Source organism: Nuphar pumila, chromosome 10, assembly GCF_984573655.1.
Source record: "Nuphar pumila chromosome 10, dmNupPumi1.hap1.1, whole genome shotgun sequence".
Taxonomy (NCBI): Eukaryota; Viridiplantae; Streptophyta; class Magnoliopsida; order Nymphaeales; family Nymphaeaceae; genus Nuphar; species Nuphar pumila.
Window position 1 is genome coordinate 94,050,549 of NC_143258.1, and position 72,089 is coordinate 94,122,637.

A 72,089-nucleotide genomic window follows, 5' to 3' on the forward strand; every position below is an offset into this window, starting at 1 on the left:
GCGTGTCAGAGCTCTTACCAAAGTAGGACTCCGATAACCCCCTTCACTCGCCTGAAAATAAGCATATCAAGGGCCTTTATTCTTTTACTTTTTCACTAAAGTTTTAGTCTCGTACGAATGCTTCTTGATATGTGTCTTTTGTCATGCAGTTTCTAGTTCTGTGATTTTAGATGGTTCAAGCTCTATACCTTTTCTTGATGGATCTAACTTTAGTGATTGAAAAGAAACTGTTATTTTTACATTAGGATATATGGATTTAGATCTGACCCTAAGGATAGATGAACTCGCTGCCCTCATTGATCTGAGCACCGTTGATCAAAAGATTGCTTTTGAGAAGTGAGAGCGCTCGAATAGGCTTAACTTGTTACTTTTGCAATCTAAAGTAGCTAAAAATATTCGCAGTGCTATCCCACAGTGTAGAACAATGAGGGAATTTATGAATGCCATTGAGGCACAATTTATAAATTCAAACAAGGCCAGAGTCAGTACCCTGATGTCTAAGCTCATATCTATGAAATATTCTAGAGGGAGAAACATTCGCTATCACATTTTGAAGATGAGGAACATAGCGTCTCAGTTAAATGACATGAAGCTCACCATCTCTGATTTTTTTCTAGTGCATTTAGTTCTAACGTCCTTACCTTTGGAATACAGACCTTTTAAAATCTCTTACAACACACATAATGATTAATGGACGTTCAATGAACTTATGTCCAAGTGTGTTGAAGAAGAAGAGAGGTTGAAAAGAGAGAATGTGCAGAGTGCACGTATGACTTCTCATACATCCAAGGTAGGACCAAAAAAGAATGCATTTAAGAGAAATGCTAGGAAGAAACCAACTGGGGATAAGTCATCCCAAGATAAGCAATCTGACTCTACTCCCATAAGGTGTTTCTTTTGTAAGAAGAAGGGACACAGGAAGGTAGATTGCATAAAGTATAAAAAGTTGTTGGAAAAGAGAGGTAATTTATCATTTGTTTCTCATGAATGTAATTTATTACAAATTCCTGAAAATACTGGTGGATTGATTTTGGTGCTACTGTTCATATTTTCAATTGTTTACAGTTGTTCCTGAGCAGAAGGGAACCAACAATGCATGAGAAGAGCATTTATTCGTGAAACAAGATGCGTTCACATGTGAAGGGTGTTGGAACCTGCAGGATTACTCTAGATACAAACATAGTTTTAGATCTTCATGATGTCTTTTATATTCCATCATATAGTAGAAACTTAATTTCAATTTTGAAGTTGAATAAATTTGGATATTGTTTTAAGTTTGAAAATTCCAAATTGTTCATTTATAGAAATCCAATTGAAATTGGTTCTGCATCAGTTTATGATGGTTTATGTAGATTGAATGTGAAGATCCAAACTCAGGAGTCTCTGACTTCTGAATACGTATTGGTTGAAAATAAACGTAGCTTGATAAATGATAAATCTTATATGCTTTGGCATCAAAGGTTGGGTCATATCTCTGAAAAGAGAATAAAGAGACTTGTAAATGAAGGGATCTTGAAATCTCTAGATTTTACCGACAATGACCCATGTGTTGATTGCATAAAAGCTAAGCATACAAACACATATAAAGAGGGTGCCAAACACAGCAGTGAGATATTGGAGATAGTCCATACGGATGTATGTGAACCATTTTCTCCCTGTTACATAGGCGAAAAATATTTTGTCACCTTTATTGATGACTATTCTCTGTATATGTATCTTTACTTGATCTTTGAAAAATCTGATGTTTTTCAGATGTTTAAGGATTTTAAAAAAGAAGTAGAGAAACAAACCGATAAGGTTATTAAGATAGTCAGGTCTGATAGAGGTGGTGAATATTATGATAGATTTACTAAGATGGGGCAAAGGAAATAACCATTAGCGCGATTTCTCAAAGCGGAAGGCATTGTGCCTCAATATACCATGCTTGGTAGTGCCTATCAGAATGGTGTAGCTGAAAGAAGAAATCGTACGCTTAAGGAAATGGTCAGAGCTATGTTGAATTATTCAACACTTCCCATAAAGTTGTGGGATGAAGCCTTAAGGATTGTTGTGCATATTTTGAATAAGGTTCCTACGAAATATGTGCCTAAAACTCCTTATGAGTTATGGACAGGTAGGAAACCATCATTGTCCTATGTGCACATATGGGGATGTCCTATAGAGGCTAAGTTGTATAACCCTCACATTAAAGCCTTTGATTCAAGAACAACCAGTGGATATTTCATTGGTTATCCAGAAAGATCAAAAGGGTACAAGTTTTATTGCCCATCTCACTCACCACAGATTGTTAAAACAGATAAGGCAAAATTCTTAGAAGATGGTTTAGTAGGATTGAGTGCACTTCAAAGCCTTTCTTTTGAGGAAGTACAAGATCCAGTTTCATCACATGTTAAGAAAAACATCCAAAGATATCACATTATTATTCTTAATGATGACGTGGTTGATCATTTGGTTGTTAATGCACAAATCCAAAGTAAAGCTATTGTGGACAATGCAGAAGAGCACAAACAAGATGATTAGGTTCAATCTGAGCTTGAAGAACGACCTGTTTAAAGATCCATAAGGATTAGGAGATCTGCTATACATCATAATTATGTGGTGTACCTTCAGAAGCCTGGTGATTTCATAGATGTGGATGATGACCCGTTGACTTTTATGAAAGCTATTGAAAACAAACAATCTTCGCACTGAATAGAAGTCATGAAAGAAGAGTTAGACTCTATGGCTAGAAATCAAGTGTGGAATCTTGTCGCGTTACCTAAAGGAGTAAAACCCGTAGGGTGTAGATAGGTCTTTAAGACCAAGAAGGACTCCAAAGGTAACATAAAGAGACATAAAACAAGATTGGTTGCTAAAGGATTCACCCAGATGGAGGGCATTGACTATAATGAGACATTTTCTCCTGTCTCAACTAAGGAGTCAATGAGGATCATTTTAGCCCTCATAGTTCATTATGACTTAAATCTATATAAGATGAATGTGAAAACAGTGTTCCTCAACAGGGATATGAATGAAAAGGTATACATGGAACAACCTCTTGGTTTCTCTGAAGGTGATTGTTTGGTTTGCAAGCTTAACAAATCAATATATGGACTTAAACAAGCCTCCCAACAGTGGTATATTAAATTTTTCCAAGTCATTATGACTTTCGGGTTTACAGAAAACATTATTGATCAATGTATATACCTTAAGAAAAGTGGGAGTAAGTTCATTATATTGATGTTGTATGTGGATGACATTTTTCTTGCAACCAACGATATAAAGTTGCTTTTAGAGACAAAACAGTCTCTTGCATCATATTTTGATATGAAAGATATGGGTGAGGCTGCTTATGTTTTTGGCATTGAGATCTGTTGAGACAAAGCAAAAGGTTTTCTAGGCCTCTCCTAGAGATCCTATATAGAAAAGGTGTTGAAGCGATATGGGATGGAGAATTGTTCTCCTAGTTATACACCCATATCAAAAGGTGATAAGTTGAGCCTAAAGGATTGTCCACAGAATGATATTGACAAAGCACAGATGAGTGCTTATCCATATGCATCAGTTGGTGGCAGCTTGCAGTACGCACAAACATGTTCTCGACCAGATATTTTTTTTGCAGTAGGGGTACTTGGCAGATTTTAGTCTAACCCAGGTTTACCCTATTGGAAGGCTGCCAAGAAAGTCTTGCGGTACTTGCAAGGGACAAAAGACTATATGTTGACGTATCATAAAGTTGATCACCTCGAGGTAATTGGCTACTCAGATGCAGACTTAGGAGGATGCCTCGATAGTAGAAAGTCTACTACTGGGTATATCTTCTTACTTGCTGGGGGCGCTATCTCTTGGAGGAGTGGGAAGCAGACGACCACTGCTGCTCACACCATGGAAGCATAATTCATAGCATTGTACGAGACTACTTTGCAAGTTATATGGTTAAAGAACTTTATATCACAGTTAAAGGTGGTTGATTCCATTGTGAAGCCACTAAAGATCTACTGTGATAATGAAGCTGCAATATTCTTTTCGAACAACAACAAAAGTACTACGTCGTGCAAGCATATGAAATTGAAGTATTTTGTTGTTAAAGAAAGGACGGAGAATCATTTAGTGCATATTGTTAATATTGGTATCAAAGAGATGATCGATGATCATCATACTAAAGGGCTAGCACCAGGATTATATTCCGAACATGTAATGAGGATGAGATTGTTAAACTCTTTTTTGACATATGCACACAAATAAAGTGATCACTTTCAGTTTTTTGATTCTCATTATGGTTGTTGTTAATCTCATAAGAATTAGAGATTCAACTCAGGATCTATAAAATAGATTATAAGGGTCAATCTATTCATTAAGTTATTCCCATAAGGTTTTCTGCTTAAAGGGTTTATCATCGGACAAGTGGGAGAATGTTGGGATAAACCACCACGTTGGTGGCGGTTACCCATGATGTGGGTAACACTCCCTCTCTAAATATGTTCCTTCCGTTAAACCTACACAAATAAGGGGGAACGATTACACAACCGTTCCCATTTTGTGTTTATAAAAGGGGGTTTCATGAGCAACCCCCATCAAGGTGAAACAAAAACGGAAATCGTGAAAAAGGGTTTTAGATTTTTTCCCTCTCCATAAGATCAATTTCCATCAAAAGGGAATCGATCCTGCTCACCAACTGCATCCGGCAGCCTGGGCTCGTGGAGGGCAGCAGTCCGGCTGAGGAGAAGCCCTTCCCTTCCATTATCAACCACCACCACCAATAGTTGAGCGGTCTTCTCCTGCTCCATCCAATCTCTACCACCCACAACAGCTCATCAATGGCGACATCAGGTATATCTGCCCCCTTGCAACTGCATTTTTACACAGAATCTAGTTTCTTCTATGGGTTTTTGTGCAAGTCATCCGATCCACAGGACCGACCCAACAATTTTAGGAAAGATGGATTTATTATGATAAAAGGAGAAATGTTTGTCATGTACTTGCATTAGTAGCTTAGAAAAAGGGTAGTTAGTTCCTCTGGTTTTCTATGTTTGATATCAAAGTGATTAGAGACTTGAGGTTAAGCTGATAGCAACCATAGGGGATAGGCAAGGACTATCATCTGATCATGATATACAAATACTGAGAATCTGATATTGTTTGGTGCTGTTGTTAATGGACAAAAGGGTCTCCGAGTCACTATCTGCATTTCCCTTTTACATAGTGATCTTAAATGCTTTTCTGTTTGAATTGGATTGCTTTATGTTTGCTTAGTATGGATCTACTTTTTTATTCATGTGGTCCACTATTTTCTTTTGTATTTCCACTATTGGTAATTATGTACATGTGTGTGCCTACCAAAGATTGTGTGTGTATGTGTGCCTATCAAAATTATGTGTGTGTGCATGTGCCTGCCAAAGATTGTGTATGTGTGTGCGTACCAAAAAAATGACAATTGTCTCCCATAGATCTACTAATAATTTGATTGCTTAGTGGACTGGTAGGGTCGGCCTAACCTCAATTTGAGTATCTGCAAAGTTCATGACCTTAAAGACATTTAATTAGGACTACTCCCTGATTGCTGCCATTAGTTGTGTTACCAATTGGCAGTTTACATGTTATTTTCATGGCTAATGTTTTTTCTAGTTGAGATGGGTCACAACTCTGGTTCTGAGACTACATTTGAATGATTAATTATGATGTACTCTTTTATTATGTTTATGAAAAAGACTTGATAATGTGGTTATAATGTTTCAAAAAATAACTTGAAAATATTGGCATTGCTTGAGGTGACTGAGCAGATGTTAGCGTGAGAATCAAATGAATAAGCAGATCAAAATTGGGTCAACATTACATGCAGGATCAGGGGAAAGGTTCAATGGCATCTACCTATACTCACCACGATTGCTGATCTGATTCAGGCCACTTATGAAGCTATCAAGCAGCTACCAATTGTGGAACTGATGGATATGTCTCTAAGCTCTTCAAGGAGTAGCATCTATTAAGTAGTAACATCTATCAAGCAGTAGCAAAGTTCTTAGATGCAAAACCAATCTCAAACTAAGAGAAATTCATGTGAGGGAGATCTTTATATCTTCATATTCCTTCAACAAACATTATGTTAGCTGGAGATGAGAAGCTAACTCTTTTCTCCTGCCCATGGCAATCAAACAAGGGCTCATTCTCACAAGGATAGAGGAAACATGATCATCCCCATGCCAATGTATAATTAGGTGATTGTGTTCACTTTAGAATACTACTGCAAGGTGATCTGTAAATCTAGTGGGTTGTCCTTGGTAATGTAAGTAGAGGTATTGATGTAAATAGGAAGGTCTCAATTTACGAAAAAATCTATGTTATGTTATTTCTATGCACTAAAATCGTGAAAAGCAAGAAAATAAATGACAAGAAAACAAGGAAATCACAGAAAATTTAACTAAAACAAAGAAATACTAAATTCAATCTCAAATTTGAACTTTCCATTTTACTTAGGGCTCTCATCCTTTTATAGATGAGGTCTCCCAAATCTCAATCCAAGTAAACTACTTGGTTTCATAAACTATTAAAAAGATAATCTTAATTAAGATATAGATCATGCATAATGATCCAATATTCATTACAAATGACCTAAATATGAAAAATGATACAAATATCAAAAAACATTAAAATGGATCCAAACAGATTCTTATGGATGTGAATCTTTTGCTCCACTCCTGCATCAGGTGCAGTGTATATTTTTGAATTTTTTTGTTTCTTTTTAGCAGTTACTATAGCACAGTGTAAGCTTGCTCGATGATTACTTAGGTAATTGTAGTAAATTTTCAGCAAGTGGTTAATTTAGGACATAAAGCCGTGTTTGTTAATTTAGGTCTTTCTTAAAAAAGTTGTTTGGTGGGCAAACTTTAACTGATGTTTGATAAGTGCTTTGGTGATCTTTGTTAATTATATGCCCTAGTTTTGTGAATTTTGATAGTTGCAATGGATCTAACATGGTCTTTAACTTAGCCGTTTTGACCATCTCAAGAACCCTCATCTTATATGAACAAACTTCCTAGATGTGGTGGGATATCTTGTAAAACAACTATATACTTTGTACATCGGGTGGGATTGGGGTGTTAATAAATGTGATGCAGTTGGGTTCTGATGAAAGTTTTCCCATGGCTCAATTTTGTACCTATATCTAGGGGTGCTAGGGTGCTAATGGATCGGGTTTGACCCAGACCATACCTGTACCAAACTCTATACGGTTAGGGTTTGGTGATGAGAAGGAGATCCCACTAGAATCCCTTTAATACCCATGAATTTTATCAGATAAATTAACTTGAAATTTATGTCCTTAAGCTGGTACAAGGATATTTTTATTAATTTATTTGTTTATTCGTATTTGGATCTCGAATATCCTGTTTGGATCTCAAATATTGAATCCCTAATATCCTATTTTGATCTTCGATATTTCATTTAAATCTTAGATATCAGATCACGAACATTAAATTGGATATCTAATAAGAGATGTCGGTCAAATGGATTGGATCTCTGGTATTCGATCATCAATATTATGGTCAAATTTGATATTGGATCCAAGACAATTTGAGTGGATCCGCGAAGTTTAAATCGGATTTTCAATGAGAAATTTTTTATATTGGGCCTATAACACTTTAGAGAGATCCGTAATAGCACATGCAATGATTGGATCTACATTTCTTCATTTGGATCCTGGACATCAGAGAGGTAAATAGGGCAGGGTACAATTAAAATTTTACTTAAATCCATAACAAGCCACTTGGAATTCAAGATAACATATTTGGATCCATAGAAATCTAATTTGGGTTCATAATCAAAATTTTAGTACTTTAAAACTTGAAAAGAGTCAAATCCTCGGATGAATCGGAACGACCCAAAACTTGGACCCAAACTATAATGGGTCTCGGGTCTAGAGCTTGATCGATCCAAACTTGCATACACGTTAAAAAGGTAATAAGTTAAAAAAAAGGGTGAAGTGTGTTAAAAGAGTGAATATGTAAACCCTAAGTAGGGTTTACGTATCTTTTTTATAAGGATGTGAAGGGGGGCAGCTGCATGAAAACGTCTTTCATGCAGCCTGGAAGGGGTAACCGACCCACCTCCCCCCACCCCCCTCAACATCCTTCACCATCTTCACCCCCTCACACATTTTTTAAACCCACTTCTTTCTCCCTCTCATTATCCTTCTTTCCTTCTCGTTCTTGCTCTCTTACTTTCTATCGCACGATTTGGTGAAACGGTGCACGACTGCACCAAAATCACTGCAACAAGTGGTGGAAAGAGGAAACTCTTCAAAAGGTAGGGTTTTACTACATTTTTGTGTGTCTATTTTGTTTCCAAGTCTGCACTATGTTGTATCACACCTCAAATCAAGAAGTTTTAAATTTTTTTTGAGGGGTTTTCATATAGACACAACGATGGGTGATTTTGTGTAAAGCTAATCGGCCAATACCCTTTGGTATGACCGATCAACACAAAAGGAGGTGGAGTAAACACAGATCTGCCTGGTCTGCCTTGGATATTACAAATAGAACACTAAGCAGGAACAACTAACTTTTTTTTCTATTATGAACGTAAAAAAAAAAGGTTTCACTTTTGGCTAATCAGGTTAATGGTTGTCGAATGTTGAGTTGTTGTCTATCGATTGTTTTTTTTTAGTGTTTATGAGTTCTTTTCTTTAACAATATGAGTTATGTTGGGATCTAATTGCTTAATTAGAAATTTTTGATATGCGATATCATTAGTTGGTAGAGTATACATGTTGTCCAAATGGTTTCATGTGTGCATGCATAACAAGCAATTGGAAAAGATGCTAAGTATTACGGGCGTTTGTGAGAGTTGCTTTCGAAAAATGTACGTTCTACACTTTCTGTCAATTACGACTTTCACTTTCTATGATAGGCTTTATGAAATAGTGATTGTGCATGCTGTGAATTTTTGGGAAGTAATTATTTCAGCAGTTTTGTGATTTAACATAAACAAAGTTGAGTGTGTTTGTATTGATATTTATATTAGGTGTGTAAATTGCATCTTTTATTTCCTTGCAAATGAATGCAAACTGCAGATACAATGATTTGCTTTCATAAATTTGTAATTCCTGTAAAATGAATATAAATCACATGTTCTGAAGTTTGTGATGCTCAAACTAATGCATGATCTGATTTGCTTCCCTGCTTAAAGTAACACATATCTGAGTTTTTTTTTAGCACTCAGATTGGCTGAATATAAAGCGTTATGTATGTTTCGATTAATTTTTTTATTAAAATTATTGTAGGTTCTGATATTTGAATGCCCAAGTTATTACATATTCAAAGTATGTTCCCATGGTTACATTACTGCATGTTCTGAAATGTTAATACTCAGATCATAGCAGATGCAAAATTATGGGTTGCACATGATAGCTTATAAGCATGTAAAGGATATACAATGGGTTAATTCAATGTTAATAAGTATGTGTCAATAACTTTAGTAGTGAATATATATAGTTGGGTTCTGAACATATAGTTGCACATGTCAGAATGCCTACATTTTTTGCATTTTCATACTTACTTGAGCTCGATCTACATTTGATTCTAAAATATTAACCGAGCCTAATATGTTCCTACCTATTAAGCTAATGTTCAAATGACTATTAAGCTGTATACTTTCTGAAATGTTTAAATGCTAATGTGTTTGGAGAAAAGTGTATATAGTTACAATAATGAATCTCCGAGACTGCACTGCATGCTGTCCAAGTGAATCAACTGGCTCTGCTTGTCTTTGTAGGAGTTGTTAGTGCACATCACCATGTGTTGGGACGTTGCAAGTCAAAACCTAATAGTAGGTTGTGGCAGCTTGCCGTAAAGAAAAAAAATGGAGCCTGCGAGTTGGTTTGCTATGGACACATGAGTTTCAAGCCAGGGTGTTGAGGGTCACGCATTGGCCATCAAAATTATAAGGTGAATTCACATGAAAATTGAAATATATAAATATTTTTGCCTGACTAATTTAAAGGTACTGAGGCATTCATGCTTGATGGTTTAAAGGTATCAGAGCACTCTGAGTGGGACTACTCAAGTAAATGAATTATATGGATAACCTACCTATTTAAGGTATGAAGGGTTGGGGATCTACTACTACTGTGGTATGATTCAACATTTCGATGAACTCTAGTGTCTTTGAGCTATTGGATTCAGATCAGGGGAAAAACTTAATAGATCGGGTAATAAGATTAATAAGATAGCAACCCACTCAGATTCAAGCTTACCTTGGAGAGGGTAGGTGGTACACCACTCCGAAGACATGTGCTTTTAGATTCGAGCAGCAATGACTTGTTGGTCCTCAGTCCTCGAAGTTGAGGGACTTGGACTACCAAATTTGCCCTAGGCAGTAACTCCATGTTCTTCTGCAGAAGTTAGGACTGCATCTTTTTTTTTGACTTTTGAGAGGTTATCTTGGTTATTTAACCGCTCCTTTAAGATTTCAGTTTCAATTAGATGTTCGGGTTAATAAAACACCAAGCATAATAAACCCCTGAATATTCTCTTCTATTATGGTTACCTTGACCTGCGAGTACCTGTGGGATAATTCAAGAGAAACTTAAAGTAAACTTTTTTCTTATATTACTCAGACAAAAGATTGTGAGATTTTGTACTTGAACATGTGATTAGTTAATTGAACATGTAATTAGTTAATTAAACATGTGATTATTTACTTGAACATGTGATTATTCATTTTATGCTAGTTCATGAGTTAGAATTGTGATATGCAATTGATTAGTTCTGTGTTACTTATGTAATTATGTCATGCTTAACCGCATGCTTTACTATTCACAGCTATTCAATCACATTGCATACAGTTATATAATACATCTGTAAAATCATAGTATTCTCCTGCATAGATTGGTTGTTGTCTAACATAAATTATTTTATTATTTTCAGGTAAAGAGTAAAAGATCAAGAGTGCTTGCGGGATGGTGTGCGGATCAGGATACATGATTTATTGTGTTCCCGGGATGCTTAAATTGAATTTGGTTATTGTCAATTATGAACTTATGTTTTAACTTTTATTAAAAATAAAATGAATGTTAGTTGTTTTGATGATTCCTGTGATGTACATGAAATGTTTAACTCAGTTAACTTGAATATTTTCGCTATTGAAAAAATCCTCAAATTTTGGGTTAAAGTTTAGGGCGTTACCGTTATGGTATCAGAACCTAGGAACAATAAATCATAAATCATAGTTGTACAACAACCCGATAAGTGCTCTATGAGTGTATTTTATTTTTATTATTTATGTTACTTGCATGTTCTTTTAAAGTATCTATAAGTATATTTATATACATTTAATACTTGTAGGAATACTATAATTCATAGATAGTAAAAATGTGTGTTGTATTGAAATGATTACTAGATGTATCATCGAGCAAACATCGATACGAGCACGACCAATGACTAGTAGGAGCAAAGGGGTTTCGTTATGGAAACCCTCAATAGTCTGGCTCAAATGATAAAACCAAAATGCACAACCAGATGAAGCTAGCCGCGACCACCAACGAAAGTCATAATGTCAGTACGATCACGTATGAGAAATTTCTCAAGCTGGACCTGCCAACCTTTTCTGGAAAGGCTGACCTGGAGATATCCAAAAGTTTGGTCGAAGAAATCGAGGGAGCCTTTCGTGTTCTGCCAGTACCAGAGGATCAACAGATGGACTTCGTTACCTATTGTCTGAAGGGCAATGCACAGAAATGGTGGGATATGGCCTAACAATCAATTTCACAGGGATGGATCATATTCTGTGGGGAGTCTTCCAGGAGGCATTCCTGGAGACTTACTTCCCCCAGTATGCTCGTGGTCGAAAACACCAGGAGTTTCTGGAGTTGACCCAAGAAAACATGAGTCTGGCAGACTATACCACCAAGTTCTGAAACTTAGAGAGGTATTGCCCTAACTTGTTCACTAATGACAAAGAAGAGCGGCTAAGTATGTTCGTGGACTCAAGGACAGACTGCGAGCCAGCAAACAGCCATACCACAGTGGTAAGAAGCATCAACCACCCCCAAAGAAGCAGAAGCAGAACGGGGGAGATCGTCCCCAATGGAACCAGAATCAAAATTGAGTATGCCAAAAATGCAATCAGTTCCACAACAGGCAGCTCTGTCCTAGAGATACTGGCGCATGTTTGTATTGTGGCAAATTTGGCCATTATGTTCGTTAATGTCACAAGAAGACTGTGGACATAGAGAGGCAAAACGTCGGCGAAGGACAGCCACAACAACTACCACCTCAACAACAACAACATCAACAACAACAAAACATCCAGAAGAGGGTGACACATGTTTATGCAACCACTGTCGAGAATCTAGAGAAGGAAAACTTGGTGCAAGGTACGATGTTTGTTGATGGTCATGCTGCACTTGTTGTTTTTTATTATGGTGCCACACATTTGTTTATATCCATAGACTTTGCTAAATAATTGGGTGCAAACATTGAACCATTGAAACATGTATTACATGTGTATAACTTTGTTAGATATAACTCGATATGTGTCAACTACATACCAGACATATAAATTATGTTGGATGAGCGAAACTTACCTGTTGACTTGATCCTACTGAATATGACTGAGTATGATCTCATATTGGGGATGAACTAGTTATATGAACATCACGCCAATGTTCTATATCATCAAGGGAAAGTAGTGTTATCCCGACCAGAATTGCCGAAAATAGAGTTCAGACTCTTCAGACCTGCTGTGAAGAACTAGGTAATATCAACATTGAAGACTCAAAGATATATGCGATAAGGATGCAGGGCTTTCCTAGTTAATGTATCCTTAATTGAACCGAAGGTCACACCCTTAGATGAACTCGAGGTAGTTCATGAGTTTTCAGAGGTGTTTTCAAAAGAATTTACGGGACTTCCTCCACAACATGAGGTAGACTTTCATATCGAGTTGGTGTCCGGTACAACACCATTCTTCAAGGCACCTTATCGTATAGCCTTAGTGGAATTAGAGGAGCTAAAGAAACAACTACAAGAGTTAATGAAGCGATGCTTTATCCAACCAAGTGTATCGCCATGGGGAGCACCAATCCTCTTTGTGAAGAAGAAAGATGAGTCTATGAGATTATGCATGGACTGTCAGATGCTGAATCAAGCAACCGTTAAAAACAAGTATCCATTACCTCGCACCGAAGACTTGTTCGATCGGTTGTAAAAGGCTAAGGTATTCTAAAAAAATGACCTCAGATCTGGGTATCACCAACTCAGAATTAAGGATGATGATATCCCAAAGATAGCCTTTCGAACAAGGTACGAACAATATGAGTTTATAGTAATGTTGTTCAGACTCACAAATGCTCCTGCCGCATTTATGGATTTGAGGAATCGGGTATTCAAACCATACTTGGATACTTTTATGATCGTCTTTATCGATGATATCCTGATATATTCAAGAAGCATGAAGCAACATCGAGATCATTTGAGAATTGTGTTGGAGACTCTTAAGGAACATCAGTTGTTTGCTAAATTCTCCAAGTGTGAATTCTGGTTTAAGAAGGTCATGTTCTTTGGCCACGTTATATCAAGAGATGGAGTATCGGTAGACCCAGCTAAGGTTGAAGTTGTATTGAACTGAGAACAACCGAAAAATATCAGCGATATCAGGAGTTTTCTTGGTTTGGCAGACTATTACCGAAGGTTCATTCAGAACTTTTCGCGGATCACTCTGCCTATGACCAAACTCTTTAGAAAGGGGACCAAGTTTGAATGGACAGATAAGTGTGAGGAGAGCTTTCAAACCCTGAAGAAGAGGCTTACAACCGCTCCCATCTTGACCTTGCCATCTGGTTATGGTGGTTTTGTCGTGTATTCAAATGCATCAGGTACAAGGTTGAGATATGTTTTAATGCAAAATGACAAAGTGATAGCATATGCATCTCGCCAACTAAAGATTCACGAGCAAAATTATCTGACTCATGATCTAGAGTTAGCAATTGTAGTATTCGCTCTGAAGATATGGCGACATTACTTGTACGAAGAACAATTTGAGGTATTTATAGATCATAAAAGTCTTAAATACCTGTTCTCACAGAAGAAGTTAAATATGCGACAACGACATTGGTTAGAGTTCATAAAGGACTACAACTTTGCTATTTCCTATCACCCAAAAAAAGCAAACATCGTAGTAGATTCTCTTAGTCGCAAAGTGGGTTGCACTTTGTCTAGTTTAGTGGCAAATGAATGGAAATTGGTGTAAGAGTTTACTGACTGGAAGCCATTCAAAGATGTCCTTGGAACCATCAAGCTATTCAGTTTGCCTGCTCGCCCTGAAATTCTCACAAGAATTTTTGAGGGTCTAAAGGAGGATCCTCAATATGAGAAGCTTAAGTCGCTTGCTCAACTTGAAGATTCCTCATTCACACTGATGAAAGATGACAGTATCTGGATGCGAAAGCGACTTTGGGTCCCTAGCGACCCTAAGTTAAATGAATTGTTGGGTGAGGCACATAAGTCTAGGTACACCGTATATCCGAGAAGTACAAAGATGTTTAAAGACTTACAATGGGGATATTGGTGGAACGGAATAAAGCGTGAGGTCTTAAGGTAAGACGAGTAAATTAAACTTTAAATTTCTTATTCTGGGTAAGTCCATTGTTATCATAGCTCAATATAACTTTAGTATTGGTTTGGACTTGCCAGTTATGTCTCGAAGTGTTTGACTTGTCAATAAGTCAAGATTGAGCATAAAAAACCTGAAGGAATATTGCAGCAGATGGAGATTCTACAGTGGAAATTAGAAGAAATCACCATGGATTTCGTGGTGGATTTACCCAAAACCTGAAGACAACATGACACCATATGGGTGATAATAGACAGACTTACCAATCAGCTCACTTCTTACCCATATGCATCAAACAATCTCTTGAGAGCTTAGCAGATTTGTACATAAGAGAAATTGTTTGGTTGCACAGAGTGCTAGTTTTTATCATATCCGATTGGGATCCACGGTTTACTTCTTGGTTTTGAGGGCAGTTACACCAGGCCTTAGGTACAAAGTTGAAGCTGAGTACCGCTTTTCATCCCCAAATCGATGGGCAATCTGAGAGAACCATATAGACTTTAGAAGATATGTTATGAGCATGTATGCTGGATTGGAAGAGCGAATGGGACAAGCATGTGGTATTGGTCAAATTCGCTTACAATAACAGTTATCATGCGAGCATCGACATGGCTCCTTTCGAGGCTCTGTACGAATGACCATACAGATCGCTTGTATATTGAGACGAAGTTGGTGAACGATCTATGTAATCACCAATCGTGCTACAACACTATACTCAACAGGTCCAGATGATAAGAGATAGATTGCTGACAACTCAAAGCCGACAAAAAATCTATGTGGACCAAAGGCACAGGGAACTCACTTTTGAAGTGGAAGATCAGGTCTTTGTGAAAGTGTCACCAACCAAAAGTGTTTTTCAATTCGAAAAAGGGAAAATTGAGTCCTAGATATGTGAGACCATTCGAGATTTTGGAACAGGTCGACGAAACAACCTATCAAATAGCTCTACCTTCCCAGTATACACAAATTCATAATATATTTCACGTGTCTATGCTGAGGAAGTATATTTATAATCCGTCTTATGTGATTCAATACGAGGACATAGATATATGGGAAGACCCAATTATAAAAGAAAAGCCAATGAAAATTTTGGAATAAAGTGAACGAATACTGAGATCCAAGACTATCCTTCTCGTCAAAGTTAGATGGCAACATCATGCTATCGCCTAAAGCACATGGGAACCTGAGGCTAGTATGCGAGAAAAGTACCCTAGTTTTTTGAATAGTTCTTGTATGAGAATTTTGAGGACAAAATTCTTTTTAGGGGTAAAGGACATAATACTTGTGAATTTTATCAGATAAATAAACATGAAATTTATGTCCTTAAGCAGGTACAGGGATATTTTTATTAATTTATTTGTTTATCTATATTTGGATCTCTGTTATCCTGTTTGGATCTTCAATGTCAGATCCTTAATATCCTATTCAGATCTTCGATATTCCATTCAGATCTTAAATATTAGATCACGAACATTAAATTGGATATGTAATAAGAGATTTTGGTCAAATGGATCGGATCTCTGGTATTGGATCCTCAATATCATGGTCAAATTTGATATTGGATCCAGGATAAATTAAGTGGATCCGCGAAGTTTAAATCAGAATTTTAATGATAAAAATTCTATATTGGACCTATAACACTCTAGAGGGATCTGTAATAGAACATGCGATGGTCAGATCCACATTTCTTTATTTGGATCCTGGACATCGAAGAGGTAAATAGTGTAAGGTCCAATTAAAATTTTACTTAGATCCATAACAAGTCACTTGAAATTCAAGATAACGTATTTGGATCCATAAAAATTTAAGTTGGGTTCATAATCGAAATTTTAGTACTTTAAAATTTTAAAAGAGTCGGATCCTCGGATGGATTCGAATGGCCCAAAACTTGGACTCAAACTGTAATGGGTCGCATGTCTAGAGCTTGGTCGATCCAAACTCGTATACACGTTAAAAAGGTAATAAGTTAAAAAAGGGAGTAAAGTGCATTAAAAGAGTGAATACGTAAAGGGTTTACGTTTCTTTTTGATAAGGATGTAAAGGGGGTCAGCTGCGTGAAAACACCTTTCACCCCCCCCCCCCCCCCATACACACACACACACACGATCTCTACATCCTCCTTCATCTTCCCCCCCTCACATGTTTCTTAAACCCACTTATTACCCCCTCTCATTATCTCTCTTTCCCTCTTGTTCTTGCTCTCTCACTCCCTCTTCCTCTTGCTCTCTATCGCACGATTTGGTGAAACGGTGCACGGCTGCACCAAAATCACTGCAGCAAGTGGTGGAAAGAGGGAACTCTTCAAAAGGTAGAGTTTTACTACATTTTTGTGTGTCTATTTTGTTTTCAAGCCTGCACTATGTTGTATCGCACCTCAAATCAAGAAGTTTTAAAGAAATTTTGAGGGGTTTTCATATGGACACAACAATGGGTGCTTTTGTGTAAAGCTAATCGGCCAATACCCTTTGGTATGACCGATCAACACGAAAGAAGGCGGAGTAAACATGGATCTGTCCGATCTGCCTTGGGTATTACAGATAGAACACTAAGCAGAAATGACTAACTTTTTTTTCTATTATGAACGTAAAAAAAAAAGGTTTCACTTTTGGCTAATCTGGTTAATGGTTGTCGAATGTTGAGTTGTTGTCTATCGATTATTTTTTTTAGTGTTTATGAGTTCTTTTCTTTAACAATATGAGTTATGTTGGGATCTAATTGCTTAATTAGAAATTTTTGATATGCGATATCATTAGTTGGTAGAGTATACATGCAGTCCAATTGGTTTCATGTGTATGCATAATAGGCAGTTGGAAAAGATGCTTAAGTATTACGGGCGTTTGTGAGAGTTGCTTTCAAGAAACATACGTTCTGCACTTTCTATCAATTACGACTTTCACATTCTATGATAGGCTTTATGAAATAGTGATTGTGCATACTGTGAATTTCTATGAAGTATTTATTTCAACAATATTGTGGTTTAACATAAACAAAGTTGAGTGTGTTTGTATTGATATTTATACTAGGTATGTAAACTGCATCTTTTATTTCCTTACAACTGAATGCAAGCTGCAGATACGATGATTTGCTTTCGTAAATTCTTAATTACTATAAAATGAATATAAATCGCATGTTCTGAAGTTTGTGATGCCCAGACTAATGCATGATCTGATTTGCTTCCCTGCTTAAAGTAGCACATGTTCTGATTTTTTTTGTAGCACTCAAATTGGTTGAATATAAAGTGTTATGTATGTTCTGATTAATTTCCCTGTTAAAATTATTGTAGGTTCTGATATTTGAATGCTCAAGTTATTACATATTCGGAGTATGTTCCCATGGTCACATTACCGCATGTTTTGAAATGTTAATACTTAGATCATAGCATATGCAAAATTATGGGTTACACATGACAACTTATAAGCATGTACAAGATATACAGTGGGTTAATTCAATGTTAATAAGTATGTGTCGATAACTCTAGTTGTTAATATATATAGTTGGGTTCTGAACATATAGTTGCACATGTCAGCATGTCTACATTTTGTACATTTTCATACTTACTTGAGCTCGATCTACATTTGATTTTGAAATATTAACCGAGCCTGCGATGTTCCTACCTATTAAGCTAATATTCAAATGCCTATGCTATATACTTTCTAAAATGTTTAAATGCTAATGTGTTTGAAGAAAAGTGTATATAGTTGTAATACTGAATCTCTGAGACTGCACTGCGTGCTCTCTAAATGAACCAACTGGGGCTTTGCTTGTCTTTGTAGGCGCTGTTAGTGCACCTCACCATGTGTTGGGACGTCGCAAGTCAAAACTTAATGGTATGTTGTGGCAACTTGCCGTAAAGAAAAAAAATGATCCCTTAACCGAGCATGCGGGTCGGTTTGCTGTGGACACATGAGTGTCAAGCTAGGGTGTTGAGGGTCATGCATTGGCCATCCAAATTATAAGGTGAATTCACATGAAAATTGAAATATATAAATATTTTTGCCTGACTAGTTTAAAGGTACCAGAGCATTTGTGTTTGACGGTTTAAAGGTACTAGAACACTTTGGGTGGGACTGCTCAAGTAAATGAATTATATGAATAACCTACCTATCTAAGGTATGAAGGGTTGGAGATCTACTACTATTGTGGTATGATTCAAAATTTTTAGGAACTCCAGTGTCTTTGAGCTACTGGATTCAGATTAGGAGAAAACCCTGATAAATCGGGTAATACAAATTAATAAGATAGCAACCCACTCATATTCGGGCTTACCTTGGAGAGGGTAAGTGGTACATCACTCCAGAGACATATGCTTTTATATTCGAACGACAATGGCTCGTTGGACCCCAATTCTCAGAGTTAGGAGACCCAGACTATCAAATTTATCCTAGGCGGTAGCTCCACGTTCTTTTGTAGAAGTTAGAGATGCATTCTTTTGTTTGGCCTTTGAGAGGTTCTCTTAGTTATTTAATTGCTTTCTTAGGATTTCAGTTTCAGTTAGACATTCGGGTTAATAAAACACAATGCATAATAAACCCCTGAATATTCTCTTCTGTTATGGTTACCTTGGCCTACGAGTACTCATAGGATAATTCAAGAGAAACTTAAATTAAACTTTTTTTGTGTATTACTCTGACAAAAGATTGTGAGAATTTATACTTGAACATGCGATTAGTTACTTAAACATGTGATTAGTTAATTAAACATGTGATTATTTACTTGAACATGTGATTATTCATTTTATGCTAGTTCGTGAGTTAGAACTGTGATATGCAATTGATTAGTTTCCTGTTACTTGTTTAATTATGTCATGCTTAGTCTCATGCTTTACTATTCACAGTTATTCAATCATATTGCATACAATTACATAGTACATCTGCAAAATCATAGTATTCTCAGACTGGTTGTAGTCTGATATAAATTATTTTACTATTTTTCAGGTAAAGAGTAAAAGATCAAGAGTGGTTGCGGGATGGTGTACGAATCAGGATACCTTATTTATTGTGTTTGCGAGATGTTTAAATTGAATTTGGTTATTGTCAATTATGAACTTATGTTTTAAATTTTATTAGAAATGAAATAAATGCTAGTTGTTTTGATGATTCCTATGATGTGCGTGAAATGTTTAACCCAGTTAACTTGAATATTTTTGCTGTTAAAATAAATAAATAAATAAATAAAAAATAAAAAAATCCTTAAAATTTGGGTTAAAATTCCGGGCGTTATAATCCCGGTCCGATGCAAGGGTTAGATTAGTATATGGAGCTGCGTATGGGTTGGGAAATTTCATAACAAACCTAGGTTTCATTCAAATTTTGATTAAGATCCGCAATTTTTAATGGAAAAATATAAAAATTTATTATTTTATTAGATATGAATTAGGGGTACAAATCAGTCAGATGTGGGATAGATCCTGCCATATCTAAATCCAAATTCAAAGTGCGAATAGTAGACCCAAATAAGATTCGAAAAGGCAAAGGTTGAATCAGAATCTGAAATGCAAGTGATAATATTGGATTCAGAAAAAATAGAAGAAAAACAAGCTATTTACATATAAAAATTGCAATGGGAACGGATTTTGATTCAAATCAATTTTAGAACTGAATTAAAGTACCGATTCGTATCCAAAAGTAATCCGATTGGACATATTTGAATCCTATATGAATGCACATTTAGATCTATCTTAAAGGATCCAAATCCAGATATAATGCGTCAGACTTGAATTATATATACAATCATATCCGATCCATTTGCATCCCTATATGAACTGGGTCTGGTTCATGTAATTCTTAAAGGATTGGTATGCTTTAAGTGGGTCCAATCAGACCCTCCGGATCCAATACCAGCACTAGCAAGTCGGATTGGTGTTCGGATCCATCCTGGTTTGAACCAGTTCCAACACGTTGAAACTCCTCAGCATAGTGACAAATATCGTGAGATTTATGAAAATCTCATGATAATATCACGAGAAATTGCCTGAAAGTTTAAAATGACAATTTCTCGCAAGATTTTATGAAAAAAACATAAATATTATGATTTAAACGCGTTATTTACATTTTAAACGGCTATTTATCATGAAAAGCTCGTGTATTTTTATTTTTAAATAAATTTTATTAATATTTTCTTATAAAAAATAATTTTTAGATTTTATTTTGTTTTTTATTGCCAAGATTTTGCCGAAAAAAATATGAGATTTATGAAAAATTTTCAATTTCTCTCAAGTTTTTAAAAAATGAGATTTTGTCGATAAAAATGTTTGTCACTATGCTCCTCAAATTAAGCAGAATGGTCAAATTCCTCCAAATTTTACTTTGACTTTTGACTCAATCCAAAGCTATATTAAATCGTTGACTATCTTTGACTCAAAAAATGCACACCCACCAATTCATGGAAGTGTCAAAACCATGTGACTATCTCCCAAACATGTGGTTGGAGTTGGTAATACAATGAATGCCAACTCCATGTTTTGGCAAAGCATGGAAACCGTGTTTCCATCCCAATTCAAGGCTTCCAAACACAGCCTAAATGGGTGGTGGATGTCCCTTGAATTATCCCCCCCAAAAAAATCATTATTCGGAATGGTCGTAGATCCCGACCCAGATCCATAACGTTTGCCTCTCTCTCTCTCAAAACCCAGTCTCCTCCTCTGACCATCGAAACACATCGACCATCGTTTGGTGAAAGTGCAGCTGCTCCCTTTTGTAAGTTTGTTTATTGCAACCATCGTTTGCTTAGTTTCTTGCTGCCTTCACGCGAACTTCCTTTCGTCAAATCATTTTGTAGAGATTGCTAAAGGACTCCCAACATGGACCCTCTTTCTCTTGACTTATTTTTTTCAACAGAATTATATCCCAAGGATCTAGATATGTCCTGAAAGGTTCGAGTTTGCTTTCCCCATTTGAAAATTGTCCCCACCCATCTTCTTAATTTGCGTCCTCAACGGTAAGGACCATTGAAACAACGATGCATGCGAAGCGTTTGTGGAAATGCTTCATTTAAAAATCTGATAGAGCTTCTAAGATGGTGCTATGCAATGAGGCAGGTTGATGGTTTTGGTTGTATGTCAGATACGAAGACAATGAGCTGATACAATATGGTTTGAACTTTGAAGTACTGTAGCTGTATTTTTGTAAACAACCGCAGTCATTCTTTCAGCTACCAAGTCAATTGGCTGTTACAGATAGGAGTCTAATGACTTTATGAGGCTATCACCACGAGTTGCTCCCAACTCAATGAATTGCAATGTCCCTAGTTGTCATTCAAGAGCACTCTACTCTCTAGTTGACTAGGTGAGAGCCTCGATTCAGTTGCTGGTGTATGTTTTATCTTGGCCTGGAAATTTCTTGAGTCATCCTTGACATGAACCAGGAGGTTCAGTTGAGAATTCTCTCCACCTGACCTGGTTTTTTGGCTAGTTGAGTTGATTGTAGGAATCAAGTAATCAATTTTGTTGACGACGATGTGATGAACAAGTAACAATACGTTAAACAAAATTTTCTGTGCTGTGAACGGAACACGAAAGATCTGTATGACATATGCTAGCCTGCGATTGGAGATGTTTTGGAGGGAGATATCTGTGTTATAGTTCTTGTTAGTTGTCCTTGAGCTCAAAGGATGGAATTATCTTTCATGACGATTTAAAGTCGGGTCTTGACTTTGGTTCACCTTTGTTTACAATCTGCTAAAAATATTTGACAGCAATAACTCTGTTATTTGTCGCAGGCATGCACATTCACACCATCATTAACAGTTGATGCAACAGTGTTTTGCCTTGTAGGTCCTTGAACAAAATGCTGCAGGCACTTTCTATACCAGGGTCATGCATGTCTTATGAACGGAGAACCACTTTTCAAAAAGTTCAAGCTCCTATCGTGCACAGAGTGTCAGCTTGCTTCACACAAAAAAATGGAGTTACATTGGAGTATACACCATGGCTTGTTGTTGGATTAGGAAACCCGGGGAATAAGTATCATGGCACTAGGCACAATGTACATTCAGTATTCTTTTCAAAAATAGGACTGTTATGTACTCATATTTAGGTCCTCATAAGTTAACAATTTTGTGATGATATTTTTAAACTAGGTTGGGTATGAAATGATTGATCGTATTTCTCAAGAGGAAGGAATTATATTGAATACCATACAATCAAAAGCCCTGATAGGCATAGGTACTATTTTATATTTTTGTAAATAACATATCATAGGGTTATCTTTCAGTCATTTGTTCCTAGTGCCTTAGTTGTTTCCTTTTTAGAAACGAAAATTTAGTTCTTAGTGGAAAATTCACTGGTTTTGATATTTCTTAAGTTTATATGTCTTATTTGGTTGCATAGTTGGTGCAGGTTCCATTGGGGAGGTTCCAGTTCTACTAGCAAAACCTCAAACATACATGAATTTTAGTGGAGAATCTGTTAGTTTTCCTGATCTTGTGCTTTGGCTTTCTACACAGTCATTTTGAATTTCCTTTCATGCCACTTCTTTTAATGATTGCCGTTAAATTTTATTAATGATTTTGGAGAGATCATTTTATTAAATCATTGATTACTTTATTAATTATTCCCACCAATCTTAGCATGCTTGTTGCCGCTGCAGACTTCTCTCAAATTTTCTATCAAGGAAGTTATCTGCCATTAATTTCCTTGAATATCTCTTGTCATGAATTCTTTTGGATTTAGATGAAACTACTTTATAACTTAATAACATGGTCTTGGTGTATGATGACAAGTTGGTTACTTTCGACAGCATGAGGTCTTTTCACAGAATGTGGTAAATATCACCTTTGTCAAATTGGCATTTATGTTCTTTTTAAGAGGTGCATCATGAATGGTCTATAATGGGTAAAACTGCATCATCAACATCTAGCTTTGGGATGTTCTTTGCTTCATTTGATCATAAACTACTAGGGAATCTTTTGCTATTTATGCTGTTATATGCAAACTGAAATGAAACACGATCTGCACAATCGCAACGCCAACAAAGGGCTACACAAGTGCACAAATATAATATGGTCTCTAATGGACCGATTACAATCTCATAAAAGAGATATCTAAACCACAAACTTTAATGGAACACAATGAAAAAATAATATTCTTTGTATTCTCAACAAGTATGCTTAGAAAAACAGATCTCTACATTTATTTATAGAGCAATACATGTAGTTCAAAAAGGAAAAAAGGAAGTCATTGGATTGCCTCCAACGGTCAGAATTATGACCGCCTAATTAGTCAACACTGATTTACATACTAAAATAAATAAATAAATAACAAAAAAGGTTGTACAATCCCTATTGGACCGGATATATTACAATAAATAAAATAACCAACATATCCCTAATATACGTATATGTAAAAAATATTGTATATTAGGTATATATACATGCATGTATATATATATGTGCAATGTATTTTAACACTCTCCCTCAAACTTACGGTGAGATCACCGAAAGTTTGTTAAGAAGAAACATAAAATGTGGTAGAGGAAGAACTTTGGTGAAGAAGTTCGCAATCTGAAATTCAGACTGAACATATGGTAGAGTAATCGTCCTCTTCAAGTATTCTTCTCGAACATAGTGACAATCCATTTCGATATGTTTTTTTCTTTCATTAAATGTGTAATTGTTGGTTATGTATATGACACTTTTGTTATCATAGCATAACTTTGAAGGTTCTGAAACATCAACACCCAAATCTGAAAGTAACGATCTGATCCACACAACCTCAGTTGTTGCTGTAGCCATCACCTTATATTCAGCTTTCGTGGAAGATAAAGACACTTTTTGCTACTTTTTGTATCTTCAAGAAATGAGAGAATCACCTATAAACACACAAAAACCCATAGTTGAATGCCGGTTATTGGGATCTCCTCCCCAGTCAAAATCAATATACGTAATAAGATTTAAAGATGAAGAAGATAGGAATAGCCCTTTAGATATAGTCTTTTTGATGTATCAAATTATTCTTAACACGACATTCATGTGAACTGACATAGGTGCATGCTGAAACTGACTTTCAGTATCCACCACATGTGCTATTTCTGGTCTAATAATAGATAAGTACATTAGTGATCCAATAAGTTGCCTATAAAGAGTTGAATTATCTAATAAAACCCTGTCTTCAACTCTCATTTTGACATTTATCATTTCAGGAATGTCAACATATTTTGTTTCTGATTCTCGAACATGCAACAATATCAACCACAAACTTTAATTGAGACAAAATGTATCCTCTTTGGTAAATATGCTACTTCAATACCTCAAAAAATCGAGGTCAGTCATATCAAAAGATTTCTTAAGCATAATTTTAATTTTTTCAATTTCCTTCTGATTATTCCCAATAATGATCATATCATTAACATATAAGAGCAAAATGGTAAGCGAAGTACCTGTAGATCTTATAAAAAGAGCAGTGCCAGTATAACATGACTTAAATCTAAAAGTAACGATAGTTCCACTAAATCGATTATACCATGTTTTAGGAGCTTGTTTAAGCCCATATAAAGTCTTTTGAAGACGAACCATATCGTTTTCAATAGTCAGACCAGGGGAGGATCTATGTAAACTTCTTTATTTAAATTGTCATTTTAAAAAACATTCTTAACATCTAACTGCTATATAGACCAATTCCTAATGGATGCTACTGCAACTAGAGTCCTAACTGTGGTCATGCGAGCTACTAGGGCAAAGGTTTCTTCATAATTTATAGCATATTCTTGGGAGTATCCTTTCGCAACTAACCTAGCTTTATATCTTTCTAGGGATCTGTCACTCTTTCTTTTCACCTTAAATACCTATTTACATCCTATTGTCTTTTTTCCTTTAGGAAGATGTTGATTTTTTCAAGTATGGGCTTTATGTAATGCATCTAATTCTGTTTTCATAGCTTCTACCTATTCTTTTATATCTTTGGCTTCTCTATAGTTGGATGACTCATGATATGAGTGAATTGCTAGGAGACATGCCCTATAGTTTGGGAAAAAAGATTCAAAGGCGACAAACCTATTTGGAGGTTTAGGTATTCATTCAGATCTTCTAACACTAGATTCTTTTATATTTGTTGATTGACTATATTTTTCAAGAGCACATGGATGCTCCCCATTATCTCGTCTAGAGTATTGTATAATGGTATCTGTTGGTTCTTCACTTGGTTCATCATTTGTCTTAATACTATCACTAATTTCATTATCAATTTCAATGTTGGATTTAGGCAATAAGTCAAACAAGAAAGGATACTCGGATTTTTTCTTTGGTTTTTCAAGAAATGTTACATTTCTAGATACTTAAAGTTTATCATGTTTAAAATCATAGCATTGATAGCCTTTTTTATTTTTGACATATCCAAGAAAGACACATTTAATAGCTTTAGGAGAGAGTTTGTTGTATTTTTCAAGAAGTACAAAACATTTACATCCAAAAACTCAAGTTTTGTTTTTTAAAGTTTGAGAAGGCATTCTATTTATTAAGTAAACCGCGGTGAGAGCGGCTTCGACTCAAAACTTCTTTAGGATTTCTTTTGAAATAAGTAGGGTCCTAATACCACCGAGGTGGTATCCCATGTGGTAAGCGGGGTCCTGTGCCAAGCTGAAGGCCTAAGATCGAATCCCTCTGCCACATGGGCGGACTGTTGTTCTGGTAGAGGTCTGCCTAACCTCAGCTTGCCTTTCAAAAAAAAAGTAGGGTCCTAGCAGTTTCAATAATATGACAATGTTTTCTTTCAAAAATTCATTTTGTTGAGGGGTCCTTGGACAAGATTTTTAATGCAAAATACCCTGGGTTTTAGATAGGATTGAAAATCATTTGAAAGAAACTCTCCCCCTAAGTCGCAGTAGAAAATCTTAATATTTGTTTTAAATTGATTTTTAACAAGATTGTGAAAATTTTTAAAACACGGAAAAACTTCGGATTTAAGCCTAAGGAAGTAGATCCAAGTGTGTCTACTAAAATCATCTATAAATGTAACATAATATGAATAACCATCTTTTGACAAAACGGGAGCGAGACCCCATACATCCGAATGCACTAACTCAAAACTTTCATTAGTCAAGGAAGTTATAAATCCAAAAGGCAACATTTGCATTTTTTCAAGTATATAATCTTCATATACAAATTCCTTTTCCTTACAATTTTTTTTTAAAAAGAAAAAAGAGATAATTTGGATACACTTGGATGTCCTAGTCTTTTATGCCAAAAATATAAATTAATTTCTTGAATATGATTACAAAAAGAATCTTTAGGTAAACATAAGGAATCCATATAGTAAAGGTCTCCTCTTCTATGACCTAGCCCAATCAGTTTTCCTGACTGGAGATCCTGCACTCAACAAATCATAGACAAGAAGAATACTTTACACCCATAATCGGAAATTTGAGAAACCTAAAAAAGGTTTAAATCAAGTTTTGAAATAACCCTAACATTTGGAACAAAGAACTTTTTTAAATCGTTGTCAAGATTTTCCTATACTTTTAACTTTTAAAGAAGTACCATCGATGGTTGACATGAAAAGTATAAATTAGTGCAATCGCACAGTAGGAACTCATTATGAGTCATGTGAAAAGACGCTCCCAAATCCAAAATCCAAGAGGACTTACTCGGAGGAGAAGAAGAGACGACAACACCGGACGTAGGAGCGACTTTTAGTATTTGTAAAATGGCCTCCGCAATTTGGGCATTTGTCAAATCATTGAAGTTGTCTTCTTTTGATATTCTTGAGGTTCTTCACTTACAACAGCCATCTTTTTAAGTTTAGGACAATCCGTTCTTATGTGTCCCAATTATTTACAATAGTGACAAGTAATTTTTCCTCCCTTCTGTCCTCCATTATATCTTCCTCTATTGAATTTTCTCTCAAATGCGGAGGTTTATAAGTTTTTACAAAGTTACCGAGTCTTGATACGACAAACACTTCATCACTAGACTTGTGCATTCCAAGTCTAGTTTCAGCTTAACATATTTGAGCGAGTGCTTCACTTATAGAAAGAGTCAAAGTCCTATGAAGTAAAAATGACCTAACTTGCTCAAATTCCAGTTGAAGACGATATAAGAAAGAGGAGATTTTCTCTTTCAACTTGTTGTTTTCTCATTTCAATTGCCGAACCTTTCCATTTTGGTTCTAATATAGTCAATTCATCCCAAATAGGTGATAAGAGACCATAAAAATCTCTTATATTTTTATCCCCTTGCTTGGTTGTACATACCTTGTCTTGGAGATAATATAGTATAGCCATATCCTTTTGAATGAATGAGCTCTTTAAGAAGATCCATGTGTCACTTGCCTTTTTAAACTTGATGATGTTGGTGGCAATCTTGAACTCTATGGTTAAAAGAGGTCGGGGTAGGCCTAGGAAGACTTGGATAGAGATGATAGGAAAGGATATGAATGCTTTGAACCTCACCAAGGACATGGCATTGGATAGAAATGATTGGAGGAAAAGGATTCATGTGGAAGACCCAAAATGAATTTCTTTTTTGGTTCATATCGCTGACCCCAATTGTTTTGGGATGAAGGCGTAGTTGTTGTTGTTGTTGTTGTTGTATTAGCATCTCAATCCTCCATTTTCTTCTTCGGAAAGAGCTTTGATTTGATTTTTTTTCTTCTCGTTAGCTTAAGTTGGAGTTCATTAGTGGTCCCACTAACAAAACCTCAAAGTTTTTTTCCTTTGATGTGGTTTTTCATTACGTTAGCCCACGTCAAGTAGTTGTTTTCATTGAGCTTATAGGAGATGATGGATGTAGATTCTCTTTCACCCATGCTAACATTGAAGTGAATGACTTGAAGTGGAAGAGCAAAAGCTTGAAGACCACCACCACAAATAAATCACACCTAAGATGGTTTTCAACACTACAAGAGCCCAAGGCTCTAATTGTAATGAAAAGAGGCGGAAGCACCAATAGAGCAAAAGTCACTCCTTAAGAGTGACTACAAGAGCCAAGAACACAAACACCAAATGTGCACACACAAAACTCACAAATATAGGAAATGACTTAAAGTCATAAGTTGGATTTATTGAAGAAAGGAAGAGAAGGGTGTAAAAACCCATACATTTACAAGGGGGAACCTCCTCTTTAAATAGAGGAGGGAAGCACTAAAGAGGACCCATAAAGGGGGCTCCCTTCTAGTCGTTGGGAGCCCCAACGGTCATAAATATGACTGTTGGGGCCCCAACGACTAGATGGGTGGGGCCCCTTTATGATCCCAAAAAGCAAAAAGAAGAAATAAAAAAGAAAAAAGAAAAAAGGGAAAAAGAGAAAAAAGTGAAAAATAAAAAGGTATATTTGAGAATTACCAAAATACCCCTATCGGGTTTTTGGTTTATACAAAACAGAAAAAGAAAATATAATTATGTATATATACATATATACATATATATACTTATATATACTAATGTATATATATATAAGTATATGTATATATATATATATTTATATATACATAATTTAACACGCCCCCTCAAACTTTACGGGGAGAAGACCGAAAGTTTGCCAAGAAGAAACATGAATCGTGGAGTTGGAAGCGCCTTGGTGAAGAAGTCAGCTAGTTGATACTCTGAAGTGACATATGGCAATGTGATGGTTTCTTTGAGATATTCGTCTCGAATATAATGACAATCCATTTCGATATGCTTGGTCCGCTCATGAAAAGTGTGATTGCTGACAATGTATATCGCACTCTTGTTATCACAACAGAGCTTGGTGGGAGTGGAAATGTTAACGCCCATGTCACTAAGAAGACTTATGAGCCACACAATCTCCATAGTTGTCATTGCCATAGCTCGATATTCAGCTTCAGTAGATGATAAGGAGACCTTCTGCTGCTTCTTGCATCTCCACGAGATAAGAGATTCACCTAAAAAAATGCAGACCCGTAATTGAGATCCGATCATTGGGATTTCCTCCCCAGTCAGCATCAGTAAAAGCAGTTAATTCAAGAGATGAGGAAGAGGATAAAAAGAGTCCCTTGGAGATGGTATTTTTGATATATCGCACAATTCTCATTACGGCCGCCATATGAACCGTAGTAGGAGCGTGCTGAAATTGGCTCGCTGCATGAACCGCATGAGCTATATCTGGACGTGTGATGGATAGATAGGTGAGGGATCCAATTAATTGGCGGTAGGGGGTTGGATCTTCAAGAGGAACACCATCTTCAAGTCTTAGTTTCGCATTGATAACTTCAGGGGTCTCCACTTTCTTTTCATCAGATATTCCTGACTTGGTACAAATTTCCGCAGCTAACTTCATTTGAGATAAGATGTACCCTCGTGCTGAATAGGCCACTTCAATTCCTAAAAAATATCTCAAATAACCAAGGTCAGACATATCAAAAGTATCTTTTAATATAGACTTAACATCATTTACTCCCTTTTTGTCATTCCCAGTGATGATCATATCATCAACATACAGTAGAAGCATAATAATGGAGTCACCTGTTCTTTTGACAAAAAGAGCAGTGTCAGTATAACAAGAAGAAAAACCTAAATTGATTAATACAGTACTAAACCTGTCATACCAAGCTTTAGGAGCTTGCTTAAGTCCATATAAAGCCTTTTTTTAATTTTAAAACTTTTCCATTTAAATTCATACCTGGAGGTGGTTCCATATAAACTTCTTCATTTAAATTATCATTCAAGAAAGCATTTTTAACATCAAGTTGAAAGATGGGCCATTTTTTGACAGAAGCTATAGCAATAAGGGCTCGAACACTAGTCATTCGAGCAATCGGGGCAAAAGTTTCATCATAGTCTACCCCATACTCTTGGGCATAATCTTTGGCTATCAACCTAGCCTTATATCTTTCCAATGAACCATCACTCTTAGTTTTTACTTTAAACACCCATCTACATCCAATGGGTTTCTTGCCATTGGGAGGATCAATGACTTCCCAAGTTTGTGCCTTTTTAAGGGCATTAAGTTCAAGCTCCATAGCTTCATTCCAATGATCATATTGTTTAGCATCATTGTAATGTGATGGTTCATGAAATGAGTGAAGAGCAAGAAGACATGCTCGATAATTAGGGGAAAAAGAGTCATAAGAAACAAATCTATTTGGAATCTTAGGAATGCGATTTGATCTTCTTTGAGAGGTTTCTTCTATCGACTCATTTTGAGAAAATCTTTCAAGGGCACATGGGGGATTTCTTTCATTCCTTCTAGAGTAGACTTGTATTTGTCTTGAAGCATTCTCTTCTAAGTTTTGATCATTATTTGGGTGTTCAACAAGATCTTCAAGAGGTTCATTAAGATCAATATGATCATCTATGATGTTTTCTTGAGGCAACAAGTCAAATAAAAAGGAATAGTCAATATTTTCATTTGGTTGATGCGAAAAACCATTTTCTTCTTCGAGGAATGTGACATCTTTTGAGATATAAAGTTTATTATTAAGGATGTCAAAACATCGATATCCTTTTTGTTTTTCGCCATATCTCAAAAAAATACATTCAATAGCTCTAGGAGAAAGTTTATCATTTTTGCGAGTTAAAACAAAGCATTTACATCCAAAAATTCTTAATCTTTTATAATCGGGAGACATATTGTAAAGTTTTTCAAATGGAGAAAGATTTTTCAAAGAGGATGAAGGGATTCTATTGATGAGATATGTTGAAGTTAGAACCGCTTCGGCCCAAAAGGATTTTGGGATATTTTTTGAAATTAATAATGTTCTTGTAGTTTCTATTATGTGCCTATGCTTTCTTTCCGCAAGACCATTTTGTTGCGGAGTGTTGGGACAAGAACGTTGATGACAAATTCCATTTTCTTTTAAGTAAGTTTGAAAATCATTAGACATATATTCACCTCCCGAATCGGACCTAAGAATAGATAGATTTCCCAAAAATTGATTTTTAACCATAGCATGAAATTCTTTAAAGAACGAGAAGACTTCAGATTTGCGACTTAAGAAGTATATCCATGTAAATCTAGTGAAGTCATCAATAAATACCACATAATACGAAAAGCCTCCTTTAGATAAAATAGGGGAGGTCCCCACACATCGGAATGAACAAGTTCAAATGGCCGAGTGGCAAAATAACTTCTTTGAGGAAACGGAATAGCTTTAGATTTCCCAAAAATGCAATCTTTACAAGTCATGTGATTGTCTTTACAAGTATTGTTCAAAAAAGGGAAAAGAGACATTTTTACAAAATTTGGATGACCAAGTCTCTCATGCCAAATTCCAATACTTTTATCTTTAACAAGATTGCAAGATGACTTAGATGGAAGCGTCAAAAAGTCCATAAAATAGAGATCACCCCTTCTATGGCCTTGCCCAATCAGCTTCCCTGACTGGAGATCCTGCACGATGCAATCTTTAGGTGAGAAAGAGACTTGACATCCATGGTCGGTGATTTGGGAAACGGAAAAAAGATTTAAATTAATTTTTGGAACAACTCTTACTTTAGGAACAAAGAAATTTTGAGAATTTTTGAAGTCAAGTGTTCCAATACTTTCAATTTTTAAAGACGTTCCATCGGCCGTTGAGACATAGGAGGACATAGGTTCGGAAAAAACATTGGAAAGGGAGTTTTTATGAGATGTCATATGGAAAGAAGCACCAGAGTCTAGTATCCACATACCTGGAGGTGATGAAGAGTAGGCGATGGCGGCTCCGGATGTTGAAGGAGAAGACTTGAGAAGGTGTTGAAGAACTTCGGAGATATGATTAAGAGTTTCTTTGATATCTCCTTCTTTGGTACTTTCTTCCTTCTTTGGAGAATTTTCTCCAACCGCGGCAACCTTTCCTTTAAGCTTAGGACAAACCGGTCTAATGTGTCCCGGTTCATTACAATAGTGGCATATGATTCCCTTTCTAGGCCCATTGATATTTTTGTTAAAGTGGGGAGGTCTATATGCTTTAACATTAGAACCGGGCCTATTAACGGCCAAAACTTCATCATTCCTAATGCTCAAGCCAAGTCGAGTTTCTTCTTGACATAACTCGGCAAGAGCATCTTCAATAGGTAGGGCTTTGCTTCTATGGAGAAGAGATGCCCTCACTTGTTCAAATTCCGGGCGAAGTCTATGAAGGAATTGAAAAAAGTGCTCATTTTCAATTTGTTCCCTTCTTAGTTCAATGTCTTGTGGAGCAACCCATTTGGGCTCAAGAAGGGTAAGCTCATCCCAAAGAGGAGTTAGAGAGCTAAAATAGTCCCGGACACTCATATCCATTTGTTTGGTGGAACGAATTTTTTCTTGGCAAAAGAATTGCCGAGCAAGATCCTTTTGGGTATACATACCCTTAAGAAAAAACCAAGCCTCATTGGCTCTTCTAAACTTGGCAATATTGGCACAATTTTTAAGATCTACGTTGTTCATAAACCATGCCAAGATTTTGGCATGGTTGCTTTCCCAATCCTCGATTTTGGATTGATGTTCATTAATGGCTTTGATGCGCTCATCGCCATCTAAAGCCTTTTCAACTTCATTTTCAATTTTGGTAAGAACAAGAGAGGGTTCGGGAGTAGTCCCCATAACAAAACCCCAAAGTTTCTTACCTCTTAGATGATTTTCCATAGCGGAGGCCCACATGAGATAGTTGGACCCATTTAGCTTGAAAGAGAGCTCCACTTTAGAGTCACGTTTCATCGGCACCAAATATACTTCCTTTCTTCAAAACTTTGAGAGGCACGCTTTCCAAGATGTCAAAAGAGAAGCTCAATCACCAACCGAGCTCTGATACCATGTAATGAAAAGAGGCGGAAGCACCAATAGAGCAAAAGTCACTCCTTAAGAGTGACTACAAGAGCCAAGAACACAAACACCAAATGTGCACACACAAAACTCACAAATATAGGAAATGACTTAAAGTCATAAGTTGGATTTATTGAAGAAAGGAAGAGAAGGGTGTAAAAACCCATACATTTACAAGGGGGAACCTCCTCTTTAAATAGAGGAGGGAAGCACTAAAGAAGACCCATAAAGGGGGCTCCCTTCTAGTCGTTGGGAGCCCCAACGGCGGTCATAAATATGACTGTTGGGGCCCCAACGACTAGATGGGTGGGGCCCCTTTATGATCCCAAAAAGCAAAAAGAAGAAATAAAAAAGAAAAAAGAAAAAAGGGAAAAAGAGAAAAAAGTGAAAAATAAAAAGGTACATTTGGGAATTACCAAAATACCCCTATCGGGTTTTTGGTTTATACAAAACAGAAAAAGAAAATATAATTATGTATATATACATATATACGTATATATACTAATGTATATATATATAAGTATATGTATATATATATTTATATATACATAATTTAACACTAATACCATGAAATAAACAAGATGTGCACAATCACATTGCCAACAAAGGGTTGCACAAGTGCGCAAATACAATATGGTCTCTAATGGACCGATTACAATCTCATAAAAGAGATATCTAAACCACAAACTTCAATAGAACACAATGTAAAAATAATGATCTTTGTATTCTCAATAAATATGTTTAGAAAAGCATATCTCTACATTTACAAGAGGCTTTATTTATAGAGCAATATATGTAGTTCAAAAAGGAGAAAAGAGAGGCAGTCCAACAGTCGTTGGACTGCTCCTAATCAGGCAACACCGATTTACATATTAAAATAAATAAAAAATAAAAGAACAAAAAAAGACTGTACAATCCCTATTGGTCTGTATATATTACAATACATAAAATGACCAAAATATCCTTGATATATATATATATATATATATACAATGTATTTTAACAACCTCAGCTGGTTTGCTAGAGATAGTATAAAATGTTAAAATGTGAATGCTAAAATAATCCAAGGAGAATTGCTCAATAGTATCTGGGACTGGGTTTTCAGAAGCAAATAGTTGCTTGACCATCTTGATACAACTCTATGAAGTAATCATTAAAAAAGATGTTGATTAACATCAATAATATCCCAATGAAAGTAGTAATTTAGTAGGACATCATTGCAGACTATCTTACAACTTTACTTTTGTTAAGATATAGTTAATACACATATATATAGCTATGTAAACCGAAATACCCATTAGGGGTATTTTGGTCTTTTCACCAAATAAGTGTCAGTCCCTAATGGGCTGACATTTTATTTTGTCTTTTGTACTTTTACTTTTTTTGTTTTTTTCCTTTTGTCTTTATGCAAAAGGAGCACTGTTTTTTTTTGTTTTTTTCCTTTTGTCTTTTATGCAAAAGGAGCAGCTCATATGACTGTTGGAGCTGCCCCAACAGCCACATGTTCAGCTCCTTATTCCCCCATTGTATTATAAATAGCCCCAATGGGCCATGTATTCTCTACTACTCTTTTGAGTGCCTTTTATGCAATAACAATTTGTTATGACCCTTGTGTGGGTGGTTTCGTTGATTCAATCAAGTATTCTACTTGATTGAAAGTGTGTTCTTGCATGTGTATCAGATTCAATCCACTTCATTTCAACCTTTACAAGCAGAAGCAGTTGGTATCATAGTCTAAAATATGTCATTAGCTTCTTAGCCTCTAAGATTGTTTCTGAAAATCATTTTGTGCCCAAATTTGCATCAAAATTTGCTGCCCCTGTTTGTTTTATGTCACATGAATTGCATCAAAAGAAGGGTATTCTGTAATGTTTTATGGATATCAAGAGCAGAAGACTGCTTTCTTTCAAAGTGCATGGTGGGTTGTAAAGATCACTCGCTCTGGCTTTTGGGTTGTTGAGAGTGACCCAACTTTTTTATGCTCATAAAACCTTAGATATTGTGATTAGGACTGGTAAACGAACCGAGCAACGCGTAGCTCGGGTTGGTTCAGCTCATCCGGTCATCCCAAACTCATTCATGTTCGGTTCGTTTGGATGGCGAGCCGAACACGAGCTTGTTCATTATACATAGCTGAGTCAAACACGAACAAGGGTTGTTTGTCTCGGCTCGGCTCATATAAGCTTGTTTAGATAGGTTATGTAGAATTTATTGCACTATAAAATTTTAAAGGCATGTCATCTCAATTGGGTCCTTGGACTTACTTGCATGTAACAGGTTGAAAGTTCCATTTTCGGTAAGAACCCTTTCAATTTTTTTTGTTTTTATTAAGGCAAGCCATCTCGAACTCGGCTTGTTTGACTCGGGCCTATACGAGCTGAGCTCGGATCAGCTCACACAAGCCACATGAGCTGAGTCTGAACACTATATGGCTGTAAATGAGCCGAGCTGGAACAGCACCTGTTCGGTTCGTTCAGCTCGTTTACCAGCCCTAATCGTGATTATTACTGGAAAAATCATTGTCTCTACTTTGATAAGTTTTTTATTTGGAGTGAGGAAGAAACAAATTTTTACTCTCAAGTTTAGATGTTTGAGAAAAGAAATTGTGCTAACCATTAAAAAAAAAACTTAGAGTTTGTTTTGGGCTTAATTGTGCCTACCCTTGGGCTAGGGCGGAAGCAAAAAGTGAAAGCCATCACTGAATGGCCTAGACATGTTACCAAAATCGATGGTTTTCATAGATGTGCTTTTTGTTCATGCAATGTGGGTGCTTACCTTTAGCAATACTGGTGCTTCCACTGCTGCTGTACATAGTATTGCACACTTTATATGCTGTGTATTGTATGTATCTATAAATATTTTTATCATATATTTGTTGGTCCTAGTGACATGCATCTTTGTGATGATTGTCAGTATACAAAATCATTTGATTCTTCCATAAGATGATAATGTGGGATTCTTTCAATAAATGCATGTATAGCCTAGTAAGTTGTGAAAAATGATTGCAAGGTAACGGATGTTAATAAAAAGTTGTCACATGGTAACTTCATCTATTAGCGGGATTAGGGCTACAAAGAAGAGGAAGTTTCTGTATTTCTCCTGATTTTTACAAATATGAAAAGGAAATCATGCTTGCAGCATATGCTCTTCAGTTGGCCCTATTGATGATGCCACAAAAATGGGAACCTTGGGCTTTGGTTAGATATTTTATCCGGTTCCTCCATTTCCTCTATAGAGTTCATGAAATGAATACGATTCTGTATCTTTCTCTTGTGAACATATATACCTGATTCATTCTGCTATTAAAGTATGTCCTGCAGGTTCAAAATCAAGAACTTGGTTATGGTTCCGAGTCTTCCGAGTTCTGACACTGACAACATAAACTGAAAGTTCACCCATTGCTTTAATAGGAAAAACCCTGAGCCACACCTCTGTTTGATTGAGATTCCATTCTTTTAAGCTCATGTGGCTGCAGGAAAGAAATTAAGGAATCTCTATTAGGGGTGTCAGTGGGTCGGATCTGGTTCTGACCCAGGTGAGTCCAAACCAGGATCTGACTTTGAGGTGTGGGTATCGGATCCGGACCTGAGTCTGATCGGGTCCGGACCTGAGTCCGATCAGGTCCGCCATAAGAAAAATCATACCCAGGCCCTATAAGGATTACATGAACCAGACGTGATCCATGCCTGGTAAAATAATATTTTTTATCTTTTTTTATATTGAAAAATCATGGGCCTTAATCAGAGCTGGGCCTGGATCTGGGTCTGGTATGAAATTTTACAAACCATTCCTGGTTCCATATTCTAATCAGACCCTTTGGTTTCAACCCGGTTTCTAATTGGACCACCTTCTTTGTCACCAAACCCTGATCCTATAGGGTTTGGTATGGGTCGGGTTCGGTTCAACCCTGACCCGATGACACCCCTAAACTCTATCATGAGTTGAGCCAATATGTATCACTATCTTGATTCTTAACCTTCTAATAAACAAACTTGGAGACATTTCCATCTCAATATAATTAGTGTGCAAGCCCACAAATGTCTTGGTCACTGCTGAAATTTTCTTAGGGACATAATAAAAGGTGTATTTCTTTCAATTCTGCCATTTGGCAAGTCATGCATATCAAGCTGTCCATGGCATATTACACCCTAACAACAAATTTAGTTTAATTGATTCATGGACTGTTTCAGATTTCAGTCTCATCTTTCATTAACCATAGAACTGTAATCCTAGTCTATTTGTCCATCATATTTCCATCTTCTATTTGTCTTATAATTTCAGCTGTTTGATTTTTAATTTTAGAATGATGGTATATTTGCCTCAAACATATCACTGCATTGAATAGCTTATTTTCTTGATTATTAAATGAAGGTTGGACCTCTTGCAGCTTACTATCAAGTACCAATACGCCATATCCTGCTGGTACATTTACTGTTTTGTTTTTTCTTCCTGATTTCTAAGTATTGATGCATGTGTAAATGAGATTGAGGAAACTGGTTTCTGTTGAATGTTTAGATTTATGATGAGACGAGTCTACCAAATGGCATCATGAGGCTCCAGCCAAAAGGAGGATATGGACATCATAATGGGTGAGTCATCACTAAGTTGTATTACTGTAGCAATGTCAGTATAGGACAACCTGAGATGTAATGAGCATTCATAAGCCACATTATTTGACCTGTAGTGGGAAGCTTCCAAAAGGAGACTGCATTTTATTGGTAATAATTCTCTACAGAAATTAGATTTTCTGAAATTTGCACTCGCAAATTTTTTCAGTTAACAGTTTAAAGTATACTTATGAAAGTGTGAAACCCACCCTGGTCTTTTGGTATCATATTAATTTTACAAAAATCTTGTCTACGTGGACAAAGGCTAAAAGGACATGAAGACACTATTCTTGTCTTTCTTCCATTAAGATTAGCTATGTCACAAACACACGGGTACAACCTAATGCTCAACATGAATTTGATAATTTTTAGGACACAGGGGGCAGGGATTTTTTTTGAAACTTTTTAACCAATTACTTTTTTTTTCAAATTTTAATAAGTACATTTTTATTGATATTTTATTAAAATTGTTTAAAAACTTTGGAAAATAACAAAATAATGGTTGTATGTGTCAGGACGTGTCATTGTGTGTCCGGTTGTGTCCCCATAGACGTGGTAAGGGCCTGTTTGTGTGCTGCAGAAACGCACGCCCATCAATGCATTTCCGCGGGGCCCACAGCAGCAACACAAACGTCGGGTTCCCTTTCCGCGAGGGAAGGGAGCCCAAAATCAATGCTGAACGCGTTGGGCGGGGTCCGATTTGTTTTCCACGGAAGAAGGTGCCATGCCAGGTGTTGCCGTGGAACCTTCTTCGGTGACAAGCAAACGCGCCCTAAATGTCATGTTAGTATGATGTAGAAGATTAGTATATAAGGGGACAGAACATGGGAGTAAATTGGAGGATACCTGTGACATAGGAAAAGATATAACCAGCTATTGCAAATAAATAATTTGCATATTGATACACATTGGCAAGGAAAGTACAACAGAAAGTTTTAATTAAATAAAAATCAGATCATACTTAACCTCTTTTGAAGTACCTTGTTTTTTAACTATAGACATGAAAAGAGCTGTGCAAATCTTTGATGATACTTGATCAAATACCACAATATTTGATGTGAAGATGCTACAATTTCTATTATACAGCACAATAATTAACAAGAGATGGTCACTTGTACTATTCTTACATTTTGGAGGCTTCTTGGATTAGGAGTGTATTTGATTTTCCTCTTCTCTCATAAATCCGCTAATTGTCTAAGATAAGGACTAGGGTACCTTTTCTTTAAAGTAGAATAGCCACTATTTCAATGCTTAAGAAGGGGACCTATAATTATTATAGAAGTTCTGTAGCTTCCTAGTGTCGTTTTCCAAAATTTCCCATAAAATTTGGATTCCATATAAGCCCAGACCTGTAGTAGCATGCAAAATTGAGGTGGTTCCAATCTTATTGTAATGCATTACCTCTATCTCTTTATTCACAGTGCTCACCCATCTTCTATCTTTTGCTACCTCAAAACTTGTAGATGGTTCCCTTTCAATGCTTCACTGAAGAATACCTGGTATGATTTGAAAAGCCTTCATAAGATACCCAACATTCTATGGGATGTTGATCTCTAGTAAATCTTCTCAGCACATGTTTTGGTTCCCTTTGCACTTTATTTGTATAATATTTGGTGTTGTAAGTTCAACAAATTTCTGCACCTTTTGTGAAACGCCCCAAAATTTCAAACTTTATAAACCCTTTGAGATAGTTGGTGGATATTTTTTTCGGATATGGATCTTTAATTTGGTTTTGAATTTGGATCTTTTTGTTTGGTTCCTAGATTCGACCCAACTAAGGATTAGATCTGGATCGGGATTGAGTTTTTGGATCTGAACCATTTTTAAATTAGACCCAAGTGGGATCCACTCAAGGTTCTAGAGACCTCATTAGGAGGGTCTTTAGACCCTAGAGGACTCTAGAGAGGGTGGGACACCCTCCCTAGTGGACCTCATAACTAATTTGGTTAATTAATAATTAATTAAGATAAAATATTAGTTAATTAAGAAGTTAGTTATGATATATTTGAATAGGACTCTTAGGGGATCAACTTAGATAGAATATGTATGGATTTGGACTCTTAGGATGGGACGCCCCCCCTTGGTGGGTTTTTCTAATATAAAAAAGAAATAAAATAAAGAGAGGAGTCTCTCTGGTGTGCACTTTAGTAATGTATTTTTAAAATGATATTTTTATGAAAAATATTTATGAAAGTTGGTCACCAAATTTTAAAAATTCAACTCTCATAAATAGTGAGAACCGGGTCGAACTTGAGGAACGGGTTGATAAACTTTGTATTCTACTCAATTTGAATTATTTATTTCCTTAAAAAGAAAAATTAAACTTGCTTGTGCAAATTGCTTGTTTAAGCTTTCTTGATCAGCATATTTGCTTGACTTACTTGCTTATGTATGATCACTTAACTTATTTGCTTAGTTTGCTCGTTCCGCTTACTGTTTAGTTACTACTTGCTGCATTAATTATTTATGCCTTACTAAGTTCTTTCTTTTCTTGTGCTCACCTACTAGTTTTTCGCGAAACTAACCCATTTCATGGGTATAGGTGATGAATAGGTGCGCAACAGGCGATGACGCAACTGCAAGATGGCCTTAGGATCCAGTGTTTCTGCTCGTAGTTATTCTCCTGGACATTTTGGGTTTTTGTTACGGTTTCCCTAGAAGAGAATCCGGATTTTGTATAAACTCGACATTTTCTTTTTATAGAAGAAATGATTTCCTAAGTAAATTGCAGATCGTCCATGGTAAATCCTTGTTCCCTCGCTAACGTGCCCAAAGTTGTCAAATTTGTCCTTTTCTTTTAAAGAAATCGTTTCCGCTGATTTTAGAAATAAACTCTATAAAGAAAAGGAACAGATAAACTGAAGAAGCAAGCTAAGCAACTAAGTCAAGCATGAAAGCTAACACATAAGCTGAACTGCATGCGAGCTAAAACCTAGAAAGTTGAGTGTGTAACAAACTGAAAAGTGAGCATGCTCGATTTAGTTATTTCTTGTTAACCGGCCATGAGGGTCCATTATGCTATGTATTTTAAGATACCTCGGTTGTCTGACTGAATCCTATTCCTAAAGGAATGACCGATGGTCGAAAGAGTAAGCCCCCAAAGGCCTGACAGGGATGCATCCAACTTCTGCAGAAGTGTTAGGCTAACTTATATAGCTCCTATCCCCTAACCTCCGATGACTGGGGAAGCCGGGTCTTTTGCCCGTAAATAGACATTAATGGTCTGTCTATCGGAGTTGGTACCCTTCGTTCTCTCTCTTGGGGAAGCCAGGTTGAATCGAGCGCGGCCTGGTTTCTTAGTCGTCGCCTTATTCTTCATGCTCTAGTCCATTAGACCAAACGAGCATCTTGCCTGTGAAGGCGATCCCATTTTTATGTGTTTTCAACAACGTGCACAAAGCACTAATCGAGGTCATAAGACCATCTCATCCAATCGTCGTAGTACTAACATGCCTCGCATGTTCAAGAGTACACTACGAGGAAAGGGATATAGGTCCTTAATAGGAGCCTCAACATTGTGTTTCACAACAATATAATATTTTAGAAAGTTATTTTAACATTCTAAATCTTTCGAAATGATCAACAACTTGCCTACATATGGCATGCGATTTTCTCGAATCTCGCTTCCGATAACGCAGTGTCTGGATGCTACACAAGTCTCGACACTGGTCTCGGTAAATGGGCTTCGCAAAAGAACCCATCGCCCAACAGCTTGATCTTGCCCCAGATCAAGGATTTTCTCGAAATATATCGAGTAAACGAAAATAGTAGAAAAGGTACTTCTCCCGAATATGCTGAGTCGGGGAGGCTTAGATGCAATAGCGCATCACTAAAAAAGAAGGGGCTCAAACTTTACCGGTAGAACTACGCAATCGAAGAACTGGGAACCTCGCAAAGGACCCAATTAACTTCGAGGTTGCATTGTTTAAGCCTCAAATCCACCATGGTTTTGAGAGCGAGTGGTGGAGGCCGAAGCACATTCCATGAGGTCAAAACCATAGAATTCTACGTAAAGAATGCAATAGGGAAAAACATGTGCGATGGCAAGGCAAAAACAAAAGACAATAGTGTGAAAAGCAAGAGTCGGGGCACAAAACGCGACGGCAAAGCAACATGACAGAAATAGGAAGTGTGAAAGCAAATGACAAGGATCGCGAAACTGCATCCTTGAGCAAAAGACAGAAAGTAGTAAATGCGAAAGCAAAAGCCTGGACGCAAAGCGCAGCGGCAAACAGAAACAAGAAATGCAAAAACAAAGGACAAGGATCGCGAAACCGCATCCTTGAGCAAAAGACAGTAAGTAGTAAATATGAAAGCAAAAGCCTGTGCGCAAAGCGCGGCGGCAAACAAAAACAGGAAATGCGAAAGCAAATGACAAGGATCGTAAAACCGCATCCTTGAATTAAATGCGTACTTATATACATATATGTATATAAATATGTAATTAAGTCCTTTCGATATTTAATTATTTAAGCTCGATTCAATTATTTAAGTCCTTGTGCAATTTCTCCTACCTTGGGGTATTGTGAGGAAGAAGTCGTCTACGAGCGTAGGTGATCGTTGGTTCGGTTTGCGGGGGGCACGAACGGGCTCCGTTTCGCAAACCGCAAAAGTACATCGTTAGCATGATTTTAAACGAATAAGGACAGGGAGAAGACTCGGCTTCTCTGAAATACAAGGTAGGGCCAACAGTCCCTGCTGAGTGCTGACTTGAAACGGAACGGGGCAAGAGTCGATGGCTCCTACTAGCTCATAAAAGAGGAGGGGTAAGGGCTTGCCTTTGCCGGAGAAAAAAAAAGAGGGGCAGGGGTGTTGGTCTCTGCCAAAAACCAAAGAGAGGGGCAGGGGCCGATGGCCCCCTGCCGGACATAGGAGAAGGAAGAGAGGGAGCGCAGGGGCCAAAGGCCCCCCTGTGGCTTTCAAGAGAGGAGGCAGGGGCCAATGGCCCCTATCGGTCATTGAGAAAAAGGGCAGGGGCCATCGGCCCTTGCTGGACTTAAAAGAGGAGGGGGCAGGGGCCAATGGCCCCTGTCGACCTCGACTGTTATCGGGGCAGGGGCCAGTGGCCCCTGTCGATGCTTTGGAAAAACAAAGTAGGGGCCCTTTGGCGCCCGCCTGGAGCTAACGGGAAAGGAGGCTGCGAGAGGGAGGGGACTCACCTGAGGCTGCCGGAGAGGAGGGAGGTCGCCGGGGAGGTAGGAAGTCACCATAGAGGGGGAGTTGAGCGAGAGACACAAAGGGAGAGGGGAGATGAGAGATGGCAGAGGGGGAGAGAGAGAGTCGACGATGAGGGTCGCCAGAATGGGAGCATGCCGGAGAGGAGGAAGGCGTTGTGGAGGGTCAGAGCCGAGAGAGGGGAGAAAGCGGGAGTCGAGGGGGAGGGGTTTCGAACGCCTCTCCCTTTCCCTCCTTTGCCCTTTATAAAAGAAACACAGGGGACGGTCGCCCCCTGTGTGTCGCCCCTTGAAACCCCCCGTAAGCCCCCGCCAATGGGCTGGGACCCGGGTCTAGATCCAGGTCGGGTCCAGACCCGACCTGGTTCCATTTTTTTAATGGGTTTTACATCCTACCCTCCTTAAAATAATTTTGTCCTCGAAATTTGATTGATTTTATTCCTTAAAGTACAAGTCAGTGTACTTTTCCCTTATATCAGAATCAGGCTCCCAAGTACATTCCTCTATCCCATGGTGCTTCCAACACACCTTTACAAGAGATATCATCTTTGATTTAAGCACTTGATCCCGATGATCAACGATCTCGACAGGTCTTTCCTCGAAAGAAAAATCCTTCTGAATGTCTACATCATCATAATTGATAATGTGTGACGGGTCGTGAACGTATTTTTGAAGCATGGATACGTAAAAAACATTATGGATCTGAGTGTACTGAGGAGGTAAAGCTACACGGTAAGCTGCTTCACTAATCCGATCTAGGATCTCGAACGGTCCGACAAATCTAGGGCTTAGCTTTTCCTTTTTTCCAAACCGGAATGTGCTCTTTGTGGGAGATACCTTAACAAAAACTATATCTCCTATCGAGAAGGTGAGCTCTCAACGACGATGATCCGCATAAATTTTCTGTTGACTCTGAGCAGTATGGAGTCGCTCTCGTATCATCTGCACCTGCTGAGTGTAGTGTTGTAGTACTACAGAAGATTCCATCATTCGCTCGCCAACCTCGTCCCAGTAGAGAGGCGATCAACAGGGCTTTCCATACAAGGCCTCGTAAGGGGCCATCCCGATGTTAGCATGATAATTATTGTTGTACGCGAATTCGGCCAGACTCGTATGAGAATCCCATTCTCCCTTCCAGTCCATCATGCACGCATGCAGCATGTCCTCTAAAGTCTGAATTATGCATTCAGACTGTCTGAGGGTGGAAAGCGGTGCTAAACTTCAATTTTGTACCCAAAGCGAATTGAAGTTGTCCCCAAAACCTCAAGGTAAACCTCGGGTCACGATCAGAGATGATAGATACAGGAACACCGTGTAACCTCACAATCTCACGGATGTAGAGGTCCGCCAAACTGTCTAAAGACTGACTAATGCGGATAGGAAAGAAATGTGCCGATTTGGTGAGTCGGTCGACGATCACCCAAATCACATCGTTCTTTCTTCGTGTCCTTGGCAAACCGACGATAAAGTCCATAGTGATGTCTTCCCACTTCCATTGTGGGATTTTCATCTGCTGCATTAGTCCACCAGGTCGTTGATGCTCGATCTTAATCTGCTGGCAAGTCAAATACTTAGAGATATATGTGGCCATGTCTCGCTTCATCCCGCTCCACCAATATCTGCGCTGCAAGTCCTTGAACATCTTCATGCCTCCCGAGTGAATCGTATATTTCGACTTATGAGCCTCTACGAGAATCTCGTCTCTCAAAGCAGGATTATCTGGGACCCAAAGATGATTTTTGAGCCATATGCTACCATCCTTCTTTAGTCGGAAAGGAGTATCGGTCTGCTGTGTATGAGCCTTAAGCTTCTCGTACTGCGCATCAGTCTTTTGCTCAGCAAGGATCTTGGCTAATAGCTCAGGTTAAGCTATCAGATTGGAAAGACTGATAGAATTCGGTGAGACTGCAAACAGTTTCCATAAGACCAAATTCTCAATCAACTTTCAACCAACGTATAATAGGTTGATGAAAATGCTAGAAGCCTTACAGCTCAGAGCATCAGCTACAACGTTCGCCTTTCCTGGATGGTAGGAAAGGGTGAAATTGTAATCCTTGAGAAATTCTAGCCAGCATCGTTGTCTCATATTTAGCTTCTTCTGTGAAAATAAGTACTTGAGGCTCTTATGATCCATAAAAGCCTCGAATTGTTCCCCGTACAAGTAGTGTCGACATATCTTCAATGCGAACACCACAACTGCTAATTCCAAGTCATGAGTCAGATAATTCTTCTCATGAATTTTAAGTTGGCGTGAGGCGTAGGCGATTACTTTATCATTCTGCATTAGGACACAACCCAAGCCTGTCCCAGAAGCATCAGTGTAAATTACGAATCCACCTTGACTCGAAGGTAAGAACAGAATAGGAGCAGTGGTAAGACTCTCCTTCAGCATCTGAAAATTGCTCTCGCACCTATCGTCCCATATGAACTTAGCTTCCTTCTTTAGTAGCTTTGTCATAGGTAGAGAGATTTTGGAAAAGTCTTAGATAAATCTCCAATAATATCCGGCTAAGCCAAGAAAACTTTTGATGTCCCGAACGTTCATCGGCTGCTGCCAGCTTAGTACGGCCTTCACCTTTGTAGGATCCACGAATACTCCTTTCTCGAATATAACATGCCCCAAAAACATAACATCCTTGAGCCAAAACTCACTTTTGGAGAATTTAGCGAACAAACGCTCCTTTCGCAAAGTTTCCAAAATGATGATTAAATGTTCATGATGTTGATTCCAGGTTTCAGAGTACACCAGAATGTCATCGATGAACACGATCATGAAGGTGTCCAAAAAGGGTTTGAGCACACGGTTCATGAGGTCCATGAAGGTTGCAGGTGCGTTGGTGAGTCCGAAAAGCATAACAGTAAACTCGAAATGCCCATATATGGTTCAAAAAGCCATCTTGGAGATATCGTCTCCCTTAATTCTGAGTTGACGGTATCCTAACCTAAGGTCGATCTTTGAGAATATCTTGGCATTTCGTAGTTGATCGAACAAATCCTTGATACATGGTAACAGATACTTATTCTTTATCGTGGCCTGGTTGAGCATTCGATAGTCGATGCACAACCGCAATGATCCGTCTTTCTTTTTAACGAATAAAATAGGAGGTCCCCAAGGCGAGACACTGAGGCGATTGAATCCTAAATCCATAAACTCCTGTAACTGCTTCTTGAGCTCCTCGAGCTCGGCTGGCGCCATTCGGTATGGAGCTTTAGAAATTGGCGCAGTACTTGACAGCAACTCGATGTTGAATTCAACCTCACGTGGTGGGGGAAGTCTTGACAGCTCCTCTGCGAAGACGTCTGAAAAATTCCGAACCACCTCCAAATCTCTGATCGAAACTTGTGTCAGCTCGAACTGGACGACACTGACTAAAAAGGCAATGCATCCCCTTCTCAAGTAGTTTCGTGCCTTTAGCAAATAAATCATCTTGCTTGCACGGACCGCCTTCGCGAACATGAATTCCACCTTAGGCATCCCTGGTGGAGACAAAATGATATTGCTCTCACGGCAAAAGATTTTGGCATGGTACTTGTGCAGCCAATCCATGCCTAGGATGATGTTAAATTCGGTCATATCTAGAAGGATAGCACAGGCCGACAAATGCCGATCTGCCAAGACCACGTCCAAAGCTGGCACGTAGGTCGCACAAATAGTGTTTTTCCCAATCGGGTTATAGATGTTGAGAGCGTTATTCAACGAACTTACAGGTATGTGCAAAAGTTCAACAAATTTTACAGAAATAAAAGAATGAGTGGCACCGCAATCAAAGAGTACGAAAGTTGCTTGGTTAGCAATCAAGATGGTACCTTGCACGAGCTCACCTTTGGTCAGTTGTTCGACCGCGGCAGTGTAAACGTGTCCTGACGCCTTCTTCTGGCCGTTGGACTGTGGCTGTTGCGTCTGGTAAGAATGTTGTTGTTGTTTCGGTTGCGGCGGTAGTCGGAGGAGTAGAGGTGCTCTGCCATTTCGTCTGAGGTCGTCGGCCGCCTTCTTGCGGCACTTGCGTGCGAAGTGACCCATTTTGCCACAGTACAGGCATCCGCCTGTAACAAGAGGGCATGCCTGCCCGGGGTGAGGTCGTCCGCATTTGGGGTAGACATCGCCCGCGTGCTGCCAGGCGGGAGGGTTGCCCTTCGACCGCTGACGCTTTGAAGGAGGATCTTGTTTCCTTCCTCCTTTACGAAAAAAGGCGGCCGCTTGACTTGACCGCCAGAGGGATTTTTCCTTTGATCGCTACCCGCAGCGGGTGGCCTCTTGCTTTGGGTGCTCTTGGAACGCTCCCAGTCCTCGGTCAGGAGAGTGCCTGCAGCAACAACTGCAGAGAGAGTCGATGGCATGCTGTTAAGGACCCTTGGTCAGAGTCCTTATTTCAATTCGCGGATGAATTTTCCCACCCGCTCGCGATCATCTTCGAATAAGTTGTGGCAATATTGCTCCAACTCCTGAAATTTGGCGTGCCTTGACAAAGTTCCATAAACTCCACCTTCTTCTTCTCCCTTGCATGAGGAGGAAAGTAGTTCCCCAAGAAAGCTCTTTTGAAGGTCCCCCAAGGAATAATCAAAGTTGTCGGGAACTGTATGTTTCGGGTCGTGTCCCACTAGTGGCGGGCAGCACCCTTAAGCCTGAAAGTACCATAAAGTGTCTTTTTGTCGTCTGGGACTGACAAAACCTGTAATACTCGCTCCACTTCCAAAACTCAGTTTTCAGCTGCATCTGGGTCGGGCTTGCCTGTGAAGGTTGGAGTATCGAGCTTTAAGAACTTTTCATATGATACTGTCGCATAATGGCTCGGTTCTGGGGTAGGTGCTTGATTGTGCACTTGATTTCGCATAGCGTTAGCCAATGCGCTCAGAGAATCCATGATGGATTCCCCCTGATCTGACCATTTGTCAGATGAACCCTCGTTCGAACCTTGAACCATCCTTAAAATGACCAGATGATACATAAGTCAACACTTGGAGGAGAAGAATAATATCAAAAGGTTATCGTATTTTCGAGTAATACATGTTACAAAAGCCCAGCAGTGCTGGTACAAGAAGGCATTTATAATAAGCAAAAACACAAACTAATCACGGGTACAAAAACCAATGAGCTTTATTTCCTTTTTAGGGACGATGGGAATACTTTTTTAAGTACTCTCTAGTGATACCCGTGCGCTTTATCCTGCGCAGAGGGGGAAAAGGATGCAAATCTTCATTCGATACTCCTTGCTTGTGAAGAGGGGTCGTAGGGGTGTAATATGGCGAGGCATTCGGCACATAGGGCGGCAAAGCTGGAGTGTACACCGGAGAATCCGGTATGTACTGCGGTAAAGCCGGAGTATATACCGGAGAATCCGATATGTACTGCGGCGAAGCCGAAGTATACACTAGAGAATCCGATATGTATTGCGGCGAGTCTGGGGTTGGTGTGTATATTGGTGAGTCAGGTGAAGGTAAATAAGTGGGTGGAGCTGCGTCCTGAGTACCCTCTGGGGGAAATAATTGTCCTTCAAACGTTGGTACGTCTAAAGCACTCTGGACTGAGGATGTTGTGTCTTCCAGATCTTGTGCTGCAGACGCCCTTTTGTCTTACGCTTCCCTGATTTGACAATTATTCATCGTGTTCCCTTCTTCACCACAGAAATCGCACTCCATCTGGGCTTGCCAAGGAGATTCCGCTTCAGAGGATTCTAGAGATGCATGCCGGTTAAGCAAAACATGTTTTGGTAAAAGTGCACTGCTGCCCACGTCGTGGCTAGCGGTGCTTGGTAAACATTCAGAAGCGTAAAGCCCCAAGAATCCGCAAAAGTATGATGGGGCATCCTGTTAGTCCAACATTCCAACCAGGTAGTCGGACACTCATGTCTTCCTACCACAGAGCTTCTGCCCCTAACTGAACGACAACGCGTTCTCTGTGCGCCTCTTCTGTGTCTCAATCTCGCACCATCCGAAGGGTTCATATTCTTTAAACAAGAAACCCCAAACACCCATGTAAGGTATGCTCTAGTCTATTAGTATAGTAAAAAAAAAGGAAATTAAGTTACAGCGCGATACGGATGCTCGATGACCAAGAATCATTGTTTCCTTTTGCTCTGATACCAAGTTGAAACGCCCCAAAATTTCAAACTTTATAAACCCTTTGAGATAGTTGGAAAATTCCTTTTCTTTACAGAGTTTATTTCTAAAATCAGCGGAAACGATTTTTTTTAAAAGAAAAATGACAAGTTTGACAACTTTAGCCCCGTTAGCGAGGGAACAAGGATTTACCATGGATGATTTGCAATTTACTTAGGAAACCATTTCTTCTATAAAAAGAAAATGTCAAGTTTGTACAAAATCTGGATTCCTCTAGGGAAACCGTAACAAAAACCCAAAATGTCCAGGAGAAGAACTACGAGCAGAAACAGTGGATCCTAAGGCCATCTCGCAGTCGCGTCATCGCCTGTTGCACACCTATTCATCACCTGTACCCAGGAAATGGGTTAGTTTCGCGAAAAACTAGTAGGTGAGCACAAGAACAGAAAGAACTTAATAAGGCATAAATAATTAATGCAGCAAGTAGTAACTAAACAGTAAGCGGAACGAGCAAACTAAGCAAATAAGTTAAGTGATCATACATAAGCAAGTAAGTCAATCAAATATGCTGATCAAGAAAGCTTAAACAAGCAATTTGCACAAGCAAGCTAAACAGATAAACTGAAGAAGCAAGTTAAGCAACTAAGTCAAGCATGAAAGCTAATACATAAGCTGAAATGCACGCGAGCTAAAAGCTAGAAAGCTGAGTGTGTAACAAACTGAAAGGTGAGCATGCTCGATTTAGTTATTTCTTGTTAACCGACCATGCAGGTACATACATGGCACGTGAGTCGAAATAGTCGAGACCAAGCTGAGAGTCCATTATGCTATGTATTTTAAGATACCTCGGTTGTCTGACTGAATTTTATTCCTAAGGGAACGACCGGTGATCGAAAGAGTAAGCCCCCAAAGGCCTGACAGGGATGCATCCAACTTCTGCAAAAGTGTTAGGCTAACTTATGTAGCTCCTATCCCCTAACCTCCGATGACTGGGGAAGCCGGGTCTTTTGCCCGTAAATAGACATTAATGGCCTGTCTATCGGAGTTTGTACCCTTCGTTCTCTCTCTTGGGGAAGCTAGGTTGAATCGAGCGCGACAGGGTTTCTTAGTCGTCGCCTCATTCTTCATGCTCTGATCCATTAGACCAAACGAGCATCTTGCCTGTGAAGGCGAATCCATTTTTATGTGTTTTCAACAACGTGCACAAAGTACTAATCGAGGTCATAAGACCATCTCATCCAATCGTCATAGTACTAACATGCCTCGCATGTTCAAGAGTACACTACGAGGAAAGGGATATAGGTCCTCAATAGGAGCCTCAACAGTGTGTTTCACAATGATATAATATTTTAGAAAGTTATTTTAACATTTTAAATCTTTCGAAACGATCAACAACTTGCCTATATATGGCATGCGATTTTCTCGAATCTCGCATCCGATAACGCAGTGTCTAGATGCTACGCAAGTCTCGACACTGGTCTCGGTAAATGGGCTTCGCAAAAGAACCCATCGCCCAACAGTTTGGTCTTGCCCCAGATCAAGGATTTTCCTGAAACATATCGGGTAAACGAAAATAGTAGAAAAGGTACTTCTCCCGAATACGCTGAGTCGGGGAGGCTTAAATGCAATAGCGCATCACTAAAAAAGAAGGGGCTTAAACTTTACCGGCAGAACTACGCAATTGAAGAACTGGGAACCTCGCAAAGGACCCAATTAACTTTGAGGTTGCGTTGTTTAAGACTCAAATCCACCATGGTTGCGAGAGCGAGAGTGAGAGTGGTGGAGGCCGAAACACTTTCCATGAGGTCAAAACCATGAAATCCTACGTGAAGAATGCAACATGGAAAAACATGTGCGATGGCAAGGCAAAAACGAAAGACAATAATGGGAAAAGTAAGAGCCGGGGCGCGAAGCGCGACGACAAAGCAAAATGACAGAAATAGGAAGTGCGAAAGCAAAGGACAAGGATCGCGAAACCACATCCTTGAGCAAAAGATAGAAAGCAGTAAATGCGAAAGCAAAAGCCTGGCGCAAAGCGCGGCGGCAAACAAAAACAGGAAATGCGAAAGCAAAGGATAAGGATCGCAAAACCGCGTCCTTAAATTAAATGCGTACTTATATACGTATATGTATATAAATATGTAATTAAGTTCTTTCGATCTTTAATTATTTAAGCTCGATTCAATTATTTAAGTCCTTGTGCAATTTCTCCTGCCTTGGGCTATTGCGAGGAAGAAGTCGTCTACGAGCGTAGGTGATCGTTGGTTCGGTTCGCGGGGCGCGAACGGGCTCCGTTGCGCAAACTACAAAAGTACGTCATTAGCATGCTTTTAAACGAATAAGGACAGGGAGAAGGCTCGGCTTCTCCGAAATACAAGGCAGGGCCAACAGTCCCTGCTGACTTGAAACGGAACGGGGCAAGATCCGATGGCTCCTACTAGCTCGTAAAAGAGGAGGGGTAAGGGCTTGTCCTTGTCGGAGAAAAAAAAAGAGGGGCAGGGGTGTCAGTCTCTGCCAAAAACCAAAGAGAGGGGCAGGGGCCGATGGCCCCCTGCCGGACATAGGAGATGGAAGAGAGGGAGCGCAGGGGCCAAAGGCCCCCCTACGACTTTCAAGAGAGGAGGCAGGGGCCAATGGCCCCTGTCGGTCATTGAGAAAAAGGGCAGGGGCCATCGGCCCCTGCTGGACTTAAAAGAGGAGGGAGCAGGGGCCAATGGCCCCTATCGACCTCGACAGTTATCGGGGCAGGGGCCAGTGGCCCCTGTCAATGCTTTGGAAAAACAAAGAAGGGGCCCTTTGGCCTCCGCCTGCAGCTAACGGGAAAGGAGGCAGTGAGAGGGAGGGGACTCACCTGAGGCTGCCGGAGAGGAGGGAGGTCGCCGGGGAGGTGGGAGGTCGCCGGAGAGGGGGAGCCGAGCGAGAGACACAGAGGGAGAGGGAAGATGAGAGATGGCAGGGGGGGAGAGAGAGAGCCGACGGGTGAGGGTCGCCGGAATGGGAGCTCGCCGGAGAGGAGGAAGGCGTCGGGGAGGGTCAAAGCCGAGAGAGAGGGGAGAAAGCGGGAGTCGGGGGGGAGGGGTTTCAAACGTCTCTCCCTTTTCCCCCTTTGCCCTTTATAAAAGAAACACAGGGGACGGCCCCTGTGTGTCGCCCCTTGAAACCCCCCGTAAGCCCCCGCCAATGGGTTGGGACCCGGGTCTAGATCCGGGTCGGGTCCAGACCCGACCTGTGTCCATTTTTTTAATGGGTTTTACATTTTGAGCTGGCTTCTCTTGTTGAGATCCCCTTCTATATACTTTCATAGGCTTCATTGCAGTTTGCTGTTTATCTGCCCCATCAGCTGCTTGGTTGCGGCCATCACTTTTAGTATCTTTATAACTAGTTCATGTTATATTGTTGTCTTTTTTACTTGCTGGTTCCATATTTTTAACATTAACACTATCGTCAGTAGTCAGCTGCTGACTTTCAACAAGGAAGAACCTCATAAAGTCCCCTATAGGATTGGCTGGTACCCTGTCCGTATAACTCTCCTCTGCATTCTTAGAAAATGGTTTTTCATTGCAGGCAACATGTCCATTATCATCTTTTACTTGCTGGCTACCTGCTATAATCATCTTTGTAGGAGAACACAAGCTACTTTCGTGAAAAGTAATGTTTAGAAATGAAAACTCATCTCAATCTAGCAGAATAACATTGGTAACCTTTGTTCTTTTCGGGATATCCAATAAAATACAAGGTTAGCCTTTGGATTAAGTTTTCTTCTTTGAGAACCATCAATGAACACATAACATAAGCTTCCAAAGTTCCTCAAAGATCTATATTCAAGAGGTTTTTCTACAAATGACTTGTATGGTGATGTTTCATCCAGAACATCTAAAAAAAGTCTTTAACTAAGTAAACAACATCGTGTAAAGCCTTGATCATTAGATACTTGGGAATGCCACTATGGTGCATTGTAGCCGATCTAACCTTGGTAATATGCCTATTCTTCTTTTCAGTCACTTCATTTTGTTGTAGCATGTGGGGACATGAAATTTGGTGCTGTATCTCATCAACTAGTAGGTAGCTTTGAAAATCACAAGATTGACCTGTCTGACATATGTTTGACTATGTCCAGGAAGTGCCCTGGTGTTTCATGTGTTGTGTCAACATGGAATATCCATGCTAAGTGAAGCGTGTGCGACAGCAGGCAGCAAAATAGACCTAGACTTGACCCACTAGAACTCATAAAAGAATCTGCGGGTACCTATAAGTCTTTTAGATTGTGCAAACTCTAGAACTACTTAGGCGTCAGCTCTTTTGGTGGTGTACATGATCGGAGCTCTGTAATGCTCTGATACCATGTTCCAAGTTGAGCTCCTACATCTTGGGTACCTGCAATAAGGGTTCAACAGCAAAAATTGGAGAATATAAGAAAATATAGAAGAAGAAGAAGAGGAGATGGTAAGTAGAAGAGAAGAGAGAGAGAGAGAGAGAGAGAGAGAGCACCCAAAAACTATAACTATCGACCCCTCTCTCCCTTTTTTTGTTACTAATGCATGGGTCTTACAGTTACATGACAAAAATGCCCCTATTAACAAGCGCTATAGACAATACGCAAAAAGGGGACCAGTCAACTGGTGGACAACCTGGTCATTGTGGTCAACTTGAAAGCATGATAAAAATAAGCTTTACTTTCTAACAGCAAGTTTATTTAGTGTTTCAATTTATTCCATAACTAACATATTTCAATTAAAATTCAGCATCGACTTCACGAGAGTCAACTTTTATGCTTTTCTTTCTCACATAAAACTTAAATTCAAATCTCTGTTTTATCTTATTTACAGTCTTCTCATATACAAGTAATTTTAGGTTAACTAATCAATACCTGGGGACTTTTTCTTACACTGTCATTCTCCATGTTACTGTTCAAATGACTTTAAATGAGTAATTCAATAATCATTCTTTTGATGTTGCACACTGTCCATTTAGATGAGTAATTCAATAATATTTGCTTTGATATTTTTCTATCATTTGCCAATACTAATAACCATAATTTAGTCTTATTAGAATGATTTCGAGATTCTTCCGGACTGGCATTGTCTTATCATCGGTCTTTGTTACAGAATGAAGAGCGTTGTGGACCATTTGGATGGTTGCCGACAATTTCCTAGATTGTGTATAGGTTAGTCAATGCTGTCTTTTGCTATTCTTTGTGCTCTTGGGTTATTCATCATTATCTGAGAACTAAACTAAATTCTAGAATCTCGGTGAACTTTTGCAGGAATTGGGAACCCACCAGGGACCATGGATGTCAAAGCTTTCCTACTTCAGAAATTTAATTCTGAGGAGCGTGAGCAGGTAGAAGGTTCTTTTCCTTCTCCCATGCACATGGCCACATGCACACACAACATATACCAGACCAGGTTTGGCCTGAGTAATTGTTGCACCGGGTCCAGAAAAACTTGCCTAACCCAAGCTTGCCAGATTCGTGACCACAACCTATGTAACATGAACTCTTCTAACAAGGCAACACACCTCACACCCACACCCATGTGGGTACAACACTTGGACACAACTTCCTTTGTGTTAGTTGAAGTCAACCACAGAAGTCTATTTCTGTCCAAAAGTGGATTCAGTTAACCCTAACCAAGTCCAGTATATATATATATATATATATATATATATATATATATATATATATATATATATATATATATATATATATATATATATATATATATATATATATATCACGCCCCCTCACCCAAAGTTTTTGAAATTTCCATGTTGCACCCTCCGCACCGGCACGTACGTGACATAGCCCCCCACCTACGAGAGACAAGTGAATGTTAAAAGAATCCAATGTTTCAAATAGAAGTTTCAAAATAATCAACTAACCCCACGATGGTTGTAGGAACTATCAATATCCATTTTCACACTCATTTGTCTTGAGTAGGTGGATGAAGCCATCAAACAAGGAGCGGCAGCAGTAAGAACCCTCGTCTTGAGAGGATTTGATGAGAGTATCAAGAGATTTAATCTTGGTCAGAAGTACAAGTATCACAAAGTCTGAATGAGAAGAGGTTGTGCCCTTCTTGAAGAAGGTTTATGTGTAAAATATGCAGATAATGGTACCCATCGTACCTTGGGTAGTGTATGAAATGTTACGTTGTTGTCCTGTGCAACTGTGGGAGAGAGAGAGGTCTTATCTGCATTTTGGCTCAATGTGTGTGCGTGTGTGAGTGTGTGTGTGTGAAGAAATTCTGGTATCACCAGATGGAAGGATCAAAGCCACATTCATGGCCCAACAGTTTTTCTGGTGTTCGTCCGTGCAAACATGTACGTGGGTTCTCAGCTCAGAGAGGGAGGGTGGGGGATTAACTGAAAATTTTGTATTGTGGGTTAATGAAAATTATTTGCATGTATTCCACAGTTGTAGCAGTAACAATGTAATCTGGTATATAAATGTATCTCTGCAATTCACTAAAATGAGTCGGGGACATGGATTGTCAGAACTGTAATGTCAAACAGCCAGTAGCGACTTGGCCTCTTGATTTAGTCATTTAGTTGAATTTTCTTTGTCAGTGGCTTGACCATGTCTTGTTTCATCAAATTTGAATCTTTTAAGGGAGAGATCACAATTTTGAATCTTGCAAAGGAAAGATCATAAAAGAGTACAGTTAACTCAGGTACAGTCTCTTGATTCTCCATTCTTCCAGTAATGTGGTGTGTGCAGATTTGGGGCATTATGTAAAAAACATCTGTGGCACCCGAGATGTTTTATTCAGTTATGCCAAAATCTTAAAATGTTGGTTGGAAGGGTCATGTAAGTTTATGCACAACCAGGATTTCTTTGCTAGGTTAGTGGATTGACTGATGTATAACCCACTTTTTTGAGTCTCAAATTTAAGGGGTCTGCTGAAGTGCCATATTGATCAGTCTTTCTGAAAATATTGCTTGTATTAGAGTTTCATGTTGGAGAGCTCTAGATCATCTGAATTTTTTGATCTGGCTTTCAGCTATTTTACCTACACATGGATGTTGGTGCACGGGTATAGTTTCAAATATGCAAGTTTCAAGAATTAAATGTGGACACTTGCACATACATACATATGTGTGCGCTCGTGATGCAGTATAGTTTTTTGGTTTGAATATTTTTTTTCATAGTCCAAGGCAAAAACCCTTTTGTCACCTACCGCACATTGGATGGCTTTGGATCGGTAAAACCCTTGAGGTCCTCCCTGCCCACCGGGGAGTACATCCAGTTTCAACCTTGTGGCAAGGGTTGCCACCTATGGGTTTCGAACTTTTGGCGTCCAGTCAACTTGGTGACATTCACAAGTCGCCGCTATCAGACGGGTGGATCCTTTGAGGGCTATTGCAAATTGCAATATTATCAGAGAGAGAGATTTCCTTTGTAAATAATTATTTCTATATTTATTTTTTTTAGATATTTTGTCCCATAAAAGGTGAGACAAGTAACTTTTTCAATATCTCACGATAAAAAGGCTCGCGTTATTTTTTCCGTTTTAAACTTGTCACTATATCCAAAACCTGACCTATGCTCAAGCTACTTGCCCCCATCCATAATCGAGTCCAAAAAGAAAAACTTAGTCTAGTCTAATCTAACCCAACCCAAGCTGGACCGACCCATATCAACAGGAACTCCATCGATACCTAACCAAGCCGGAACCAACCAGGACAGAAGTCAAACCAACCCGGTTTGCACGTCCCATCTCCTGTTTCCAGCAACTGAATTTGGCATCATATGTGTGATGCGAAACCAAGAAGAGGAACTACCTGGATCCAACCCATATTTTCAGAAACAGACCATTTAGTGGAGCCCTTTTGTGTAAGCATGTGGTAAACCTCTGTCATTGGATCCGGACTCATATCCAGGTCAATGTATTCTAACCTAAATTGGGCCCCATTCTGGTAAGAGCAGATATTTTAGTTTAGCTGCTGACACCGACCCGTACGATACTCCATACTTTAATTCAAACCGGACCTAGAATGGGCCCGCTGAACCAAGAGTTGGACATGGACCAAGATCACCCACAGTTTAGATTCAGATCCATACCCCATTTCAAGTCCTCTCTCTCTCTCTCTCTGCAATCTCCACTATCACCGGCGCAGCTTCAACCCAACATCTTGATCTAGTTCCTTCTCTCGACATAGTGTACACTCTCTCATGTAGGGGGACTATGTGGAGAAGTTGGGATACGTTCATCCATTCTGTAGATCTCGTTTGGGTGGTTGTTTTCTCTTGTTTCTTTATGGGTTTCTCACTATGATGGAGAATATTATGGTCACTTAATAAAAAAAATAAAAATGGAAGAAAGAATCTTTTGCAGAGTCAAGCTCGAGTTGTAGAATTAAAGAGAAACTTTAATGGTGAAATATAATGTATGTATTATTTGGCAAGCACAAAACATATGTAAAACACGTTTATGATCTCTAGAATCCAATTATATGATTTTTGGTGCCTTCTGTGTACCTTAAATAGTGATAGGATGTGTTTAGAACTACTTAGTCCTTTTGGATAATCGAAGCTAGCCAATGTGGGAAATATTGATCGCGTGTTTAAGCTTGTACTGAATTTAGGCAAATTTATTTTTGACATATTGGACACTGTTTTTGCATATTAATTTGGCACCCTTATGATGCCTCATTATTTGATCATGACAATTAGTTGTTTTTTTCATTAGAAGTAGCGGAACCCTATCAAAATTTTGGCTACGAAAACTTGAAAAGGGTTAATTCCTAATATTAATAATGAAAGTCTTATATGGTAGGTATGTTGGTCAATATGTTTTAAGTTTTAACAACAGACAAGACAGCAGCAAGATAAAGCCTTGGTAAATTGTTGCCCTTTTATGGCCAGTCAGGCATCTGAGTTCTGAGCATATGAACTTATTTACCTCTTGCTTCTGCATGGTGTTGGTAGCGTGCTCTTTCGATTGCATACAAAACATTTTCACCAATTTCATGCTTGCAATAATGTGTATTATGATCTTAGTTCCAACTGGTTTTAACCAAAGCATATTTTGCATTTTCCTTTAGGTGCCAAAAGTGTAATCTTTTAGTTGATCCAATGAAGCACTTTGCTAAGATTATGGCTTTGTTTGTGGCCACATCTGACATTTGGATTGCCTTATTGAAATATCAGTTATCTCATACAACTATGCATGGTTGGTTTCACATTCTTGTTTTGTTGCATTACTTAACTTTTAACTGTCTTCTTTGAAGAACTTTGTGATATGATATTAGACAAATTATTTCTGCTGATCTTTTCAGTTGCCAGTCTATTTTGTGATAGCATTGGGTTGTTATGGCATGTTAATGGTGGGAATTATTCTTATGGTGTTTCCTATATGTCTGCAAGAAGTTTTGTTACAGGTCTGTTGCTCTCCATATGTTTATGTTATATGCTGTTTTCTTGACAAAATTTGATGTTTTTTTATGTTCATTCACAATTTCTATTCAAGCAGAAAGCAAAGTCATCTAACATGTTGTATGGTATTGTTATTATACTTGGTAAACTCTACCATATTTAAGGGTTCATTCTCTTCTAGCATGTTGGCACTGCACTTTCTGGTGATGTCAAAAATGTGTGATGTCAAAAACAGTGAAATTGCACATAAAGGAGTAATGTCAAAAACTGAAAGCATTCCAGGACACTGCACCTTCTGGTGAGATTTAGTTGGTAAAGTGCAGTTGAAGTCTGTCTGAAGAGGGGTATTGAAGTATCACCTCTCCTTGTTGGACTTCCTACATATGTCAAAACTATAAGTGAAGGTTTGGATGTCCCTTGCATCTATGTGGAGAGGTATCACATATAAAACATTCATGGGTAGAGTTTGCCAATAATCCTCTTAACCTTGTACTTGCTTGATATCTTTGTGAATCAAAATTATAAGAGTACTATCTTCCACAATTTTTAAACAACTATCAGCAACATGTCTTTCGAAATCTTTTGCATCACTTTATGTTGTCAGATGAACTAAGCTTATGTCCCATGGCCAGCAAGCCGCAACGAAAATCTTCTTGTCTCTGGCAACTTGAAGGATGGTAGTAAATAATGAAGTTAGAGAGCTCAACAGTCTTAGCTTGCCAAAAACTAAGACAAACCCTATGGCCTCAAATCCTTTTCAAAAAGTTACCAAAAATTGATAGCTAGACTTTCCAAAGGCCACCACAACCTGATTTCCAAGCCAATCGATTATTCAAATTAGTAAGGTAATCCATACAACTTTTCAGTGACCCTCATGTGCCAGTAGCCTGTTCATTAGAGAAAGCCTCCTAATAAAGACCTCTCCCAATTCCTTAGATAGCAAAAGAATTTGCAGAAGCCCAACGAATACCTGCACGATAAGATACCTTCTCCAAAGTTAGAAAATGGCAAGCCAACAGTTTTTATTCATCCTCTTAGTGAATATATGGAGACATAGTGCGATGTAATGTTGTTAAGGACATGCCATACCTGTGAGCATTTTTTATCCGTTGTTACCACTAAAAGGCTTCATTCTTTAAATGGAAGCAGATATTAATAATACTTTGGTCTTGGGCCATATGATGTGAGTCCGCATAGTACATCACCATCAAAATGAGGGATCAAGTTGGATAGATTTGTTAGGGAACAACCCTTCGACTTACCGATGGATCGAAGAAACAAGCACGAAAAAGCAAAAGGAGAAAAAACAGCCACACGAAAACAAGGATTTTATGTGGTTAGGCAAAAATTGCTTACCTTCACGACCGCACTGAGCTTTTTTCTTTTATTGATTGAGATACACAATGAGTCAACTAATGTTGCTGGATATAACAAGGAATATAGGGTAAAATTATAAAAATTACCCTCTAAAATTTTTGCCTCGGAGGCTAAGGATCTAAAACCCCAACCTTACCAGCATGGGGCCCACCCTCCTTCAACTTCCGAACAATTACCGCTAAGTTGGATCTGCAAAATTTGTAGATTTATATTTAAGTCAGAAACATGCTCCACACTCCAACAAAATTATGAGTGGATGATTCATGAGAACCGGAATCATAAGAAAATTTGCTGGACCTCAGTTGGTATACTCTATTAAGGGCTTCAAACTTCTCCATTTTCTCTTATTGAAGAGTAGCAGCCATTTGTTTGAACTTACTACCAATTGCTGAAGCATTTTGCAAGTTTTACTGGAGGATTTTCCCTTGGCATTCAGATTCCTCCATTAACTGTTGGATATGATTTTCTCGATACTTTGTGCATAAGCCTGTGCTTGCTTGAAATATTGGGGTGTTGATTTAATAAATTGATTTTCTCGTTTATAACTTCTTTTCAAAAAGCAGTATCTTGAAAAAGACAGCTTCTTGAAAAGACATAAGATCATTTTCAATCAAAAATACATAAAACTCAGAACCAAAATTAATTGATTTTTTAATGTATTTACTGTTTCAACATCAAAATCATTAAAATATTCATATGACAATCATCAATAAAAGAATCAAATACATTTTTATGTTTTATGAAATATGTATCTTTAGATTCAATAATAATATCATTATCAATATTCAAAAAACTATATATTTTATTATGTTCAGAATATTCAACAAATGTACATTTGAACGCTTTATGTCAAACCTTTCTTTTATTTCTTTATTTCTGAAATATGTGAAATCACTTTTAACATGCCATAAGCTTCAAATTTCATTATAGTGAAAGTCAACATATCACAATTCTTGAATATGAGGTTGATTTAAAATGACCCGGGACATCATATTAGATTCAACTTTAACACATGAGATACTAAATAAAACATGCTTAGATTTTGCTTTTGATAATAAGATCATACGCAAACTATGGGTGTACCACTGGTTACGATGATTTAGTACCACGATAGGCCCACCAAGTTTTCACATGGATCAAGAGATAGCGTCCAATTTCATATAGCACTCGTAGGCTTACCACTTATCTAATTATTTTCTATCCAGTTCAGTTCAGTAGATTGAGTTGGTTCCAGTTCAGATCCAACCCACTTTATTTTTCTTCATCGAAGTAGTCCATGAGTCAGATCTGCAGGTAAGATCCATTTGTATGGCATTTAGCATTCCCATGTTTGACCTGGAAGTCGGATAGGTACCCTAACTCAGGCCCATCCCCTACAGTTTGGATCCAGACCCAGATTAACAGGTGGAGGCCCAGATCGAGTCGATTTCACCCCTAGCTAGAGTGAAAACTGAGACTACTTGCCACTGGAGGAAGTGTACAACAGAAAAGTAGGTACTATTCTTTCACATCAATAGAATAAATGAATACTTGCTCACAGTGTTTTGTACAACCTATCTCTTTATGGTGAGGCTTGTTTGCTTACTATACGTGTACGAATCGTCTCACGCATGCATGTGACTCCATTTTGACAGTGGAGACTTTATTGGTAAGCACGTTTGTTAGGTATGGTCCATGTCTCATCGTTGTTGTTTGATGCTATATTGAACGGAAAATGACAGTAAAAAATGATGTGTTTCTCTAAAAATCTTATATTTTTTTAACATTCGAACTTTCTAACTATAAAAAGACTTTTTTTATCCTTCGTACAAGCTAATTTCCTTCAAATATGCTATTTTTTTAAATATGAGAATATATGAATTTTTTGTTTTTTTAAATATGTAAAATTCCTCTAAATATATGATTTTTCTCTTAAAATATGAGAATATATGAATTTCCTTTCAAATATGCAAAATTTCTCATACATTTGTGATTTTCTTCTCAAGATATGAGAATATGTGAATTTTCTCTCAAATATGCACTTCTGAAGTGTCATTAAAGACCTTTTGTGCTTTTGAAACAGTTTTAAAGTTTTTTTTTTACTTTGTTGGAGGAATGCAGAGCTTGATTTCTAAGGTCTTGATATAAATTCCTAATTTAGGGTTGCATGGGGGATAGCACCCACTTGCCCGTAAGGTAGGGATGTCAATGGGTCTGGTTAACCGGACATGACCTGGACCAAACCCTATAGGTTTAGAGTATGGTGATAAATAAGAAGACCCAATTAAGACCCGAGTACATACCCAAAAGTTTGATTAATACATGGATTTGATTATAGTTTGTGAAATTTTATACCAGACTCGAGGCTGACCCGAGTTTCAATTAAGACCCATAAATTTTTAATGTAAAAATGATAAAAATTTTATTTTATCGGGTATGGTCTGGGCCTGGTTCATGTAGTTGTTATTGGGAATGGTTATGGTTTCTCCTATAGTGGACCTGATACCATACCCGAAAATTGGATCCAAGTTTGGTTTCACTTGGCTCCGAACTATACCCGACCCATTGACACTACTATAAGGTGAGCCCTCGAGGCAAAAAAATTTAGAGGGTAGGTGGTCGTGGACATGGATGTGGATGTAGGCATCTCTTGCTGAACCACGTAAAATCCTTATTCTTTTGTGTGGTTGATTTCTTTTTCTTTTTCTTTTATTTTTTATTTTTTTGGTATGTTATTGAGGTATTTTTTTCTAACAAACTTTTTTTATTAAAATCACATAAAGGGCACATGCAGCAGAACATTCACAAATGTGTGAGGACATTCGCGTGCAAATGTCAGGACATTCTCAAATGTAAGAGTATTTAGTTAAAAAAAAGTGCACATTTTGGAGACCTTCACAACTCATGGTTGTTAATGTTCTCAAAATGTGTGAAGCGCTTTTTAATAAAATTGCATAAGCACATGCAAGAGGACATTCACAAATGTATGAGAGAAAATTCATATATTTAAAAGAAAATTGACAAATACAAGAGAAAATTTGCATATCTAAAATGAATTCACTGAAATTCACTTGTATGAAAGGTAAAAAGGTTCTTTTACATCCAGAAAGTTGTGCTTTTGAACATGAGAGAGATTTTCAAAATTGTAGAGTTTTGTAAGAAACACATCATTTTACCGTCAAGTACAATCATTTTTAGTATATTGAAAGTGGAACATTGGCCTAGGCCCAATGGTTTACTATGTCAACTATTGGGGGGGGGGGGGGGGGGGGGAGTCTATTTGTCAAGTGCCAATGCATTGTGAAGCTCACTCAATTGATAAACACTTGTTCATTTCCAACCAAGATCCCTCCCATGTCCTGCTCATTTTACGCAAACCAAACTAGCTCAAGTACTGTCCACATAAAGAGATTGATGTCATCCGCTTCATTTTATGACTTTCGAAGAGGTACCTGTGACTGAGATTGAGCAGAATGGCTGGTTACAATTCAAATCCAAGTATGAAACATGTGCAAAGCTATTTTTGAACAAGAGACTGAAGCTGAACAGGAACAGGAACGCCAACAGTGACTGGGTATGCAGAACTTGTACGTATCGCAACTTCAGACATAGTCTTTGTTGCCAGGTCTACGAGGGTCACCACAAAATGTACAGACCCTCACCTGAGCACACAACACACCTCATACCAGTCCTAACCATAGAGGATCAGGTTAGCCCCTTGCACAACCCTGCACACGAGAATGGTGGGATTCGGCTCCATGGTCCAGTCAATGGGCTGCACTCAAGGTTAGCTCAAAATTGAAGTTTGTTAGTGAGAAGCTCATTGAATGGAATAGATCTACATGCTATGCTAAATTCAGATTCTTAGATTATTGGGAATCTCAATTGAGTGCACTATGTGGTCTTGGGAAATCACTAATAACGTGGAGGCAGCCACCAACTTAAGGATCGAATGCCAACGGTTGGTCTAAAAAATCAGCGAGTGGAGGCTTAGAGAGTGTATTCGATGAAAACAATGGGCAAAAGCCCATTGGCTCAAATCTGAGGAATTGAACACCAGATTTTTCATATGTGTGCCTCTAATAGAAGGAGGCTAAAATCCATCCTGACAATAGTGATCGAGGGCTAGCGATTTGAGGGTGCTTCTATCTTGGCCAAAGCCACAAATTTTTTCAGGGTAAGATCTTGTAGTTATGTTGAAACAATATATGATATGTCAAAAATGAGGTGTAAATGTTTAAGTGAAGAAACCTGAAAATTTTTGAGTTTTTTTTTTAAATAAATAAAAAGAAAATTTTCTTCAAAACGGTTAAGATAATTCAATAGAATATTAAATGTATTGAATCCAAATGAATCTTGGATTTGAAGCGGGTTATATCAAATCCAATATGTGGATTAGATATAGCAAGTAGATTCGGATCCCAGATGAATCCAAAACCCAATTGGAATTCAATTTGGATCCTAATGGATCCAAATATAATATAACCCAATCAAGATCCAAAAACCAACTAGAGGATTCTATGGATTTGTAATACTCAGAAACTAAAATCCAAAAATCTGTGACCCGTTGGGAAAAACCCAAATAAAGGTATATTTAAATTAAAGTAGACAAAGCTTGCAACTAAGTGAGATGTGGTGTAGTAGAGAGGTTTGTTGCCTCTTGGAGGTTAGATGCATGTTCAAATTTTGCCGCATCCACGCACATGGCTTAATGAAGAATCTTTTCATTCTTTTTGACAAAAACATATAACACTTACACATGTATAAGTAAATTAAAAAAGACTCTAATTGCAACAAAATAAATCATAATGCAGTGGAGAGGTTCGTTGCCTCTTTGGGGAGTGACTCAGGTTTAAATCCCCCTATGCACATGGGTTTTATTTTTATGTTATGATTACTTTTTACAAAAAAAAAAATCAGGGAATTCTAGAAAGATGAAGAAACTACCACACATTTTTTCCTCTAGGGTTTCAAGATAGGATTAAGATAAAGTAAAAAGAATGGAAAGTTTGTAAAAGTTTGAATTAGGAGGTTAGCTATTTTTTCTCTCACATCCATGATTTTTTTAGTTGGGCTTGTGTGCATAACTAGAAAAAAAAAGGCAAAAAGTAAAAAAGGATTTTGAGAAATCAAATAAGGGAGAAAGTGAATAAGCGTGAATGAGGAGAAGGGCAAAATGGTAACTATCATTTTGATAACTTTATCAAAATGATAAGATCGAAATTTGGTTAAAGGATGGGCGATTTCAAGAGTTTGAAATTTTGGCCATGAAAAAAAATAAAGATAGAAAGGCGATACATGATTTTGGGTGGATTCTCTCTCTCTCTCTCTCTCTCTCTCTCTCTCTCTCTCTCTCTCTCTCTCTCTCTCTCTCTCTCTCTCTCTCTCTCTCTCTCCTCTTTTCCCCTTTTTCTTTCTTTCCCTTTTATCTTTATCTCTACTATGCAATCATCCTTGTTGGAGGTGCTTGACAAAGGAACGACCAAAGGAGGGTGTGCGAACGTAGATCCGGCCAAACCGTGCTAGAGTATTTAGTGATCCGACTCATCGAAAGAGGTAGGGAGCCTTATATTTCTATGTGTGTGTTCGGTGTTATGTATTTATATCGACCAGTCTTGAAAAACTGGTTGAATATCTCTCATATCTCAATTAAAATTCACAAACAAGGACTTTATCCTAATTTACACACTCTGAACTTCGATTTGGTATATTTATTTGATTTATTTGAATTCATATTCTAGGAGGTATGTCTATTGCAACAGGAGACTAGTTTATGTCTTGTTTGCCAGAATGTATTGATGTTCTCGTCTGACCTGTTTCGAAAGAACATTCATATTTCTTAGAAAATGAATCCAGAAAATATAAATAAGGATTTTATCTTAATCTACACATTTTGTACTTAAATTTGGTGTATTTATTTAATTTATTTACAGTAATATCTTAGAAGATATGTATGTTGCAACAAGGGACTAGTTTCTGCCATGTTTGCCAAACTGTATTGATGTTCTAGTTTGACCTATTTCAGAAGAACATTTGTATCTTCTAGAAATTCAAAAAATATAAATGAGGACTTTATCTTGATCTATACATTCTGTACTTAAATTTGGTGTATTTATTTGATTTATTTACAGTAGTATCCTAGGAGATATGTCTGTTGCAACAAGAGACTAATTTTTATCATGTTTGTCACACTGTATTGATATTCTAGTCTGACCTGTTTTGAAAGAACATCTGTACCTCCTAGAAAAATGAATCCAAAAAATATAAATGAGAACTTTATCTTGATTTACATATTTTGTACTTAAATTTAATGTATTTATTTGATTTATTTACAGTAATATCCTAGGAGATATGTCTGTTGCAACAAGAGACTAGTTTTTGTTCTTTTTGCTAGACTGTATTGATGTTCTAGTCTAACCTATTTCGGAAGAACATCCATATCTCTTAGAAATCTGAAAAATATAAATAAGGACTTTATCTTGATCTATATATTTTGTACTTAAATTTGATGTATTTATTTGATTTATTTTCAGTAATATCCTAGGAGATATGTCTATTGCAATAGGAGACTAGTTTTTGTCCTATTTGTCAAAATATATTGATGTTCTAGTCTGACCTGTTTCGGAAGAACATCTGTATCTCCTAGAAAATGAATCCAAAAAATATAAATGATGACTTTATCTTGATCTACACAGTATGTACTTAAATTTGTTGTATTTATTTAATTTATTTACAGTAATATCCTATGAGATATGTATGTTGCAACAAGAGATTAGTTTATGTCTTATTTGTCAGACTGTATTGATGTTCTAGTCTAATTTGTTTTGAAAGAACATATGTATCTCTTAAAAATGAATCCAAAAAATATAATTGAAAACTTTATCTTAATTTACACATTATGTACTTAAATTTGGTGTATTTATTTGATTTATTTGAATATATATCCTAGGAAATATGTTTATCACCATAGAGGACTAGTTTTTATCATGTTGCAAGACTGTACAGATTTCTCTAACTCAATCAGTTTCGGAGAAAGACCTGTATCTCCTAGATAACAAATCCAATAAATAAAAACAAGGTTTTTATCATGATCTATACATCCAGAACTTGAAATTTGTGTATTTGTTTGATTTAATTGAATATGTTTCATGAGAGATATGTCTATCGCAACAACAAGAAAGAATATGTTCAGATGCAAAACTATTTTGACTTATGTTGAGTTATAACTCTAGAGATAAGTCATATACATATAGATATACATAAATGTATATTGGAGATAATTATTTATACATAGGGTTTTATCAAAATTAAGATTGTGTTCATATATACATTCATTAGTGTACAAGAATGTGTCATAGCATGAAAAAGATATCCATTATGCTAATTATCCTGCATATAAATTGAATATATGATTCACATGACTATATTCAATGCATGAAACACTTGTTAAATACATTATTTTGATAATTACAGGGTCATGAATTATGTGATAGCTCAAAACTTAGCTTGAGGTTTCACATAACCCTTGTAGTGCCATATGGGCATTATGAAATTTGTATATGAACGTTATAACTTGTGTCCAGTGTATAGATTATTTGATAGAAAAAAATAATATTCTTATAAACTTTTACACAATAATGAAAATTACTTGGCCATGGTTATGCAAAAATTTAAAATTAAGCTTGTGGTCCGCAGAACCCTTGTAATGTCATATGAACACTTCTTAAATGTTGTACTTAAGATAGGTCATGTGTTGGCATGATCAGTGGGGTATGATGCATACACCCTAATTAAGAAATAAAATTTAAAATAGTTCAAGTACAAGTACTCGACTTAGATTTGAGCCATGATTCTGAGAATTGTTGTTGGTGCTTATTGGGCACTAGGTTGGTGATGTGCATACACTGGATCACCCGGAGGATGGGTTTGAGATTTTGAAAATCCCCTGTGGTGCAATGAATCACACAGAAATAAACAAAATTTAATTTATGCACATATAACCTAACTGCGGGATTCTCGGTATACCTGAAAGATAGTATATGTTACCGGTTTTCTAAGATTCTGGGTACATCTAAAAGATGATGTATGTTACCGGACTCATGTTCTACCTTAGGAAGGATAGATGGTACGAGTTTTGTGAGACAGTTATGTTTTTGTAAGAACGAGGCATCTCACCCAGTCCCCAATCCTCGGAGTTAGGGGGCAGGACTACCAATGTGTCCTAGGTGGTAGATCCAAATCTTCTGGTAAAGTTTTCAGGGTGCATCCTATTTTTAACTGTCATTGGGGAGTACTCTCTCAGTTGCAAACTGTCTCCTTTGGGTATCCATACGGCTAGTCACATAGGGTATTAATTAAAAAAATATAACAGACTCTCGTGTGGTCTCAGTCTGTTATGATGATGAATGCTTGTGTACCCACGTGATAATTAACAAGAGAAACATAAAGCTAGCTCACCTTTAGATGCCTTTAAGTACATACACTGCAAGATGTTGCATTCGTTATAACATAGTTAAGGTTTATTTATGTGAATCATCGTTCAATAATGTTTTCCTTATGTACCTCATCATGAATTGTTTGCATTGTATGACTATCATAGAACTCTTATGAAATTTTATTGTTTTATGTGATGCACCTATACTTGTACTCATAACACTGAGCACATTCATATTGATATTATGCTTCTTACTCATACTGGTTGTAGTCCGAAGCCTCTATTTTTCTTGTTTTTTGTAAGAAGTGAATAAGGTACGCAAAATGTATTGTAGCATTGTCATGGGCAGAGCCATGAGATTCATTTTTGTGATCCTGCATAACTTTGATAAACCTTTTTATATTTTATTAATGAGTTTGTATTAATTTTGGACATATCATTTATTGATGGTAATAAATGTTACTCGAGTATTCTCTATTATACCCTGTAACTCGCTCAACTGTTTTACCGAATAAGTTAATTGATATTCTGTTGTGATAAATTTTAAAAAAAATTACCAAAATTTTTTAGTCAATTTTTTTGGGCATTACAAAGCTCACATCTCACGGTTCTTTATATTAGATGAAGTCAAGCAAGTGATTTGGGCCTTGCCGAATGGGAAAATTCCAGTCTTGGATGAATTTTCGATAGTGTTTTTCAAAGAATCATGGGACTTCATGAAGGGTGACTTGATGCAACTCATGCATGAATTCTACTCAAATGCCAAGGTGCCTTATAATCATATGAGATCTCTTCCTATTCTCATATCTAAGGACCACCATACCGATGACATTGGCCAATTCAGACCCATCTCCTTGGTGGGAACTGTGCTCAAGATCATCTCAAAGACCCTTACACAATGAATTTTAGACATACTCGGCTTGCTCATCTCGGATTCATAGAGTGCTTTTATCTCGAGAAGGTCGCTACATGAGTCTTGCATCGTAGCACATGAAGCAATCCATCAACCTCTCAAGTACAAAATCCATCATCTTGAAAAAACTTTTGACTCCATTGATTGGAGATTTATGTTGGGATGTTTGTAGAATTTGGGATTTGATGGGAAATTGTATGCTTGAATAGAGGGTTTGCTATCTTTCGGGTCTATTGCTTTATCTATGAAGGAGAAAAATTGGCATCTTTTCAAACCACAAAGAGGTATACGCCAAGGCGACCCACTTTCACCATCCCTCTTCATTTTGGCCTTAGAAGCTTTATTGGTTATGATTAACTTGGTAACTTCTCAAAACAAATTTTGGGACTGCAAGGTCTCTAATAGTGTCATTATCTCTCACCTATTATTTGTGGATGATTTGTTGGTTTTTAGATAGGCCAATGATGACAACATGTGGGTACTATAAACAATGTTGAGGTGTTTTACAAAGATCTCGAGCCTTCGCATGAATAGGGCCAAAAGCCAAATCATGGTACTTAATAATCCCATGGGAGAGGCTCAATGGAGAGCTTCACAAATTTTTAGTTGTGAAGTGGGTTCCCTACCAATGAAATACTTAGGCCTACCCTTGCATTTGGGGGTCTCGAGGGAGCTCCATTGAGGTCGGGTGGAAGACTTGGTTAGAGACAAGATCCAAACATGTGCAGCCTGCCTTATATCGCGGGTGGGAAGGGTTAATATATTTTGTTTTAATATCTCATGTGTAGTGCTCCATTTTTTACAAGTTTTCAAAGTCTTCATCTCAGGCGGAGATGCATTTAAATACCATTTTTCAGTGATTCATATGGAATGAAAAACTTGAGGATCACTTGAAAGAGGAAGTGGGTTGGGAGACCCTATCCCAACCAATTGACATTGGTGGGTTGGGCATTCATAATCTGCAAAAATTTAACGCATATCTCATTGTAAAATGGTTATGAAAATCTGCATTAGAGAGGGATTTTCTCGAAAAAATATGATTTATTTGGTTGGCATTGGTGCTAGGCTATAAATTGCAAGTGGAGATGGGAATCCAATATTTAGAAGGGATGGGTCACTATCATTAAGGATTTCTCTCAAGCCATAGTCATTGAGGTGGGAGATGGTTGTGCCACACTTTTGGCATGATAGATGGTGGCACGACCATATGCTAAAAGATGTATTTAGTGACCTCTATGACATGGTTCAAGGGAAATAGTGTTGAATAATTGATGTATGGTTGCAACAGAAAAATGCATGAAACATCGTATTGAGAAAGCAACCCTTTGAGATGGCCTTTCAGCAATGAACATCTCTTATACTTATTCTTTTTGGTTATTTTCTTACACAACACGAGGACAAGGTTAGGTGGGCACTATCGCATGATGGCAGTTGCAACGCGACTTAGCTTTATAGAGCACTAGCCAACCCGTCATCGGCTTGGCTACCGAAGAACGCTCTATGGGGAGGTCTTCTCCCACTTCATAGATCGCTCATGGTTTGACTCATTTTTCACGGGCGGGTCACCACGGAGTTGCATCTAAAGCAATGCCGCACCCACTTGGCGAGTTGATGCAGCTTGTAACTTCCAGATGAGGAGTCACTTTTCCACCTATTTTGGGACAACTCCTTCATGTGTGCACTATTTCATCAGGTGTGGGGTGGCGTGTTTTAAAACCCATAACCTTTTGATATTTTATGAGAAATAAGAGTGAATTAAGGCTAAAATGTTATTCAAAATTAAGATAAAAAATAAATTATAATTCAAGCATTTATTAGGATTCAAAATAAATTTTCAGCAAAGAATTTATTCTTAATCAAGGTTTTGATTTTTAGTCAAATTTGAATTTGAATTCGGATTTAATAAATATGTCTCAAACATTATAATTAGATTTGAGTTTAAATCAAGACTTGATTGAATGTCAATTCAAGTTTGAATTGCATAGTAATTTGTATTTTTATTGAGATTGATATCAAAATCTTAAATTGAATCTACAAGTAACACCTGCAAATTTCTTGAGTTAATTTTAATGAATAAAATAACATTAATGATGAATTTTACAAGAAAAAATATAAAAATATAAATTAACTTAAAATAAATTATAAGAAACATCTAAAAAAAGTTGAAGTTGATTCGAGTTAATGTCAGTGAAATTCATATTCAAAATTGAATTTGTGAAGAAAATAGAATTTAATAAAATAACTAGTAATTTCATCAAAATAAAGTTGGGTAGGATTTCAGACGAATTTATGATAATTTGATATATATGTAATGTAAATTTGAATATAGTTTCATGAGTTTGAAATCTAATCTACAAAAAAATAAAATAAATACTCAAATTGGCAATGGGTCCTACCAACCCTGGTAGAAATTGCTTTTGAAGTTTATTTAAGCAAAAATAATATTTTTAGAAAATAAATTAAATAGTCTAGATAAATAAAAATTGATAATTTTAGTTAAGCATTATGCTATAGGGTATATAGGACTTCAAAAAAAATTCTTAAGTGTATGAAATACATTGTGCCCAAGGGTCTCATCGACCCTGGCGAATTTCTTTTTTTTAAATTTTTTTCTGAAGAATTTGAAAATCCTTAACAAAGAAAAATATGCAATAAATAACTAATATTTATTCAAAATTTCAATAGAAGACATGCACCTATATTTGAACCTAATTTAACTACATTTAGTGTCATTTCACTTAATTCTAAATTTCAATTTTGAAAGAATTGAAATTCAAATTATAAATAAATTAATAAATTAAATAAACAAGTGGAATAAAAATTTGTATTCAACCAAATTTTATAAAATGGTAAGGGTCCATGGCTAGGCCATCTCATCCTATGTGGCACCCATTCCCAACTTTAAAAAGTTAAAATA

The 72,089-nt window shown here is 37.7% G+C and overlaps 1 protein-coding gene across 4 annotated transcripts; it reads left to right on the forward strand.

Annotated features, from left to right (window-relative positions):
* Window positions 1–21,182: 21,182 nt before the first annotated feature.
* Window positions 21,183–55,564, forward strand: LOC149827412 (chloroplastic group IIB intron splicing facilitator CRS2, chloroplastic-like). 4 transcript variants are annotated; one of them, XM_090020311.1, is made up of 9 exons: window positions 21,183–21,278; window positions 22,340–22,565; window positions 22,660–22,744; window positions 22,910–22,986; window positions 37,627–37,677; window positions 37,771–37,844; window positions 54,199–54,257; window positions 54,357–54,433; window positions 55,032–55,564. In XM_090020311.1, exons 2-9 carry the CDS (start codon window positions 22,368–22,370, stop codon window positions 55,146–55,148), a joined length of 738 nt encoding a protein of 245 aa, XP_089876437.1. In that variant the 5' UTR covers window positions 21,183–21,278; window positions 22,340–22,367; the 3' UTR covers window positions 55,149–55,564. The 4 variants fall into 4 exon arrangements, with proteins under 4 accessions (XP_089876437.1, XP_089876436.1, XP_089876438.1 ...); XM_090020310.1 differs by having other exon boundaries at window positions 21,186–21,278; window positions 22,355–22,565; XM_090020312.1 differs by lacking the exon at window positions 21,183–21,278 and adding an exon at window positions 21,789–21,866 and having other exon boundaries at window positions 22,355–22,565.
* Window positions 55,565–72,089: the final 16,525 nt, after the last annotated feature.

Excerpts from the sequence above, each read along its gene's own strand:
- LOC149827412 (XM_090020311.1), top strand. The coding sequence starts at position 22,368 with ATGCTGCAGGCACTTTCTATACCAGGGTCATGCATGTCTTATGAACGG. Across the intron at positions 37,678-37,770 it reads CAATACGCCATATCCTGCTG|ATTTATGATGAGACGAGTCT; the intron begins GTACATTTACTG and ends TTGAATGTTTAG. Across the intron at positions 37,845-54,198 it reads GGATATGGACATCATAATGG|AATGAAGAGCGTTGTGGACC; the intron begins GTGAGTCATCAC and ends TCTTTGTTACAG.